This window comes from Schistocerca cancellata, chromosome 8 (assembly GCF_023864275.1).
Source record: "Schistocerca cancellata isolate TAMUIC-IGC-003103 chromosome 8, iqSchCanc2.1, whole genome shotgun sequence".
In the NCBI taxonomy this organism is placed as follows: Eukaryota; Metazoa; Arthropoda; class Insecta; order Orthoptera; family Acrididae; genus Schistocerca; species Schistocerca cancellata.
The window spans coordinates 446,160,500-446,232,588 of NC_064633.1; positions in this window are offsets into that span (position 1 = coordinate 446,160,500).

The following is a 72,089-nucleotide window of genomic DNA, read 5'->3' on the forward strand; positions in this document are numbered from 1 at the left end:
TAAACCAATTAATTGAATATAAGTAATTACCAAAATTATTCTGATGAAGATTAAAAAATAACAAATCACCTGAGGAGATGCAAACCCCCAACCTTCTGCGTAGGAGAAATGTGCCTTAACCATCGCGTTGCGACGCTGTGCAAAGCTATAATAATATACTGAGAAGAACTCTAGGGCATCATGCGAAAATACGAAACTTTTTCGTTGATTAATGGCAAACGAGTGCCTACCATGGTGAACGGATGCATAATTATTATTTGATAAAAAAAACCTAGAAAGTGACAGGTACGTCTCGTCAATATGTGAAACGCACTTTAACGATCATGAGATTGTCGAAGATACGAGCGCCTATAGGCCTATTGATGGAACTCTCATCTCAAGTTGTCTTTACTACAAATGAACTGTCTTACTGACTGACTGAAACCAAAACGATGTCACTGCTTTCGTAATTCAGATCTGCTCTATGGACTCAGGCCACAAAGTGCTTCGGATCGCACATTACGCCGAGGACTGTCACTCCTCGCCAAAACAAACGCATCGGCTAGGAGGATCACATTCATATCAGAAGAAAAGTGTGGTGCTATAATGCGGTAAGGTTATATTCTGTGAGTGTCACTGCTTTAGCGATCCACGAGAAGAAGCGTAACCGCAACGCGCAAGGATATTGCCCCGTAATATAGAACGGAAACATTTTTCGTCGGGAATTGCTTGCTCAGTAGGGTAGGTCGCCATAGGAAACAAGCGTTGTAAAAACTTGGATACCCTCACTAATGCAAAGAATGTACCCTGTCTCTGCAGCCTTCACGCTGCAGAGCCAGACGTCTGTCAAAACATGACGTTACAATTTTAACGCTCAAAAAGTAGATGCTGACAGCCGTGGAGTACGAACATACCAGAGATTTGTAAACATTTAGTACCGGCGCTATTTATAATTTTATACGTTCTCATCCGTAATATGGGGCTAAGTATCGATACAATAGTGTACTGGTAGTTTAAATTAAAACAGGTGAAGAAAACGTTGAAAATTAGTATCACAAATCGACGGAACATCGTCAGCAAGCGCCCACCAAGGCCCTCCCTGGACCGCGTCGTGGACCGGCAGAGATTTTCACCGGTCAGTGCAAGGGTAACCAAAGCCTACTGTGTCACTTCCAATTTCTGTGTTTAGCAAATGGCTGTCCTCTCCAGTCTACAACTATTTATAGTACCATTAATCCGTATTCTGTGCTATTTAAGCTCACCACTGCCCAACTTGACAGTTTTCTCTTGTCACAACTTTTTTCCGCTCCGTTCGAGGTTTCTCTGGCGTACAAGTCAAACCACTGTGGCGGTAATGCGCAACCTCACCTTAGAACATCAAGACGTAAGTTTTATTTTACTTACTCCGCTATTCAAAAGCTTATTTTTATGTAAGTGAATTCTAATACAGTTCTTTGCGTGCTACTTATGAAAAAATAGTTATTTGTTGTGACTGAACGTAACGAATACTCGAACTTAAACAGGTCAAAAATACAATGGAAAACTATTACTGAACTGGAACGCAGTGCCAACTAACGTGATAAATCGTAAGGCGTTGAAGGTAAAGCTGTCGCCAGTCACAATGTTCGTATCAAGACCACGATGCTTTACCAGGCATGGTCCTGTTGGAGGTAGTATGTCCTTTGCTTCCTCCGCAGCCGCACTCTGAACAACGTTGCAGCCTAGCATTTACCACATTAACAATACTGCCGTTGGTGAAAGACGCTACAGATGTCGGAAAGAAACCAAGGATTGACTGGACTGAACCTCCAGATCTTTGGATTTGTAGTATGACACCCGTGGAGTGGTCGCGGGGTCCCAAACTGGCGACAGGCGAGGGGTGGGCTTATCGGGAGTGCAGCAACAGCTGCGGGCGTCGGGCGACCACCAGGCCACGCAACTTTCTCCCGGCCGGCGTCCTCGCAGGCGACGGCGCGGCACACTTCTCTATTCGCCCGTTACAGACCAATCGCTGCCAATGGGCCACAGGGCGCGGACTCAACACCAGACTGCGGCGAAAAGAAGATCCGTGACAGCTGGCAGCGCTGTTGCCAGCTTTCACCCACGCAAAAGTGAAGTGCAGCATGCATAGAACTGGGGAGTCACCGAGGCGCCGTCCGAGAAATGTAAACAAAATCACGGTACATGACTAGTCGTGGAAATCGGGAAAAGCAGCCGCGCCCAACTCACTTAAGGGGACATTGTACGTGAAATCCGTTGAAATTTGACACTTTGTTTTCTATTCCATAATATACTTTGGACTTTCCTGAACATTTTGGTACATAATTCATTCAAATCAGACAACTGTGAGTTCTTCAAATAATATTCTGAATATTGAGGTGTTACATTTCGCGGTTACGCGTATGCTAGAACAGGTGAGCACTTGGGACCTACACAGTCTAGAAGGCAGTGAATTGCTTTTTTTGTGCCTACTGCTACGTCTCGGAAATTGGCATTACGAATAAACAAATCAGTCTGAGTAACCTAAAAACCAAGCTGGACCACAGAAAACTGATGGAGAGACAATAAAATGTGCTGGAAAACGAACGGACAAAGTAACTAATTGAATATTATGGGAAGGCAATTAGAGATAACTGTGACAATTTAGAGAAGATGAAAAGAGCTGTGTGGAGCACTTTCTTTCGTCGAATATCAACCGATGAAAAGCCATGTCATGCGTTGTGTCCACTTCCACCAAACACTTTGTGTAAATATGGGCAAGCTGAATTTTCTTGCACCCTGCATGAATTTACACATAAACATTCTTTTCCTTTGGCAGTAATGGAGGCAACCTGTTTAGAGAGATTTGGCAAATCCTGAGCTACTAAAAAAGTGTTCACATGGTAAGACCCAGAATGTGAATGAGTCCTTCAATAATGTGTGGTGCCGTGTGCCTAAAGATGTATCTGTTGGCCTTATGACTCTAAAGTTAGCAGTGTCTGATGCTGTAATAACTTTTAATGGTGGGAATTATGAAAGACTTAATGTTCTGGAGAAGTTAGGGGGGTAAGATTTGGACAGAACACAGCTAAAGGGATGCGGGAACTGGATGAGCTCCGTGTACGTTACGCAGAGTTAGCTGCTCAACAAATGACAAAAGCAGCAAGAAAGAATAGGAGGCGGCGAAGAATGAGCTGTTGTGATACTGAAGAAGACACAGACCATGGGCCAGGGCGGTTCTAGTGCAGAAAATACGCACAAATTTAAGCCTGTGTAAGAATATGTAATAAAGTTTTAAACCTCAATCTCTCTGAACTACATTCTTTCAATAAATGACCCGTTTTCTAAAAATGTACTGATGGTAGAGACATGAAATTTTCACAGCATGCCACGTGTGAGAGTCAGCACATACGGAAATAGAATAATTCAAATATCCCGAATTGTTTTTATGTTCATTTATTTACAAAATTCTGTCAAAAATTGAGTGTTCGGAAAAAAAGATAACATGCCCCACAATACAATTTTAGTAATAATTCTAGCTCAATGCATCTAGAAACGTGCATTCAATAATTATGGAGAATTGTTAGGCTTGTGTCTTAAAAAGTTTCCACCACAATGGGTTACAAAATTCGATAATTTAACATTGGCAGCATACAACATACGATGTTCCCGGAACTTTCAAGCATCTTTCCTAGCGTACTACAACTACTTTCGCGTATGTAATTTCTCTCACCTCCTTCATGTGCCTCATTAACTGCACACGCAAAAAAGATTATCTCAATAACAAACCAGGTCAATCGTCAACATCGTCCATTCTCTTCGCGTTTCTTCTCTGCTTTTTACTGTATACTCGTTGAAAAAGGCTCACAAACTCAGTCCTCACGTTACTGGCAGAGGACTTGGGAACTACCGCTCCATCCAATGACAGCTGAGCAATATGGAAGTCTCTTAATGCATTACATTGGTAGGCCTAAAAGCAAAAGCGAGACTGTGTAAGAAATTCATTTCAGTGCGACAATCCTGTGTGTACAGGCCTGTCTTACCATTATATAATCAATTTCAAACTTTTCGGTGTCTCTAGGTCTCTTCCACGTATATAATCTTGTTTTATGATTCTTAAACCAAGTGTCAGCGATGATTAAATTATGCTCTGTGCACAATTCTACCACGCGGCTTCCTCATTCATTCCTTTCCCCAGTCCATCTTCACCGACTATTTTTCCTTCTCTTCCTTTTCCTACTATACAATTCCGGTGCCCCCCCCCCCCAAATCACATATTTTCGTCTCTTAATTATCTGAATAATTTCTTTTATCTCATCATATTTTTTCGATCTCTTCGTCATCTGCGGAGCTAGTTGGCACTATTTGGTCTACTTGGGCTTCTTGTCTTTCTTGGCTGCCTTAATGCGTTCACTACGCTGTTTATAGTTGCTTAACCGCATTCCTACTTTCTTACTCATTATTAAACCCACTCCATCATTAGCACTATTTGATTTTGTATTTATAACCCTGTATTCACCTAATCAGAAGTCCTGTTCCTCTTGTCACCGAGCTTCACTAATCCCCACTATAACTTCAACCTTTCAATTTCCCTTTCTAAATTTTCTAACCTACCTGCCCCATTAAAGAATCTACCATTCCACGCTCCGGTCCGTAGACCGTCAGTTTTTCCTGATATCTTCCTGAATAGTCCCTGCCCTGACATCCGAATGGAGAACTACTTTACCCAAGAGGATGCGGTCATCTTTTAATCATACAGTAGAGCTGCATGCCCTCGGGAAAAATTACGGCTGTACTTTCCCCTTATTTTCAGCCGTTCGCAATACCAGCACAGCAAGGCCGTTTTGGTTGTGTTACACGGCCAGATCAGTCAATCACCCAGACTGTGGCCCCTGCAATAGTGAAAAGGCTGCTGCTGCTGCCGCCGCCGCCGCTCTTCAGGAATCACACGTTTGTCTGGCTTCTCAAGAAACACACCTGCGTTGTGCGTGCACCTGTAACGACGAGGCATGCAAGCCACCCTACCAATGGCGACGTCCACGACTCATTACTATTACTAATTAAACATGCTTTGCAAAATGGTATGTGGTATGGCCTACACATCGTCTCGGCGAACTAGTAAAGGCTAACGACAACCTGATAAGGGCTAACGACTATGTAAAAATGTTTCGTGCAGGTACACCTCAAACGTATTACAATAATGATAAAGTGGTAAGAAATGTATCTAAATTCCAAGACTGTCTACGTAACTTGACAGGAGCTTCGCCAATATATTGCTGTCATCGATTTCCCTTCAATTCATCCCCATACCGACACGTTTACGTAGATGAACAATAGCCACGTTTAGACAAACCACAGAATCTAATAGTACACCATGCGAATGCGGGTTATTGCAATATTTACGTCCTGTGAACTATGACTTACATTAGAAGCTCCAGCAACCTAGCATTAAATCATCTTTGGTACGAAAATTACGTACAAAAATGCGAACTCTTTTACGCCAATACAATACAAAGCTAGAGCGAGCGACAACAAATATTACCTCACGAAACAGAAATAAATTCGCGATAAAATATCAGTTAAGAGACTTCGAGGTTTCACTGAAGCTGTCTTACCTGAATATGATTTCTATTTGGCACTATCGGCAAATTTCCTACACACTTATTATATACAATCATATGAACATAAAACACAAACTTAACAAAAACAATTCTCATGAAATATTTTTCAACGAAGCACAGGTCTTACGATGATCATTTAGTAACGAACCAAACTAAGCTTATAGTTAGGGAGTGATCCTATGAACTATGGTACCCCAAAGAACAAGGGGATCGTTTGCATTCCGTTTACATTTATGCGCAACTTATGTGACTGAGTTAACTATGAAAAATCCGTATGTATAGATCGTCACGACGTTAATGGCACACATGACGAAACTGATTCTGTTAAGATGGGTATTTGCACAAAGCATTGTGACAAAGACTGATCGGGACGAGCTGGAAAGATGCACTAAGGAGGTATATGACCCATTACCGTCTGAAACTACAGCAAACGTCGTGGAATGTCCATGGAGATATATAGGGGCACAGATGCGTAGTTGTAGTAGCAGCAGTACCACTATTTTCGTGAACACACTTTAGCACTGTTGTCAGCCTGTTTACGTTTGCGTATTTCTTCCTATAAAGGAATGACAATGTTTTCAACCTGAAGGCTGGTTTGATTAAGGCATGTTTGACTAGCATCGTCCTACTAGAGGAAACCTTAGGCTTCCACCTATCTCTGAACTGATACATTGTGTTACATACGTACTCAGTTCTAAGTTTCACAAAACCATTTATAATGGACAGAATCAAATCAGTTCTACGTGTAAACCAAAGCGATAACTGAAAGAAAAATCCTTGGACCGGTCGAGGATTGTAAAAACCTATCTGTTGCCTGACAGTAAGGCAATTTACCTTCCTTCATAACGGTAACTCTCGGCAGGAACCACTCTGATGTCGCTGTAAGATTCGAAGCATAAAAGTGGACTTTACTGTTGTTTCGTCATCCCCGTATTCCACGCCCAGCACATTGGGAACCTCAATTTTAGGTTTCACTGCCGGCACCTCTTACATTAATATTTTTCAGGAGTCACACTAGTTCCTCTGTTCGGACAAGATCATAGAAACGACAGTTGTACTAACGTGCTGTCAGAACCGAGTGTAGTCGCATTCTTCGACTACGAGATACAAGAAGTATGGTCATCAAGTTCAAATATTCCCACTTTCAGTGTGGTCTTTGAAGCATGGTTAGAATTCCTAGCATGTGTCGGCCGTACGAATCTTTTTACCTACTCACTGGTTGCGGCGCTGCAGCAGTGTTATCTACAAAGGACAACGTGAGACATCGAGATGACAAGTTTCTACCCTTTAAAGGTGTATGCACTGCGGAGAACTTCGTTACAAGTTGCCTAACCGGGCATGGTTACTGGGGAGAAAAAGAGTCAAGTTTAAACAGAGTCGGTCAGTGGAGCGTGCTCGGGTAGCGTTATTGCTAGCACACTTCCCACCAAAACAGAGATGCGAGTTTTGTTCATCGTTCTTTACTGCGCTCTCTCTGCATTTCTTATCAGCTGCAGGATTAGAAACACATTCCGACGGATCCCGAGTTTACTCGTGTTTCAAGCGCCATCCGTTACGGACGGAACTCAAATAAATCGTTTTCCATAAACTGACTGTGTGTTTACATCAGTAGTCAAATGCATCGGACTTGATTGCCTGCATGTACTTTTTGCTTATTTAGCATTCTGACTTATTTCAAACGGTTACATCTACATCAGTACTCCGCAAGCTACCTAATGGTGTGTGGCGCAGGGGAATTTTGGTCCCACTAGTTTAACCACTCTTCCCTTTATCACTCGCCAATGGCGTGTGGGAAGAGAGGCTTTCGGTAAGCCTGTGTATTAGTTCTAGTTTTTCGACTTTTTTCATCCTGGTCATTTCGCGAAATTTATGTGATAGGCAGTAATATGTTGACTTGCTCTTCCCTGTGGTAATGGTCCCAAATTAATACACTAATGAAACTTCATGGCAGATTAAAACTGTGTGCCCGACCGAGACTCGAACTCGGGACCTTTGCCTTTCGCGGGCAAGTGCTCTACCATCTGAGCTACCGAAGCAGGACTCACGCCCGGTCCTCACAGCTTTACTTCTGCCAGTATCTCGTGGGCGTGAGTCGTGCTTCGGTAGATCAGATGGTAAGCGAGCACTTGCCCGCGAAAGGCAAAGGTCCCGAGTTCGAATCTCGCTCGGGCACACAGTTTAAATCTGCCAGGAAGTTTCATATCAGCGCACACTCGGCTGCAGAGTGAAAATCTCCTAATACTCTAATACTCAAGAATCAGAAGAACAACCGCCTTGTAAGTCACTTTCTTCGTGGATGAGTTACGCTTTCTTCGGATTCTTCCTATGAATCTCAGGTATACACCGTTTCCATCAATTTGTCACTAATAGTTTAGTTGTACATTAACTAATTTAGTTTGCTACGTACGCGCAATACATTGCATTTCAGGGTCAACTGCACCATTCAGCCATCCTTTGCAGGACATTTTGTAAATCGATACCATCTTCTGGCGTTGCTGCTTTCTTACAGACAACCATATGATTTGCGAACAGTCATAACGAGCTTCCGATTCTTTCCACTATACGTTCCTTGGCGTACTCCAGAATTACCTTTACATCTGTCGAAAGTGTTCCGTTAAGAGCGAAGTGTTTCTTTCTATCTGCAACGAAGTCTTGAACCCAGTCGCAAATCTGGTCCGATATTCGGTAAGCTCATTTTTTCACTACGCAGCAATGCTGGACAGTCGGGGAACGGCGTCGAGGTGAGCGCCGTATTCTACAGCGCAATGGATCTCATGGTGGAACTGAGCGTCTTTGAATTCCTCCTGCTCAGAGAGAGCGATGATTACTCTCATATGTTCCATGTGAGAACGAAGATCCGTAGGCAGTTCACTGGAAGACGGAAAACACGGTGGTCTGGCGGTTGTAATGATACAAACATCGTCGTTGTGCAGAAAAACAGTTCAAGAGAGAAACAATGTTAATGATGGCCATGTAAGATATCCTACAGACTGCTTCAAAAGCCTTGTCGGAAGTCTTGAACGGACGCCTTCGATACAGTAAAATTTTTATCCCTGTAAGTGCTTTACTATTTAACAAATGAACAAGACATCATCGGTATTGAATGGTGTGAAACAGTTCTGGACTGCCTGCACGTGGTCCTGAAAGTGTTCCTGATGATCCAACCAGTATCTGCGATATCGATATACTAGTTAGAAGTTAAACGTCAATCGACAAGGTGGATCGGTACCCATGAGTATCCACCAAAATGTTGCGCGCCTCAGTAATTACGAAAATATTATAGTTCAGTTTTTTGCTGGAAGCTCGATCATGTGGCAGGAACGAAGGAACTTCACTGCTCAGGTAGGTATAAAAAAGACTTTTCAAAGATTGGTGGATGTAGGATGACGGTGGATCGTTCTGCATCGTACCACTCATCTTCAGCGCTCAGTTCCGCACAAGACGAAGGTGTTTTTTTTTTTTATTGACTGGCTTTTGTAAACTGGCGGCTTTTCTTCCGTAATGTCCTGATCAAGGTCACATTTATTATACCCCGTATCCTCGATGGAAAACAGGTTTCAACAGCAGAGTACCCTGGAACTGAAGACAGACTGTTACAGAGTAACAAGTGAAAGGCAATTATCATGACCTCGTCGCTGGATATTAGTTTCATGTTCCAACGATCATTTTCAAGATGAATCATAATAATGTGGAACGAATCATTTTACATTCACATCGCAAATTTGTAAACATGGCTACACGCTGAAGTTTTTTTTCCTGCGGAACAGAAGGAGTTGCCAAGATGAAACTTTAAAGTTTGTTTTGATATTTCACTTTGCTGTCTGACATTTTATATCACTGGGAAAGTCATCAAAAATTTTAGCTGCAGCATTGTGCACATCATCTGTTCTGAAGACAACCTTAATGTGGGTTAGTGGATGGTGTCACTTCTTGTGTTGTAATTATGTACATCATTGTTCTTTTTCAATTGCAGTGAAATATTTACAACTAACTTCGCGAGGGAATAAATATACTGTGAAGAAGCAGTCAGAAAGCCCAACTCCTCACACAAATGCCTACAAGATTATGGTGTGAGAGCACCACATACTTACAACACGTTACTGAGAAATGAAGATTTTTATAAACTGGAATCTCTCCCAAATATTCTTGGACTATGTAAACAATTGCGTACAAATACTCCATAAGACGGGCAAAAATGTATGGTTACATTTTATCGGTGTCACAATGTTGAGAAGCAGCCGCCGCTCCGCTGGGAGGCGCACATGCGTGGCGCTGGTCGCGTCGTTTTCCGGCAGGTGGGAGAGTCTTCCGCCCCTCCCAGCGCCATCCACTCCCCCCCCCCCCGCCCCACCCCCAACTACAATGGCCACCGCAGCCGTCAAGCTAGCCAAGAGCAACCAGCTGCGCCTCCGACCACAGCCACGCTCTGTCTGCTCGCCGACTATAAAATTACAATGGCGGCTCCTTCACAGCCGCACTGGCTCTCTGAACACTGGATTTACAAATCTTAAAAGTCCTTCGCGCCATTAACGTGCAAACTTGCTATCACTGAATCCACAAACTAGCGAATCATCCATAAGTTACGAGAACACACTTATCTGCCAAGTCTATGAGAAATCCGTTGTATAGTGACGAGGAAAATCACGAACATGTACCTTTGCGTCCAGATGCAAGGTTGTGCACGTCATGCTACGTTATCAGTGAAAGAATACTGGCACATCCCTAAAAATTTTGATCTTGTCCACTCAGGTCTCTACTTACCAAGATGGGGTATTTGAAAAGCGATAGAAGCAGTTTCGCGAGTGGTGAATATTGTGTAAACATCCCCGGACACTTTCAGTTTACTCGATCCGCCCAACCGTTACTTGCACACTTAGCAAATTATTAAAATTATTAACATACGAGTCAAATCATGATCTTAGTGTGATTGATTAAAGTTATTTCATCCTTCACACATACAATAAGAGCTGTGGTACTATTCTTAACAGTAATGTCAACAAATAAACAAAGAAACAAATAAAACTTACACGAAGGGAAGCATTTATAAGTGGAACTTGGGCTTAAGCAGAACATTGTTAAATACATTGTGTGTCAACCCTTAGAAGTTTTTAGTACAAATTATTAAAATTTAGTATCACACCTAACTTCCTGCTACCAAAACGGCGATTGCAATCTCCATAATAAAGTCTGCGAAGTGGAATTATAATGATTTTGGCATGTGTGTCCACTTCGCAGACTTTATTATGGAGATTGCAATCGCCGTTTTGGTAGCAGGAAGTTAGGTGTGATACTAACATTTTAATAATTTGTACTAAAATCTTATTGCAAGGTATGGCAACTGCAATATTTCTTTTCCCTGCTTGGTAATAAAGTAGACGTTAATGGTCTGAGTACAACAAACAGTAGAAAGGATTCAGTTTCGATGAGCAATATTCACACAAAAATGCATATACAAAAATGTCAGATCAAGAAACCGATAATGATGGGCAACAGTGTTACACCTACTTTCACACACTTTGTTATCGATAATTAACAGAAACTTCACGAATAGTGTATTTTTCTAAGTGGAACACGCAGTTTTGGAACTATTCTCGAATTATTTTGATGACTAAAATAACTAAGAAACGACAGAGACTGGCGTACTTAAAACGTCTGACAAAGCTGGAAGCGACAGGCTTATACTGCTAAGTTGCAATTCAAATCCTGTTAACCACTGAAACATAACTTACTGACGTGACAAATAACTGATAGAAATCAGGTAATTCCATACGATATCTGTTATAAATAATATGGACAATAACCGTAAAATATTCCGGGGAAATTCATGTCCCAGTGTCTAGTTGTGCCGAATGAAGGTAAATAATTGTTATGGTGCAAGACAAACCATCACTAAATTACAAAGTACTATTTGCAGAAGCGAAGGATCCCGCAACAAGTTTTCTACAAGAGTGTGTCAGAGTTCATTTCAATATTAACAAAGCACCATCGCTGTAACAAATCGCTAATCTTTCGTGAATGTGTATCATGAATGCACTACACAGAAAATGTTTCATAAATTACCAAGCATAGACTTATCAAAATTTAAATTATGCAACTTCGATTCTAATATCATGAGCTCATTTCATTCCCTGGGAAACACAAGCAGATGACGAAACTGTTTACAGTGAAATACCAAGATAGCCGCGTGCCAGATTAATAAATTACTTTCTGCTATTAACAACCACCGTCAATTTCAAAAACTAACAGTGCAACACCTTGAAGCCTTTATGTGATGTGTAGTCCAGGGCATAAACGCAAGAACTAATGTGTGGAAAATAATTACATCATGCTTAAACTGACGAAGTACACGTTGCAACACACGTTTTGCAACACCGGCATGTCGCCTACGCACGCATGGAAACAACAATGGCGCCCTTTCAAAGGAATCATTTAGTAGTGATTGAAGTGAACAAAATTTGCAGAATAACTGGCGTATTATTATTCAGTGTCAAGGATCCCTGTTGGCAACAGAACAGCTGCATGACATACCAAACATGAGTCACCGCTGCTATTGCGAAACGCAAGTTACAGGAACCGTTATTTTCCAGGCAGACCAATTCTTTCATGGCGAGTCTGGGAAAAACTGTCAGCTAGATGCTATGTATTGCTGATACGAAACCTTTCTGCGAATACGACAAACCTTGGCCTCGTTAGTGCCGGGGAATAAGCAAGCAGATTTACTGCAGGGATTGCAAATGCTGCCCAAGTCGTGCTTTGAACTCTCCCATGCGACGCCGTTACGTCACAGTGGACGTCACGAAAGACCTATTGCAACTTGAAATAAAGCGGTTCAATCAGTCTTCACCAACAGTAACAACTGATTCACTCAATGTTGTTTTGTTTCCGATACTTTCAACGCAGTCTTACACCGTAGGCTGAGTTGTAAACCGCACAGTCATTTCACGAAACGCACAAAAATTTCTACTTTTCAATACAACTAGTTTGAAACCTTCCTAGAAATATGAATATTAATTGTAATGGGACAGCAGGTAATATTAACTAAGGCGTACTGAAAGTAATTTAAATAAAGAACTCACCGTGATCTCTTCATTGGATTCCAAGAGCTTCGACTTTCGTAAACTGAAGTGTCCAGCATGTTTCCATATGTATCGTCATTACCGAGCGCCAGTGTATATACACAGGAACACACTAGTGTTGAAAGGAACTCTAAATAACACTATCACTGATAAATAAACTGTCTTTTCACGCTATTTTAAGCACCAAATGTAACAACGGGCAACACTTCCGTTCACCTCATAATTTTCTTTCCTCTTCATCCACCGAAGAGGAGCTGCCAAGATGTATTTTGTACGGTCAAAATTAAAATTGAACACCTTGCAAACGCACACATATCTAACTTTCAGAAATCACTCGTACATTTTCGTATATCTGCTTGAAAAAACTGTACCTCAGAACACATGCGAATCTTTCTGCACGAAGATAATCATCATTATGCATTAGCTTTTCTCTGCATACAAGACAAAACACAGCAATTAAAACTTTGTCACACGCAAAACCGCACGTCCATAGCACTATACGTTTAAGTATGGTTCCATACTGCGGTCGTTCACACACGGGTTGAAAGATATCTTCAGACATGCGCATTACTCAGCATTCCCGCTCTCGATAGCCTCCATTTTCTGTCACTTAGAATCCGGCTGTAACTCCGCGGAAGCCATATTGAGATTGCCCAGGCAGTGCGGTGGGCAGCGACGAGAGCATGGAGGGGGAACTCAACTGACTGTCGCCTCCGGAGGGTACAGCAAGCGCCGCCCTGGCGGGCGAGTCACGAACTATCTGGCAAAACATCAGTTCCTCGTCCACCCAAACACTCGTAAGTGCCGGTTTCATTCCCGGAATTATGGCTAATTATGTTCAACTAATCAGTGCCGCTGATTACAATTACGCTCAGCAGCAATTAACATTTCACTGCCCGGTTCAGAATAGCGAATTGTTAAATTAATGTAGGAAATAGCTCATATCTTTGGAAATATCAGAAAGCGCTGATTAACCATTAATACCCAATCGCCGCTTCCGCTACAAACAATCTAGAATAGTTCTGTTTATACAGAAGGAAGAAAAGTGTTTACCGCCTCTTGTCCTCCTATTCTAGCGCCGATAACAGTCGTCGTCATTAGAGAATAATTATTTGAAAAATAATTGGACAATAACGTTACCATATCCGCCGTCTCAGAATTCGCCGCAATGTTCGTAACTCGTCACATCCTTACTATATGTGTAAAGCTTGCGCGAAATTATTCTTGTAAAAGTAGTTTAATTTCAGTTAACGGAAACTGATATTCATTTCTTTTTGAACATTTCTAGCCGGAGAGAAGTTCAATAATAGGCAGGGAACAACAGCAGCACTACAAAAATGTTTTATAAAAAACCTGGAGTGTACCTAAATGCCTTTCACGGGCAACTAAACCGACTGGGACGGTCAAAACCCTTTCCCCTAGCCATTACGTACTCGCATGGTTCCCCAGGCATTTAGGAAGGTAAATGTAAGGGGAAAACGGCCATCAGTTTATTTTTAAGCATATTTTTGACAGTAAGGAGCTTACGGCTATGCTGGCGCAAATTTTCGTTTTTGTTAGCTTGAGAAGATAAGCGACAACATATCGAAAAAAAAAGTCCAGCACAAACTTAAAGGAGAGGAAGATGACGTAGTAACACGCGCAACCCCCTCCCGCGCGCCTATTAAGCCACACCCCCAGCGCCACGGTTGCGGCCGTGCAACAGAACACTATCGCGCCGTGCGTGACGTCAGGGCCTTCCCACTAGTACGTAACGTCACGCCGACGTCACGGCGCGAGGCGCTGTTGCCGCTCCGGCGCGTGCAGTACTTGTTGCTCGCACTGGGTGCGCGCGCGAGCCGCTCGGCGCGGCGGCGCTGCCTCCTTCCGCAAGATAGGTACGACGGCGACGGCCGTCGCTAGGCAGCTAGCCTGCTGCGCCACGGTGGCTGACCCCCAGCTAGCGCAGTCCTGCCTGACACACTTTCGGCGCGTGCCGACAACCAAAGCCCTTGCTCCCGTTCCATCTCCTCCTGAGCCACCATAGGCAGGATGGTATCATACTGCGCTGCTAACCACTTTAGAGTGAGCAGCTCAAGTCAGTTTCCACTCCATTACAACGAAGGTTTCATCCGGCGAACTGTGCTCGTATTTCTTAACGCAAGCCCTAATAAACCTCCGACTTTTTCATGTATGTGATGGATATTCTAAGCTCGAACTTAATGAGGTATCTTGAACAGAACAACCACCTCCAGGTCAACCAGCATGGATTCCGAAAATATCATGTGGAATTCAATTCTCACTTCTCTCGCATGACATACTGAAAGTTTTGGATCAACGCAGTCAGGCAGATGCTGTATTTCATTTGCAAAAACATTTGACTCAGTACCACACCTACGTTTATTGCGAAAAGTTCGGTCATACGGGGTATCTAATGAAACTTGTGACTAGATTGAGGTTTTTTTGGCAGGAAGGACGCAGCATGTTGTCTCAGATGGAGAGGCGTCGTCAGGTGTGAAAGTAATGTACGGTGTGCCCACGGAAGCGCAATGCTGTTCAGGTTGTATATTAGTGACCTGGCGGACAATATTAATAATAACCTCAGACTTTCTGCAGATGATGCAATATAATTAAGTACTGTCTGAATGAAGCTGCATAAATATTTCCGTCAGATCTTGACAGGATTTCAAAGTGGTGCAAGGATTGGCGACTTGGTATGTTGTTCAGAAATATAGAATTGTACACTTCACAAAATGAAAAAAGTAGTATCCTGTGACTATAATATCGATGACTCTCAGTTGTTATCTACCAACTCATACAAATACCTGGGTGAAACACTTTTTAAGAATATGAAATGGAATGATCACATAGTTTCAGTTGTGGGTAAAGCAGGTATATACTTCGGTTTACTGGTAGACTACTGGGGAGGAGCAACCCATCAAAAAGGAAGTCGCTTACAAGTCATTCGTGCGGCCCATTCTAGAATATTGCTCAAATGTGAGGGACCCATACCAAATAGAACTAACGGAGGATACTGAAAGTATACAGAGAAGGGCAGCACGAATGGTCACAGATTTGTTTGACCCCTGACAGAGTTACAGTGATGCTGAAGAAACTGAACTGGCTGAATTCTTGAAGATAGAGATAAAATTTTCCGAGAAAGTCTGCTAAAATTTTTTAAGAACCAGCATTAAATGAAGACTCTAGGATTATACTACAACCCCTACATATCGCTCACATAGAGATCGCGAGGACAAGATTAGGTTAATTACAGCATGCACGGAGACTTTAAACAATCATTCTTCCTGCGCTCCATACGTGAATGCAACGGGAGAACCTCCTAATAACTGGTACAGTGGGACGTACCCTCTGCCATGCACTTTGTGTTGATTTGTTGAATATGGATGATGATGTCTATTTTGGAGCAATATGCGTGACTATGGAAAGACAGGTGCATTCCACAGTAAAATTACGGAGACATTTGGAGGATAGTCCCTGTATCAGTATTAAGAGCTCAGACGGCAAGCCCGTGTTTAGCAAGGAAGCCAAGGTTGAAAGGTGACACGAATATAATACAGAGGGTCTGTTAAAGGGGAAAATTGACAAAATTGTAGACGGAGAAAAGGAGGTACCGGTACATCAAGAGGAAATCGGAGATACGATACTTTGAGAGGAAGCGGCAGAGCATTGAAACACGCTAGTCGAAACAAGCCGCTACAGCTGAAGACGTTAGGTCGTATGAACAAAAATTTCGGAGAAAATTCTCAGGTTTTATGAGTACAGAGAGTCGAAGAATATGTCATCTGAGAATGTTCTCAGCGCGAGTAAAAGGGTGGGGGAAGTTGATCAAAACATAGAACATTCTCCGGCAAAAAAGATGTACCTAGCCCGCAGAAAACAATAACTTACTTTCCGAAAATCATGAGAGAATAGGGAGCGACCTGTCACACGAAGCGAAAATGGAAACACTTTTGGGCTATGTAGCAGACCCAGGTTTCTAGACTGGTGTAAGATATCACTTAACAGACAAGTGTATCAGTGACATTTTCCAATGTTCATCATGATGTTTTCTAACAATATAAATCTTTTATTTTTTGAATCAGAAATAAGTAGGCTGATCATAAAAATTAGTAACTGGTTTGTTACAAACCTAGCGATCCGTGTGTTTGGAAGGAACCGCACAGGCGACCGCTAACGTACTTGACGTGCGAGTGTACATTATGCGGGGTATTTAAAACAAAGTATCTCGTGTATGTTGTGGATGCTCACCAAGGCTAGGCTAGACTACAGTATGCACATTCTTAATGATGTAGGATACCTCAGTTACACAGAGATGATTTAGACAAGGTATCTGCATGGCGTGAAAAGTGGAAATTCACTCTAAACAATGGGAAGTCGTCCACATGAGTGCTAAAAACATACGCTAAACTTCAGTTACACGATAAATCACACAAATCTGAAGGCTGTACATTCAACTAAATACAGGGTTACAATTACAGATAACTTGAATTGGAACAATCATGCAGATAATGTTGCGGGTAAAGCGAACCAAAGACTGCGATTTATTGTCAGAACACTTAGAAAGCGTATCAGGTCTACTAAAGAGACAGCTCACACAACGCTTGTCCGCCCTGTTCTGGGGGGGGGGGGCTACAACAGGGAGATATATGATCTCTACAATGTTATTTAATTTAGTTTTAGAAAAGGTGATGCGGCAAATGCCGATAAACCGAAGAGGAACAATACTTTATCGGCAAGTTCAAGTAGTAGCATATGCAGATGACGTAGCATTAATAGCAAGGAATGTAAGGACACTGAAGGGGAACTACGATACGTTAGAGGAAGCAACAAGAGAAGTGGGTTTAGAAGTAAACATAAACAAAACAAAGTATATGGTGATGGGGGAGCCCAATATAAACGGACAAAATAATTCAATAGTAATGAATGGGAAAGAATATGAAGGAGTTAAAACATTTAAAGATTTAGGTTCTGTAATAACGGAGGACAATAAAATAACAGTAGAAATTCAAGAATGGATAGCGAGTGGAAATCATTGCTATTTTGCCTTGCAGAATGTATTTAATTCCAGGAATGTTAGTAGGAATACAAAAATCAAAATATACTTGACCATATTAAGACCTATGGTAACATATGGATCAAAAGGCTGGATATTGACATTAAAGGAGGAGAACTGGTTATTGAGATGGGAAAGAAAGATATTGAGAAGCATTTCTTGGAGCAGTGAGAGAGGAAGATCGCTAGAGGGTAAGGACAAATTTAGAAAGACAAAAACTTTTTGGAAAGATGGATATTGTTAAAATTAAGCAGGTAATAATAAGATGGGCAGGACATGTACAGAGAATGCCAGAAACTCTGAGTGTCAAGAAAGTTTTCATGGGAAAACCTGACGGGAGAAGGAGAAGAGGTAGACCCAGGAAAAGGTGGCTGGACGATATGGAAGATCTAAAGACGATGGGAATAAGAAATTGGAGAAGGAAGGCGATGTACCGAGAAGAATGGAGGCAGGTGATACAGGAGGCCAAGGTTCTTCAAGGACTGTAGAGCCAACCAAGAAGAAGACTCTCTGCTCAGAGTGTGAGAATACTCTGTTGGCGCCAACCTACATAGGAATGCTCGTTTTTTCCTGCGCACCGTTCGAGAGCGGTGCGGCACAGAAATAGCTTTAAGACGGTTCGATGAACACTATCAGGCACTTAATTGTCAACTGCAGGGTAATCTTGTAGATATAGATGAGATGAACAGACCTGCACACGAGACACTAGCGTGGAGAGTTGCATCATATCAGTATTGTACTGAGGAATACGACGACGACGATGAAAGTAAATTAGTCTTGTGTATAACTGAGGTCTGCCTAAAGAATTATTGATTAAGTAATCTTCTGTTCTCATTCATGGATAAAGAGACAGGAGACGGCCACGGGAGATAGTGATTAAGTTCAGTATTTCTGCACTGTGTTCGTTTTCGCGAAATGTGAAGATGTTGTGCGAGTGTCTGGTCCTTTGGCTTCGAACAGCATTTCTCTCCTCCTCTAAGTCATATCAGTGTTGCAAAATCAAAAGGAAGGAATCCTGTAGCGTCATATTATTTTCTCAAGATGTTGAGCTGTGAGCGTAGGATTAGTTCCGGGAAAGACGGGGCAGAGAGAGAGAGAGAGAGAGAGAGAGAGAGAGAGAGAGAGAGAGAGAGAGAGAGAGAGAGAGAGAGAGAGAGAGTTGAACGGGTCATATGACCAGGTGGTACAGTACAGCTCAAAGAGGGCAATGACGGGCGGAAACCCGACTGACAAAAAGCGAAGCACTCTCGTGGACTATGGAGTCAGATTTTCGGAAACAACTTGGAGGGAACTGACCTAAGGACAAGATTTTTTCAAAACTAATAACATTAATTTTGTTACTTGTGTGTCCTCAGACACAATTTTCGAAATGACAATATGGTTTCACAACGGACTGATTTTGTTTTTTGCGACCTGACGTTTCGGCTGTAAAACATTTTGAATCATCTGATATAAATTAAATATAGTCCTGTGAATACATATGGTCGCGCAAAATACTTCCGTCAAAAACGAACGCAGTCACATCGAGAAATCACGATTTTTCAGACGTTTGACGCTGTATTTGACTTGCTTCACTTCAAGTGTTAGAAAACGGGCTAGTAGCCGAAACTAACCCAAAAGGTTACAAAATGTATTCAGTTGTTGGGCAACATTCTTTGTAATCCCGCACCGTTGGTCGGAGACAACTACAAGCTGGACTAGAGAATTGCCGTTCTACGCGTAGGTTGCCGGGAAGTCCCGTTCTTTCAATGTGGAAACGCACAGCAGTGTTACTACTCGCGTCATGGGTATGACTTCAGGCCACGGCTGGTATTGAGGGGGAGGGAGGGGGGAGGATCTGACAGCACGTCGGTACGTCATGGACATCCTGCTTCCGCAATTCCTACTTATCTTGCGACGGTATGGCGGTGGGATTTTTCGGCAGCATAGAGCTCGTTCAAAAATTACAAGGATCTGAGCTAACCGTCTGCATGATGCCGAGGTATTTCGGTGACCAGTCAGATGCCTATATCTGTTCCTAATAGCCAATTTGTGGAACGAGCTCGCACGTGAACTCCGTCCCGGTGCCACTACGCAGGATATCGAGAACCAGTTACAACAGTTGTGCATTAGTTTCCCTTATGAGAGGATGCAACGGCTCTATGACACCTTTCCCAACCGAATCAGTGGATGCATCCAAGCCAGAAGAGGTCAAACAACATCCTGGTAAGTAAGCTCATACTACAAAGGTTTTTGTAAATTAACCTCTATTTTGTAATCGCTGAAATGTCACATACCCTCTCGACCTGTGAAGCTTCGCTTCCTTTCCTCCTTATCTCCTGGATGCTTCCCTTTCTTGTCAGCAGTGTGTTATAATAAACGGCACAGAACGGGAAATTGTAGCGCGATCTTTTACCAGGTTCAGAAACAGCAATACAGACATTTGATAGCGTTACCTAAAAGTTACTCAAGTATCGAAAGATCGACAAAACAAATTAACATGACACGGAGGTAATGTAGGAAGGGTACAGTTCATAGTCATGTGAACAGAGATGTCACTAGAAATCAATTCCTGGCTTAGCTCGAAGTAACATTAACAAAGAAAGCAGTCGAAGTCTGTTGAAAGAACGTTTCCGGAAGTGGCTAATGGGCCGTAAACCGGAAGTCTGCACAAGACGGTAATCTGTGCTACGCGAATTATCATGGTAGCTCAATCGTTGGAAGAGAGTGTGTGTTACCCAATAACACAGATGAAAACGCTGAACAAAAATATTCAGGTAGCCATGCCAAACGGCACGGATTCAGAGAATATGGACAGTGTTAAACCCTACCCGCACTTTTCTCACAGGATACCCTGAAATCCATATATCTAGACTGTCGGGTATATGCGGTATTTCTTGACTTCCGAAAAGCATTTGACTCTGTAATGCATCTACGCTTACTATCTAAAGTACAGTTGTATGGAGCACCAAGTGAAATTTGTCAATGGACGGAGGAGTTTTAGGCAAGGTGGACGTAGCAAAGTACATTCGGTTGGAAGTTGTCGACAAAATGTACAATGAACTTCAGATGCTTCCCGGGGAAGGTATTGGGACCCTCGCTGTTCACGTTGTGTAGAGAGTGGTCCAGAAAAATGCACACAATCTTTCATAGTCAATACTGATGGAACAAAATACATACGGTAACAATTCTTGCAAGGGGGGAGGTTATTGTGTGTGTGACCCCTATTAGGAGCCCAACAACGTAGATATCGCTGAACTGTTGACCGAACTACGATTGTCAGTGTTGCCGGTGTGATAGCCACACAGGACGCCTCGATGGTGTCTCGTACCTCGTTCAGAGTAGCTAGCTTTTGTTGATAAACTTAATATTACAAGGTCTCCCCCACAGGTGTGAGTCAAGAGGTGTAAGGTCTGGTGACCGTGGTGGGTATTCACCTGCTCCTCTTCGACCTTTTCATCGTCCAAGAGTATTTTCATTTCTAGTAGCTCCGACATGAAGCAGGCAAAAAGGAATACAAACGTCTCAAAACTGAGATCGACAGGAAGTGCAAAATGGCTAAGCAGGGATGGCTAGAGAATATATATAAGGATGTAGAAGCATATCTCACTTGGGGTAAGATAGATACTGCCTACAGGAAAAGTAAAGAGACCTTTGGAGAAAAGAGAACCACTTGTATGAATACGAAGAGCCCAGATGGAAACCCAGTTCTAAGCAAAAAAGAGAAAGCAGAAAGGTGGAAGCAGTATTATAGAGGGTCTATACCAGTGCGATGTACTTGAGGACAATATTACGTAAACGGAAGAGCGTGTAGATGAAGATGAAATGGGAGATATGATACAGAGTGAAGAGTTTGAAAGAGCACTGAAAGATCTGAGTCTAAACAAGTTCCCGGGAGTAGACAACATTCCATTAGAACTACTGATGGCCTTCTGACAAAACTCTACCTATCTGGTGAGCAAGATGTATGAGACAGGCGAAATACCCTCAAACTTCAAGAAGAATATAATAATTCCAAACCCAAAGAAAGCAGGTGTTGACAGATGTGAACATTACCAAACTATCAGTTTAATAAGTCACGGCTGCAAAATACAAACACAAATTCTGTACAGACGAATGGAAAAACTCATAGAAGCCGACCTCGGGAAAGATCAGTTTCGATTCCGTAGAAATGTTGGAACACGTGAGGCACTACTGACCCTACGACTCATCTTAGAAGAAAGATTAAGCAAAAGCAAACCTACGTTTCTAGCATTTGTAGACATAGAGAAAGCTTTTGACAATGTTGACTGGAATACTCTCTTTCAAATTCTGAAGGTGGTAGGGGTAAAATACAGGAAGCGAAAGGCTATCTACAATTTGTACAGAAACCGGATGGCAATGAGTCGAGGGGCATGAAAGGGAAGCATTGGTTGGGAAGGGAGTGATGTTATTCAATCTGTATACTGAGCAAGCAGTGAAGGAAACAAAAGAAAAATTCGGAGTAGGTATTAAAATCCATGGAGAAGTAATAAAAACTTTGAGGTTCGCCGATGACATTGTAATTCTGTCAGAGACAGCAAAGGACTTGGAAGAGCAGCTAAACGGAATTGACAGTGTCTTGAAAGGAGGATATAAGAAGAAAATCAACAAAAGCAAAACGAGGATAATGGAATGTAGTCGAATTAAGTCGGGTAATGCTGAGGGAATTAGATTAGGAAATGACACACATAAAGTAGTAAAGGAGTTTTGCTATTTGGGGAGCAAAATAACTGATGATGGTTGAAGTAGAGAGAATAAAAATGTAGACTGGCAATGGCAAGAAAAGAATTTCTGAAGAAGAGAAATTTGTCAACATCGAGTGTAGATTTAAATGTCAGGAAGTCGTTTCTGAAAGTATTTGTATGGAGTGTAGCCATGTATGGAAGTGAAACATGGACGATAAATAGTTTGGACAAGAAGAGAATAGAAGCTTTCGAAATGTGGTGCTACAGAAGAACGCAGAAGATTAGATGGGTAGATCACATAAGTAATTAGAAGGTACTGAATAGAATTGGGGTGACGAGAAACTTGTGGCACAACTTGACAAGAAGAAGGGATCGGTTGGTAAGACATGTTCTGAGGTATCAAGCGATCACCAATTTAGTATTGGAGGGCAGCGTGGGGGATAAGAATCATAGGGGGATACCAAGAGATCAATACACTAAGCAGATTCAGAAGGATGTAGGTTGCAGAATGGAGAAGCTTGCACAGGATAGAGTAGCATGGAGAGCTGCATCAGACCAGTCTCTCGACTGAAGACAACAACAACAACAACAACAACAACAACAACAACAACACTTCTGACATCTCTGTGTTAATGAGGCAGAGTGACATCGTGTTGCAGGTAAAATCTTTCATTTCCAATCACGTGTCGGATGAAAGGTAAGATCGATGTTCGCAACATGTGGAGAGAGACCTCACCTGTTACAGTTCCTTCAAAGAAGAATGGACCAATCAAACGTCGCGATGACTGACGACACCACACATTAGCACCAGATGGATTAACATTTTCGCCCCCGGGTAAGTCAGGATTTCCAGGAGCCCAGTAGAGGCAGCTGTGGCGGTTTACATTACCGTTGAGTTTGAATGGTGGCTCGTTAGACCAGATAAAGATCCCCGCAAACCGTTCATCCTCGCGAAGGATGCCTTCAAACCACTCTCAGTACTCCGTCCTTCGATCCGGGTCGTCCTCGTTGATAGCGTGCAGCTACCTTGGAATGCACACTTTCCACTCTGCAGCCTTCAAAATCCGTCTTTCACTTGATCGACTTATCCCTCTTTCACGTGAACCCTGCTTTAGATTTCTTAGGTGACCTAGTAAAATGTTTCAACACCGCATCACTGGATGCTGGACTTGGTACTTTCGGTAGGCCAAACCTTCCCTTTGACACATTTTGAACAGTACTGTCGCCTCCAAATTTATCGTGAATACGATAAACTGTTGTACGTGCTGAGTTTCGTATGTCTTTTGTTCCAATTAACTATCGAAGATTGCCAAATCTTTTTTTCTGGACCCCTCTGTATTGATGAATTGTATTAATGAGTAATAACCTCAGATTATTCGCAGGCGATGCGGTTATCTATAATTACGTACTGTCTGAGAAAAAGCTCTACTAATATCGCAGGCAGATCACGGTAAGACTTGAAAGTGGTGCTACGATTGGCATCTTGTTTTAAATGTCCAAAAATGTAAAACTGGGCACTTCACGAAGCGAAGAAACGCTGTGGCGTATGACTACAATATCGACGAATCGCAGAATAGATCGGGAAACGCAATCAGGCTACAAAGGAGACTGTATAGAAAACACCGTGTGATCTACTCTAGAATACTGCTGCAGTTTATGGGACCGTACCGTGTAAGACTAACGAGGGATATTGGCCGTATACACACAAGGACAGAAAGAATGGTCACAGGTTTATATCGAGAAAGCGTGCTTAAGATTTCTAGAACAAAGTGCTAATACAGGACTGTAATACAGTCCTCACGTATCACTCCCGTACGACTGTTACTTGTAACTAGGTTAGTCACAGTGAACACAAAGGTGCTTAAGGAAGCATTTTTCCTAAACTCCATTGTGGAAGGGACGGCTATTTGCCGATGATACTGCGGTATACGCGAGGGTGGCGCCGTTGACTGACTGTAGGAGAGTACAAGATGAATTAGATAAAAATTATAGTTGGTGTGATGAATGGTAGCTAGATCTAAATGTAGAAAAATGTAACTTAATTCAGATTAGTAGAAATAACAGTCTCGTACTGTTCGAATATAGCATTAATAGTGTATTGCTTCACAGAGTCACTTCATCTAAGCCGGCCGGTGTGACCGAGCGGTTCTAGGCGCGTCAGTCTGGAACCGCGCGACCGCAGCGGTCGCAGGTTCGAATCCTGCCTCGCGCATGGATGAGTGTGACGTCCTTAGGTTAGTTAGGTTTACGTAGTTGTAAGTCTAGGGGGCTGATGACTTCAGATGTTAAGTCCCTTAGTGCTCAGAGCCATTTGAACCATTTGAACCATTTGAACTTCATCTAAATATCTGGGCGTAACGCTGCAGACCGATATGAAATGGAACGAGCAGGAGGAGAGCAGGTGTATGTTGGTCTTCGGTTTATTGGGAGAATTCTAGGAAAGTGTGGTTCACTCTATGAAGGAGACCGCGTACAGGATACTAGTGTGACCCGTTCTTGAGTACTGCTTGAGTGTTTGGGATCCCCATCAGGTCTGACTGAAGGAAGACACTGAAGCAATTCAGAGGTGGGCTGCACGCAAGTATTTTGGAGATACTTTGGGAACTCTAATGAGAATCGCTGAAGGAAAGGCGACGTTATTTTTGAGGAACAATACTGAGAAAATGTAGAGAAATGGCATTTGCAGCTGACTGCACTAAGATTGTACTGCCGCCAACGTGCATTTCACGTTAAGACCACGAAGATAATAGAAATTAGGGATTGTACGGAGGGATATCGACAGTCGTTTTTCCCTCCTCTATTTGTGAGTGAAACAGAAAGCTCGTAGCGGTATAGGGTACCCTTCGCCACGCACCATACGGTGGCTTGCGGAGTATGTATGTAGATGTACATCCAGATGGAGACGGGAAGCACCCTCTGGCACGCACCTCACAAGTGACTTGCTGAGTGTAGATGTAGATGGCTGTAGAGAGGTACTAAGCGAAAGGCTTCCTTGGAGCCACCATCTTCAGGAAAGGGGAAGGCTAGTAGCACATCGTCATTGTGACTGGCTTAATGGCCAGAGCTGCTAAACGCTAAAGTAAATACGCGGGCAGCTTAAAATATCGCCCGCAGCTCGTAAATGTGTAATGGCTTTGTGGGACGGCGTCAGAAACAGAGGGTGCTGTGAGCCAGGTATAGGGAGCGGGCACCGGGCAGGAAACTGACCTCCCCAAAGAACGAGAGAATCCTGTTTGGCGTCCCCCGGCGGCCAGCACAATGGCCCAGAGGACTTCATTGTCCCGCCGGGCGGCCCCTGCGCAAACCGTTAGCGAGACACCGGCCGCGGCCGGCCAAATTCCTCCCTACTGAATCTCTCATTCTTCAGGAACAGCTCTGAGCCGAGCACACGCTCTCTAAGTAACTGTCGCACGGTAGAAGATTTGCACACACAGTCGCGATCAAACTGGATGATTTTGTCGTGTTTCATTCCGTGGTTCTCTATTGAAGAAAAATTAAGTTACAGAATCCTCTTGTCCAGTTCGGTACCAGGCATGTTGTCGTAATTAGCCTCCCGAAGATAAATGAATGCATATTTCTATTAAAATAACCTGTAAGATACTGCGAGGGTGGTTTGGTAAGACTGCTAAAAAAAAAAAAAAAAGCAAGAACGAATGTGTTTCATAAACAACTCACCTTACTTCCGGACATAGTCTTATTTGAGGGATATACTCTTGGTCCAGTGATGCTGCAGCATTTTCATCCCACAGAAAATATAGGTTCTGTCACTCTGTAAAATACTCTTGACTCCAACCATCCGTTCCTCGTTTGATGGAAGTTTCTTCGCAGGAACCCAAAATTTCAGTTTGGCAAACAGGAAGAAGTCACTTAGCCCCAAGTGATTTCTTCCTGTTTGCGAAGTCTTGTGAAAGGATGGATGAGGAGCCAATCAAAACACCAATTCATGCACTTTCAACATCGTCATCGCTGTTAGGTGGGATGGTGCATTATCCTGGTGGAAGAGAAATTTTTTGCGTAACAACCTTGATCTTTCCAAGTTTCAAACGATCGAACACAGAAGCATAGTAGGGTCCAGTTACGGTTCTGCCTTTTTCCGAGTAATCGTTGAGGATTATTCTCTAGGAATCCCAAAGAAACACTGTCCATCACTTTATCAGTTGAGAAAATGGTCTTAGCCTCCCTCGGTGCACTTTCACCCGCCTCTGTGCATTGTTTAGGCTGCCTTGGTGCGCAAAATGTTAAGAAATCGTAGGTGATACAATTTTTTTTAAATATTGTAGTTGGATTTCCCACCCTAAGAAACATAAGAATAAGGTATTTTCAGCAAAAAACGTTTTTCCATCGTTGGCCTGTGGAATTGACAATGAAGAAACTGTGAGGTGGGTGTCGCGATTGCTCACACTCCACCAAAAGTGCATCGGCCACAACATTTCAACACAATGTCTAGCTGTATTTAATCGCAATTGCAAAGACTTTTTGCGCCGATTTGCGACTGCTGATGAGGCCTGGATCCATCATTACACACCTATGAAAACGTATGAAAAAACTTTTGAGTTTCCGGTTCATAAAAAAAATTCATTGTATGTGTTCATTAGTTTCAGAAATGTAGACGTGCCAAATCGGACGATTCTTTTTTATACACCCTGTATATCATCAAGATAGGAGCACTGAGGCTTTGTCGCACACGTCAAACATACTGATGATAATAACGCAAAGTCGAATAAGCAATAAAACTAAACCCAATTTATCTGCCGAGGCACAAGAGAAAATACCAATGTTACACCATATTAACAGACAACATGCAGGACATAATAAAACCATCTATTACGTTCATAGAGGTAGAAAAAGCCTTCGATAACATGAACTGGTATATTTTAGTGAAGATTATTTCTAGTACTGATCTAGAATACAGAGACGAATAGTATGTGAAGTGTATGAAAGCCGAAGAGGCATCACGCACACAAACAGTTACACAGAAGAGGCTTACATACAGAAAGGAGTACGTTTAGGGATAAACCAGTCGCCATTTTTGTTCAACTTATATAATGGAAAGGCATTACAGAATGTAAAGAAGATATGAAAGGAATAAAAATTACTGGCGTTGAATTTAAAGTCTGAAGATTTGCTGGTGACATTGAGGAGAGCGAAAAGAAACCGCAGAAAAGTTATTAAGGATGAACAAGTTATTGAAAATGAAGTGTAATATGAATATTAATACAAAGGAGACAAACTGTGGTAAATAGCTGCACCATACCGCAGCAGAGATAGTTCAATGATGCACCATTCGGATAGATAAATACCTTGAACTACTCAAAGTGAAATCCGCTCAGAGGGGAAAAGTTCGGCCGACACAGAACAGAACTGCAAAGGCAATCTACTATAATAAAAAGGTGCTGTTTACATCAAGGAACTTAAATGTAGAGATTAATGAGAGATTAAGATGTTTCTCTGCTGCATGGCCTTATGTCGTTTGGAAACTTTCTCTATTGGTGCTTTACACAAGACATATCTGAAAGCATTTGAAATTTGATGGAGGAGAATGGAAAATCTTTCTTTTGGTAACGAACGTCACAAATAAATTCTGGAAATAATAGCGGAAAAACATCGACACTACCAACAGTGAGAAACAGAAGAAAATGAATCAGTTGGCCACTTCTATCAACATAATAGTTTTCTAGTTAATGTATCAGGGCTGATTCAAGACAGGAGAAGAAAGGAAAACCTAAATAGCAATACTTCTGACTCATCAATAAGCCATACTAATATGAGGAAATGAAGATGCTAGCTTGGACCATAGACGAATGGAAAAGAATTGGTGCCAACCAATCTTCGGAAGTGAGACTTAATAAGGGAAAGTTGTGTCTAAGTGCACGTAATATCTCCCATCAAAGTAAATGTACAATTATGTAGACAAAATGTAGCTGGAAATTTGGCGATAATATAAAGAACTTAAAAATGAGCCGCTCACCACGTTGCTGTACCCGTGTAAGCCTCATCTCCGTGAAACTACTGCATACCTACTTTTGAAGCTACGTACTGTAGTTAAGCCTTGGTTTCACTCTACAATTTTTACCCCCACACTTCCTTCTACTATCAAACTGCCGATTATATCGCGGCTCAGGACTTTTTCCTATCAACCGATCCCTTGTTTTAGTTACGCTGTGCCATACATTTCATTTTTCCTTAATTTAATTCAGAACCACCTCATTAATTACTCCATCTATCCATCGAATCTCTAGCATTCTTCTGTAGCTCCACACTTCTCAAGCTCCTCTTCTGATCCGAACTGTTTATTGTCCAAGTTTGACTCCTTTGTACAAGGCTACACTCAAAACAAATACCTTCAAAATATATTCCTAACATATAAATTTATATTCGATGTTGAGAAATTCCTCTTTTTCAGAAACGCTTTCCCTGCCATAACCAGTCGGCATTTTATACCTCCTCTATTTCGGCCATCGTCAGTCACTTTGATGCCCAAATAACTAAACCCTACCACTTCCTAATCTAATTCCTTCAGCACCACACAGTCTGCCCCCGGTAGCTGAGTGGTCAGTGCGACAGAATGTCAATCCTAAGAGCGCGGGTTCGAATCCTGGCTGGGTCGGAGATTTTCCCCGCTCAGGGAGTGGGTGTTGTGTCTTAATCATCATCACACGACATTTCTTTTTAGAACCACATAATTTAATTTGACTACCTTCCGTTATCCCTGTTTTAATTTGGTCGATGTTCACCTTACAAGGGCTTTTCCAAGATACTGTCCGTTCCGTTCTATTGCTGTTTCAAGTCCATTTGACATTTGTCGGTGACATTTAAATTCTCTCTGACAGCAAAGTTTTTATTTCTTCCCTTTGAACTTTAATTCACTTTCCAAATTTCTCATTCGTTTCCTTTACTGCTTTAGTGTACTGACTGAATAGCAAACGAGAATAGGCTATACCTGAGTCTCACTCCAATCTCAACGACTACTTCCCTTTCATGTCGGCCTACTCTTACAACTGCTATCTACACTACTGGCCATTAAAATTGCTACACCAAGAAGATATGCAGATAAACGGGTATTCATTGGACAAATTTATTATACTAGAACTGACATGTGATTACATTTTCACGCAATTTAGGTGCATAGATCCTGAGAAATCAGTACACAGAACAACCACCTCTGGCCGTAATAACGGCCTTGATACGGCTGGCCATTCAGTCAAACACAGCTTGGATGGCGTGTACAGGTACAGCTGCCCATGCAGCTTCAACACGATACCAAATTTCATCAAGAGTAGTGACTGGCGTATTGTGACGAGCCAGTTACTCGGCCACCATTGATCAGACGTTTTCAATTGGTGACAGATCTGGAGAATGTGCTGGCCAGGACAGCAGTCAAACATTTTCTGTATCCAGAAAGGCCCGTACAGGACCTCCAACATGCGGTTTTGCATTATCCTGCTGAAATGTAGGGTTACGCAGGGATCGAATGAAGAGTAGAGCCACGGGTCGTAAAACATCTGAAATCTAACGTCCACTGTTCAAAGTGCCGTCAGTGCGAACAAGAGGTGACGGAGACGTGTAACCAATGGCACCCCATACCATCACGCCGGGTGATACGCCAGTATGGCGATGACGAATAAACGCTTCCAATTCGCATTCACCGCGATGTCGCCAAACACGGATGCGACCATCATGATGCTGCAGTCCGCCGCTCGTGGTCTCGTGGTAGCGTTCCCGCTTCCCGAGCACGGGGTCCCGGGTTCGATTCCCGGCGGGGTCGGGGATTTTCACCTGCCTCGAGATGACTGGGTGTTTGTGTTGTCCTCATCATTTCATCATCATCCAGGAAAGTGGCGAAATTGGACTGAGCAAAGATTGGGTAATTGTACGGGCGCTGATAACCACGCAGTTGAGCGCCCCACAAACCAAACATCATCATCATCATCATCATGATGCTGTAAACAGCACCTGGATTCTTCCGAAAAACTGACGTTTTGTCATTCGTGCACCCAGGTTCGTCGTTGAGTACACACCATCGCAGGCGCTCCTGTCTTGTGATGCAGCGTCAAGGGTAACCGCAGCCATGGTCTCTGTCCTAGCTGATAGTCCATGCTGCTGCAAACGTCATCGAACTGTTCGTGCAGATGGTTGTTGTCTTGCAAATGTGCCCATCTGTTGACTCAGGGATTGAGACGTGGCTGCACGATCCGCTACAGCCATGCGGATAAGATGCCTGTCATATCGACTGCTAGTGATACGAGGCCGTTGGGATCCAGCACGGCGTTCCGTATTACCCACCTGAACCCACCGATTCCATATGCTGCTAACAGTCATTGGATCTCGACCAACGCGAGCAGCAATGTCGCTATACGATAAACCGCAATCGCGATAGGCTACAATCCGACCTTTATCAAAGTCGGAAACGTGATGGTACGCATTTCTCCTCCTTACACGAGGCATCACAACAACGTTTCACCAGGCAACGCCGGTCAACTGCTGTTTGTGTATGAGAAATCGGTTGGAAATTTTCCTCATGTCAGCACGTTGTAGGTGTCGCCACCGGCGCCAACCTTGTGTGAATGCTCTGAAAAGCTAATCATTTGCATATCACAGCATCTTCTTCCTGTCGGTTAAATTTCGCGTCTGCAGCACGTCATCTTCGTGGTGTAGCATTTTTAATGGCCAGTAGTGTACTTTCTGTGCAAGTTGTATGTAATCAATCTTTAGCTTCTTGTATTTTATCCCTGCTACCTTCAGAAATTCGAAGAATGTGTTCCAGCCATGGAGGTGGCGTATGGATAAAATTTATGACTGTCACTATGTTAAAAAGTACAATGTCTTTCTCCTACCTGAGAACAATTGCACCCAGTCACTTGCAAGGGGACATACGGCTGTCCCGAAATCTGAAACAGCGACAGCTGTTAACCCGCAGTATACCAACGGCAGCGAAACCAATAAGGTCTTAAATTCAAAATACATACAGAATGTTGCGGAAAGTGAACATGGGACAATGCCTATAACGATATGTTTGTCAGAAGAGATGTGCCAACATGTAGGTGTTTGATGTTCAATTCTACATCTTAGTGTAACCTCGGAGGACCGACGCAATTGGCCCATCACCGCGTAAGCAGTTATCCTGGAAGTAATAATTTTTACATGATTCACTCAATAATCTTGTGTCACCCGCACAATGCCACACTTACTGGAGCGATGGAGTACGGTGATTTACAGTCGAGCGACCGCACAGAATACATTAAATGAATTAGCAATTGCGATTAATGACGACCATTATCTGTAGAATATAATGTTGACAATGAAAATTAGAGCCGGACGGGGACACAAACCCACATCTACAGCTGGTGGTTGTCCTTTCTCGCAATTGCGAATTCGTTTAATGTGTTTCAGAACGGCTATAGTCGCTGTAGTGCCTGTTCCTTTGGACATGCATGCATGTTCAAAGGAACTTTGTATGGTAATCAGAATAACGCAGGCATTGCAATGTAGTATCGACCACACCATTTCATAGTTTTAAGGCTTTATGTGGCCATTTCTTCAATGCCGTAATGAGACAAAACTGCCTTTTTATCTTTTCTTTCTGTATTGTGTCCGAATGGTTCACATTTATTGCTGTCCACTAACGTACAAATATGGCTCTTCACTTATCTGATGCCCATATTACTATCAAAGGGACCGATCACCAGCAGTTTGGTCCCTTCGGAATTCACACACACATTATAATGTCAAGGTCAATTTGCTATGATAGCGGTTTCTCGATGGGTAACAGCACCGTAATTAAAAGTTATGTACTGCCGTTACTCGGTTGACTTCCCTTTGTTACGATAAGCTGAATTCGTTCTGCGTATAACGCTTCAGTAATTGGTTCCGGTAACAAATATTGGAAAAAAGGACCTGAAGTTTCCAGTCGCTACGTTCGTACTGTTCCTGGAATTATTCCGTCGTTAATTTGTTTCTGTTCCCGTTAAAATTAGTGACCGCGAAAGCGTTTGAGAGAGCTATTCCATCAGCGCTGCCAATGCTTATGCAAGACTTTCGTCTTTAATTCGCACCGACAATAGTCTTGCCATTCACTTCCAGTGGTTCTTAATTGTGTTACTGGCAACTCAGAAAGCCTCTTACAGCCAGTGGTATTATATTGCTAATTAACAATACACGCCAAAACAATAAACAGCTTACTCTTTCTTATTGCGTGAATCGGTAGGTACGTCAAACATCAAATCCGAAGGTCCATGGTATAAGTTCTCAGTCGGTCCATGGACTTTACGTTTTACTATCACGATTCACTTCATTCACTATCGGTAATTATTTGTACGCATGAAAAATAAGTCGCATCGTTGTTTAGAATGCACATTTAAGTAGAAGTCCACCTGAGACAAGCTTTCTGATCGGACGAAGGCAAGAATCTACCATCTCCAAAACAGGGTCCTGCCAAGTGGAACAATGTCGTGTCAAAGCCAACCTTCGAGCTAAGGACTGCTTGTTACTAATCTCACGGAACTGTGTATAATCTTTACTACTGAGGTTGGTTTTCCAAGGCAAACAAAAACACGAACAAACAGGCCCCCTAAAATATATGTTTTCCCTGATACTAACGACACTATTGAAATCGGCGATGAGCAATTCAGCTTAAGCAGATCTTATAACAGAACACTAATTGTGGAATCCCGCCTATTTGCGCTTTAGAAAATGTTATTATTGGTTCGGGTGACGTCTTCGTATAATCAAAAGATGCTTCTGAAACAATTTTTGTCGTATCTACACCTACATCTACGTGGATACTCTGCAAATCACATTTAAGTGCCTGGCAGTGGGTTTATCGAACCGCCTTTCTTTTAATGATGTCCAGCCCAAATCCTGTATCATTTTTGTGACACTCTCGCATATTTCGCGATAATACAAAACATGCTGCCTTTCTTTCAACTTTTTCTATGTACTCCGTCAGTCCTATCTGGTAAGGACCCCACATCGCACAGCAGTATTCTACAAGAGAAGGACAAGCGTAGTGTAGGCAGTCTCATTAACAGATCTGTTACATTTTCTAAGTGTCCTACCAATTAAACGCAGTCTTTGGTTAGCCTTCCCCACGACATAAGCAAAATTTCACAAGATGTGTAACACTAGTGTGACTGGTGAGGATGGCTGCCCTTGTGTCAGTATATAAAACACTTTTTTGGTGAAGCGAAAGTGGCACTCAACAAACTTCACAGAGGGATCCTCCTGCTGGAAGAGGAAACCGTGTTTTGAAGTGTGCGGCATTTCCCTTCCATTGGTATAATTGACACGAAGTTCGCCGTGCCTGTGTGGTGGATTTTAGTCACCACAGTTTGTTGTCCACATCTTCCTATCATTCAGTTTCCCACTGATGCGTGACACTTCTGTCAGATAATGAGGTCACTGCTCGCTAGGGGGCAACTCCATCCAGACATGCTTCTTGCATGCTTTGTCGGCTATTTCGTTTCCCCGCATTCCGATATGTTGAAGTACCCTATAAGAGACTACCTCGTTGTCTCAGTGTTGGAGCCGCTGTAAGGAGCCGTGGATGAGCCGAATCAACAGGTCGTGGTGCATCTGGTGGATGTGCCGATTGTAGCCCACTCAGGGAGTCCGAACAGACGACGAAGTTTGCTGTGCGATGCCTGGGAATCCGTCGCAGTGCCTTATAGCTCCACATTATAATTTATAACTTCTCTAACAGGAAAAACGGCTGAACAACCGAGGGCATTCCCTTGCTGGGATGTATCCGTAAAAAAAAAAAAAAAAAAACCTATGATACATACATCAAATTAAAGAAAACAGACTCTTAAAAATATTATCTAGAGTATAAGCTTTCTTGTACTGTGTCAGGCTTACAGTCACTTTGGACATCTAAAAACGCCAAGGCGGTAATTAGTTCCATCCCGAGTTGTATATTCAGAGGTCTGACGTAAGTAGACTAGTGAGACAGTCGGAAGCACGTATCTCGAATGGCTTGGTCAGATGGGGCTGAATCTTAAACAGCGGCTCAAAGCTGGTGTGGAGCGACACACTAACTCAGACAATTGTCAGGGCCTGTCGAACCGGGAGGAGGCGAAGCAGAATCCGGAACAGGAGTTCACCATCCTCAGATCTACATCCAGATCTACATCCATACTCCGCAAGCCACCTGACGGTGTGTGGCGGAGGGTACCTTGAGTACCTCTATCGGTTCTCCTTTCTATTCCAGTCTCGTATTGTTCGTGGAAAGAAGGATTGTCGGTATGCCTATGTGTGGGCTCTAATCTCTCTGATTTTATCCTCATGGTCTCTTCGCGAGATATACGTAGGAGGGAGCAATATACTGCTTGACTCCTCGGTGAAGGTATGTTCTCGAAACTTCAACAAAAGCCCGTACCTAGCTAATGAGCGTCTCTCCTGCAGAGTCTTCCACTGGAGTCTATCTACCATCTCCGTAACGCTTTCGCGATTACTAAATGATCCCGTAACGAAGCGCGCTGCTCTCCGTTGGATCTTCTCTATCTCTTCTATCAGCCCTATCTGGTATGGATCCCACACCGGTGAGCAATTTTCAAGCAGTGGGCGAACAAGTGTACTGTAACCTCCTTCGTTTTCGGATTGCATTTCCTTAGGATTCTTCCAATGAATCTCAGTCTGGCATCTGCTTTACCGACGATTAATTTTTTTATGGTCATGCCATTTTAAATCACTCCTAATGCATACTCCCAGATAATTTATGGAATTAACTGTTTCCAGCTGCTGACCTGCTATATTGTAGCTAAATGATAAGGGATCTTTCTTTCTGTGTATTCGCAGCACATTTGAGATTCAATTGCCATTCCCTGCACCATGCGTCAATTCGCTGCAGATCCTCTTGCATTTCAGAACAATTTTCCACTGTTACAACCTCTCGATATACCACAGCATCATACAGCTGGCCTCCGAGATAAACAGGACTGTCTACCAAAGAAAGCTGCCGAATACTGACCGAAAGGAACCACTGAAGACCTAGATAAAAGCAGAAGGCCTAACCGAAGGTGAACGGAGGTACACCTTCTGGGACTTAAGTGTAATTTTCAATAGTTCACTTCCGCTTGAAGGTATCTCCGCCCGTTGCTATTTTGGCAGACGTTAAGAAGTTATCTTCTTTTACTCCATCACAACTCTGCATAGCGTCTCTGAAACGGGATGGTCCGAAAGACTTGAGTCAGTATCCATGCCATTGTGTGATAACAAATATAACGAACATCAACTTAGGAACACGCATCAAACTGCTGTTACCGGAAAATAGTATCAATATGCTTTAATAACAACGACACGTCTTCTATCAAACCAGACGTCTTTCACACTATGGACGGTGGAGCATTACACTACGAACCGTTAAGCAGTTCTTTGCATTTATAATACTAAAAAAGAACGGAATTCTGAATATTCAATGCTGATATCCAAAAATTGGTATTCAAATATAAATCCGTATTTATAAAAAAACTTTTTGTTGGAACGACAGATCCACAGCTAAGTGAAAAATTCTGACGCGCACGTTACCTTGCGTCGTACTCATAATCATGCAATAGGAAACGGACCTGGAGCGCGGGAACCAAAGGACAATTAGGAAGATTCCCGAGGTCAGCGAACGCGCCCGAGCTAGCAACGACCGTCATAACAGTTCAACGGCCTTCTGCACCTTTTATTACGAGTCTCCAAAGCAGAACCCCAGAAGTGTTTCGTAACATCTCTTACTGCCAACGAACAGTTCAACTTCCTCCAGCGTTTCTCACAATTTCCTGACTTTTCCAGTAAATCCAGTTTCCCCGAGAATCCCATGTTACGGAGGCAACGGACTGCACATGTTTGTGTCATGGGAGCGATATAACAGTTTAATGAAAATATTTCTTCTGAAGCCAAGATCGATTAACATCATTTTAGGGTGACCGGTTTCGATAGGTTTGGTCATATGGCAGTGTACTTTTATCATTTCCCAAATGTTTACTGTTTTCACTTTTGTCATTGTAAAGTATGTAATTGTCATCTGGTGTTTATATACAAGCAACCTTTGACTTTTATGAACTTTCGTCTGCTATCGTCATTTGGGGTAGTTCGGAATAACGATTCATTACAAAGCACAACACGACGCCATCCATCATCGATCTGCGTTCCCAGTCACGGCACGACACCAAACGAAGTCGTTTGCGTTTTGGTATTAACGGCAGCCTACGATTGGCAAGGTAATTCCCAAAATTGTGCTAGTTTCCAACCAACTATGAGGTATGATGCATATTGTTGCAGGGAGTCCATTACTTGCTCTCGGATGGCGGCGCAGATATTAAGTCGTTACCACGTTCTTAGTGCACAGTGCGACGACCCTCCATTGTGATATACATATGTCCGAAAGAACAGACACCTTTTATGACCTGCAGCCGTCTAGAACAAATTTAGAATTATACGAGGTGCATTCAAGTTCTAAGGCCTCCGATTTTTTTTCTCCGGACTGGAAAGAGAGAGAAACATGCGCATTGTTTTAAAATGAGGCCGCGTTCGTTGTCAGTACGTCCCAGAGATGGCAGCACCGTACGGCAGATGGAATTTTACCGCCAGCGGCGAGAATGAGAACTGTTTTAAATACTTAAAATGGCGACGTTTTCCTTACTTGAACAGCGTGCAATCATTCGTTTTCTGAATTTGCGTGGTGTGAAACCAATTGAAATTCATCGACAGTTGAAGGAGACATGTGGTGATGGAGTTATGGATGTGTCGAAAGTGCATTCGTGGGTGCGACAGTTTAATGAAGGCAGAACATCGTGTGATAACAAACCGAAACAACCTCGGGCTCGCACAAGCCGGTCAGACGACATGATCGAGAAAGTGGAGAGAATTGTTTTGGGGGATCGCCGAATGACTGTTGAACAGATCGCCTCCAGAGTTGGCATTTCTGTGGGTTCTGTGCACACAGTCCTGCATGACGACCTGAAAATGCGGGAAGTGTCATCCAGGTGGGTGCCTCGAATGCTGACGGACGACCACATGGCTGCCCGTGTGGCATGTTGCCAAGCAATGTTGACGCGCAACGACAGCATGAATGGGACTTTCTTTTCGTCGGTTGTGACAATGGATGAGACGTAGATGCCATTTTTCAATCCAGAAACAAAGCGCCAGTCCGCTCAATGGAAGCTCACAGATTCATCGACACCAAAAAAATTTCGGGTAACCGCCAGTGCTGAAAAAATGATGGTGTCCATGTTCTGGGACAGCGAGGGCGTAATCCTTACCCATTGCGTTCCAAAGGGCACTACGGTAACAGGTGCATCCTACGAAAATGTTTTGAAGAACAAATTCCTTCCTGCACTGCAACAAAAACGTCCGGGAAGGGCTGCGCGTTTGCTGTTTCACCAAGACAACGCACCCGCACATCGAGCTAACGTTACGCTACAGTTTCTTCGTGATAACAACTTTGAAGTGATTCCTCATGCTCCCGACTCACCTGACCTGGCTCCTAGTGACTTTTGGCTTTTTCCAACAATGAAAGACACTCTCCGTGGCCGCACATTCACCAGCCGTGCTGCTATTGCCTCAGCAATTTTCCAGTGGTCAAAACAGACTTCTAAAGAAGCCTTCGCCGCTGCCATGGAATCATGGCGTCAGCGTTGTGAAAAATGTGTACGTCTGCAGGGCGATTACGTCGAGAAGTAACGCCAGTTTCATCGATTTCAAGTGAGTAGTTAATTAAAAAAAAATCGGAGGCCTTAGAACTTGAATGCACCTCGTATATTAATACCTTCATCTGAGGACGGGCGTTGATATATATCAACGGGGACAGGTGAAAATGTGTGCCCCGGAAATGTCCGAAAGAACAGACACCATATCCATATAAGTATATACACTCCTGGAAATGGAAAAAAGAACACATTGACACCGGTGTGTCAGACCCACCATACTTGCTCCGGACACTGCGAGAGGGCTGTACAAGCAATGTTCACCCGCACGGCAGAGCAGACACACCAGGAACCGCGGTGTTGGCCGTCGAATGGCGCTAGCTGCGCAGCATTTGTGCACCGCCGCCGTCAGTGTCAGCCAGTTTGCCGTGGCATACGGAGCTCCATCACAGTCTTTAACACTGGTAGCATGCCGCGACAGCGTGGACGTGAACCGTATGTGCAGTTGACGGACTTTGAGCGAGGGCGTATAGTGGGCATGCGGGAGGCCGGGTGGACGTACCGCCGAATTGCTCAACACGTGGGGCGTGAGGTCTCCACAGTACATCGATGTTGTCGCCAGTGGTCGGCGGAAGGTGCACGTGCCCGTCGACCTGGGACCGGACCGCAGCGACGCACGGATGCACGCCAAGACCGTAGGATCCTACGCAATGCCGTAGGGGACCGCACCGCCACTTCCCAGCAAATTAGGGACACTGTTGCTCCTGGGGTATCGGCGAGGACCATTCGCAACCGTCTCCATGAAGCTGGGCTACGGTCCCGCACACCGTTAGGCCGTCTTCCGCTCACGCCCCAACATCGTGCAGCCCGCCTCCAGTGGTGTCGCGACAGGCGTGAATGGAGGGACGAATGGAGACGTGTAGTCTTCAGCGATGAGAGTCGCTTCTGCCTTGGTGCCAATGATGGTCGTATGCGTGTTTGGCGCCGTGCAGGTGAGCGCCACAATCAGGACTGCATACGACCGAGGCACACAGGGCCAACACCCGGCATCATGGTGTGGGGAGCGATCTCCTACACTGGCCGTACATCACTGGTGATCGTCGAGGGGACACTGAATAGTGCACGGTACATCCAAACCGTCATCGAACCCATCGTTCTACCATTCCTAGACCGGCAAGGGAACTTGCTGTTCCAACAGGACAATGCACGTCCGCATGTATCCCGTGCCACCCAACGTGCTCTAGAAGGTGTAAGTCAACTACCCTGGCCAGCAAGATCTCCGGATCTGTCCCCCCATTGAGCATGTTTGGGACTGGATGAAGCGTCGTCTCACGCGGTCTGCACGTCCAGCATGAACGCTAGTCCAACTGAGGCGCCAGGTGGAAATGGCATGGCAAGCCGTTCCACAGGACTACATCCAGCATCTCTACGATCGTCTCCATGGGAGAATAGCAGCCTGCATTGCTGCGAAAGGTGGATATACACTGTACTAGTGCCGACATTGTGCATGCTCTGTTGCCTGTGTCTATGTGCCTGTGGTTCTGTCAGTGTGATCATGTGATGTATCTGACCCCAGGAATGTGTCAATAAAGTTTCGCCTTCCTGGGACAATGAATTCACGGTGTTCTTATTTCAATTTCCAGGAGTGTAGTTCTGGCAATACCAGCCATGTCCTCCTCCTCCTCCTCCTCCTCCTCCTGTGCGGATGCACACATATTACCCGGACTATTACGGGACTTGGTAAGAATGTCTTCCACGAGTATTGAGTGTGTTGGGTAGGGACACTACGAATGTAGTGTGTGGACATACAAGGTGAGAATGTGGCTCTCGCGGGAGGGGTGCGCGAGATAATCCCTGCAGTCACACTATCCTCCGTGCCCTCGGTGTCTCAGATGGGTAGAGCGTCTGCCATGTAAGCAGGAGACCCGGTCGGGGCACACATTTTCACCTGTCCCCGTTGATATATATCAAATGGTTCAAATGGCTCTGAGCACTATGGGACTTAAATTCTGAGGTCATCAGTCCCCTAGAACTTAGCACTACTTAAACCTAACTAACCTAAGAACATCACACACATCCATGCCCGAGGCAGGATTCGAACCAGCGACCGTAGCAGTCGCGTGGTTCCCGACTGAAGTGCCTAGAACCGCTTGGGCACCGCGGCCGGCTGATATGTATCAACGCCCGTCATCAGCTGAAGGTATTAATATCTAATTCTAATATCCTCCTTTGTGATGTTCACACGTGGTCGACCAGAGCGTTGACGACGAGTATGCTTGCTCTCACTTTGCCATGTATTCCAATATCCGGCTCCCGACACATGGGAATGTCCCACACATCTGGATATTGCACTATTCGACCGGAGAGACACCTACAATGAGGCCTCTTTCTGTCAGGTGCTTATAACGCTGTGTCACACGATTAAGTAGCGTTTCCGTGACCTTCGCAGTTATTACGTAACATATGACGTTGTTCACGCCCCACTTTATACTGTACCAGACTAGGATGAAACCCCGAACACGAACAACAATAATGCACTCTCGTCGCCGTTCCAGCTGACAAACAATTTCAACTATCATCATCATTTAGGTACCAGCCAATGGTATGAACGTGAACGTGTACGAAGTAACACATCAGACCATGTCTTCTGGGTGCTTTATTTTTATTGTCAGAAAGTGTATTAATGTGAGCAAGATTAAGTACAATGGTGTGCGATCGTTAGAGGCCGCATCACAAGGCGACTGATAAAAACGTTAAATGCGTGTTTTAGAAGCGATGTGTTCATTTGATTTCAATGTTATGTTTCGAATTTCTACACAATGAATACCCCTCCCCCATCCCTACACACACACACACACACACACACACACACACACACACACACACACACTAGTGGCACCACAGCGGTGGTTTAATAGAGCCAACACCCGTGTTAGCAATTCGCGGTATCTGTCAGTATATGGAATTTTCTGTTTTTACAGTGCACACACATTATAACTACAGCCGCTGTGTGCTAAACAGAGAGATCGTGACAAAAGATGTAATGCAGCGACAAATTTAATTATGTGAAAGTTTTGACACGCTAGCTGGCTTTATAAAAAACGAATAGAGAACCATAAATAAACGTTAAATGGTGCAACGTGTCACTCAGCAGAAAAGCAGAGTGGAGATGAAATGTTGATGCTGTACGTGGCCGCTGCACGACTGCAGTACTTTCAGCTCGGTCGGAATAACCGACGACGTCTGAGACGGTGAGGGATAGAGGAAAACCTGACTCTACGGGCGTGATTCTCCGAAGGACGCGCGTCAGACGGTAACGTATAGCAGTGTAGACGCTGTGAAGTTCCCTCTCTGTACGTCACAACATACACAAGCATATCATCTCTAGTATCATCACAAACAAATACAGTTGGTAGCATCGACACCAGCATAAATTTATACATGAAAGGGCAAGATTATAAAATTGCCGTTTCTGATGTAACTGATTCGTTAACCGAATACGTGTCTTGACCCAATAACTGACAAGAAATTGTTAGTTACCCACTGAATATATTTTTGAAGATAGATTACTTTGAAGCCTGAATGATCCGTACCTAAAGAGTGGTAAGCTGCACAGGTCACATAGCCAAGAAAGGAAGTACGAGTAATCTGCTTGAATTGAAGACCCATACCGCTAATGTCGATCTGCAGTCAAATTCTGGATCAAATACCGCGCTGAACCATTAGGAATTATTTAGAAGAAAAAGATGTATTGACAAATAGCTAACGCGAATCCTGAAAATATCGTTCTTGTGAAACAACTATCTCTTTACTCCCACGTTGTAATGGGTACTATCGACAGGGGATGTAGAATCTTTTCCACATTTTCAGGTTTCCAGAATACTATTGACACTGTTCCTCACAAGTGACTTGTAATCAAACTGCATATCTATGGAGTATCATCTCAGGGGTGCGACTGGATTCACGTATTCTTGTCAGAACGGTCACAGTTAGTACTGACGGAAAGTCATTGAGTAAAACAGAAGTAATATCTAGTGTTCCCCAAGAAAGTGTTTGTAGGTTCTCTGTTGTTCCTGATTTACATAAAGATTTACCTGACAATCTGAATAGCCCTCTTAGATTGTTTGTAGATCATTCTGTCACATAACGTCTTATGAAGTCAACAGATGATCAAAACCAATTGCAAAATGATTTGGACACGATATCTGTAGCATGGAGGACTGCTACAAACCAGTCTTCATCGTGAAGACAACAATAACAACGACGACGACGAAACATCTGTATGATGCAGAAAATGGCAAGTGACTCTAAATAATGGAAAGCGTGAGGTCTTCGACTTCATTACCTAAAGGAATTCCCTAAATTTCGGTTATACGGTAAATCACACAATTCTAAAGGCTGTGAATTAAACTAAGTAGTAAGGGATTACAAGTACGAGTAATTAAAATTGTATTGATCCTACACATAATGGTGTGGTAAAAGCGAATCGAAGACTGCGATTTATTGTCAGAACACTTAGAAAATGCAGCATGTCTGCTAAAGAGACTGATTACACTATGTTTGTCCGTCCTCTTCTGGAGTATTGCTACGCGGTATCGAATCCGCATCAGATAGCACTGACGAAGGGCATCGAAAAAGTCAACAGAAGGGCAGCTCCTTTTGTGTTAACGGGAAATAGGGAAGAGAGTGCCGCAGACATGATACGGAAATTGGGGTGGCAATAATTAAAACGAAGATGTTTTTCGTTGCGGCAAGATGATCATAAAATTTCTTCTCCGAATGGGAAAATATTTTGTTGGGGCCCTCTATACAGGGTGAATCACACAAAACTTGCACCGCAGATACTGCGGAAGTGTAAATGCTATTGATGTGTGGTTTTCACAGAATGAACTGGTGGTCAGGAGCTCTCATTAGAATGAGATTTTCACTCTGCAGTGGAATGTGCGCTGATATGAAACTTCCTGGCACATTAAAACTGTGTGCCGGACCGAGACTCGAACTCGGGACCTATTGCCTTTCGTGGGCAAGTGCTCTACCATCTGAGCTACCCAAGTACGACTCACGCCGTCCTCACAGCTTCACTGCTGTCAGTACCTCGCCTCCTACCTTCCAAACTTTACACAAGCTCTCCTCTCCTGGAAGGTAGGAGGCGAAGTACTGGCAGAAGTGAAGCTGTGAGGACGGCGTGTGAGTCGTACTTGGGTAGCTCAGATGGTAGAGCACTTGCCCGCAAAAGACAAAAGGTCCCGTATTCGAGTCTCGGTCCGGCAATCAAAAGACTATATTAATATTTACAAGGTGTATTTTTTGTGCAAACACAAACTTTTTCAAACAGAACAATGCCTACTGACAAAGTAAAAACAGGGTAAATTAGAATGTCAAAGGTGTTTGTTGCAGGTGTCTAGTGCAATTCGTTGGCGAGAAACCATATTTGGAAAGTTTCCACACCGACACTTGTGTGCCATTCAACGTGCGTAGTTATTAGGTACGATGTTGTTATGTTTGTTTACAGTGCGCCTGTATGTTCCTCGAGTGCACTGGGGCTTGATAGTCCGTGTGTGACAGTCGAAGCAATAGATTGTGGGTAAACGACGGGATTTGCGAAACGCAGAAAAAGCAGACATAAGAAGTTTCAGCATTGCATCGCGTCAGCAATCTTAAGTATCGAAATAATTATAAAACATCCGCCTCGATTGCACAAACTACCTGGTGTTTACCTAGGTGCGTGGGTAACCACGCCTTCTTCAGAACAAACATAAAACAGCTTGCCTAAATAGGCATAGTCAAAGGCTAAAATCAACACCTACAGCGGCAAGGGGTCTTGATTTTAGCCTTTGACTATGCCTCTTTAGGCAAGCTGTTTTATATTTGTTCTGAAGAAGGCGTGGTTACCCAAGCTGAAACAGGTAGTTTGTGCAATCGAGGCGGAATTTTTATGATTATTTACAAGCAGACATGATCATGGCGTATGTAGAGTGTAGGAAAATGCAAATCGTTACAGTACGGTATATGCGGCAAGATATCCCAACAGATGTCTACCATCTCTGCAATTATTTATCAACCTCTTAAACCAGTTACGTGAAATTGGTACTGTAACACCTGGGCACCGTAACAGAAGGAAACAAGTGACGACAGAAGAGGGAGAACTGAATGTTTTTGCTGCTGTTGTAGCTAATCCGCACGTTAGCTCCCGCGCGATCACACGAGGAAGTGGCAAGAGTCAGGCATTTGTACTATGGATACTCCATCGACACAGGTTCCATTCGTATCACTTCTCTCTCGATCAAGAGATGCATGGAAAAGATTATGAGAATCGTGGCAACTTTTGCACAGACACTATGCCAGGATACTACTGATGTATCACTTATCTTGTTTACTGATGAAGCCACATTTACCAATTACGGCCTGGCAAACCGCCGAAACATACACTATTTGTCTGTTGACAATCCCCGTTGGGTTCGTAAGGTGGAACGTCAGCGTCCATGGACAGCAAACGTGTGGTGTGCGGTAGTGAACCATCAGCTCATAGACGGAACAATGGACACGCCCAAGTATCACAGCCTCCTAACAGACCATCTGCAGACTAGGAGGTACCAGTGGTACCAACATGATGGCTGTTCAGCCCGTAGTGCAGCAAGTACTTCAGTATGTCTTCACGAATTGTTTCCAAATCGTTGGATTGGATGCAGAGGGCCTGTATCTTGGCCAGCCCGTCCCCTGGATAAGACGCCTGTAGATTTTTTCCTGTGGAGAAAGCAGAAAGACGCTGCCTCCAAGGACATACGAACTACACCCAATGATAGGCAACGACGTATGTAAGTAGGCTGCTTAGGTTTTTATGTTGGTAACGTCACCTAGTGCTCTGTATGAAAATCACTGGCTGTGCTGTGTGCAGTCTGTGGCTGGTCTGCATTGTTGGAATTTGCTATTGTAGTGTTGGGCAGTTGGCTGTTAACAGCGCGTAGCGTTGCGCAGTTGGAGGTGAGCCGCCAGCAGTGGTGGATGTGGGGAGACGTTTCACGTAATATTGCAGCCTGCTCGGACGTGTCCGCTCAAACGCTAGCACGTCTACAGCAGTCGTCATATACCAGATTGGAAGCGTCATTTTGAGCACAACCTGTGACGGCCAGTTGTCTCGTTATTGGCCAGAATTCACAAAACTAGTTTATACACTTTTATTGTACAACACCTGTTGTAACACACAGTACAGATGAAGTACTGGTGTGCAAACTTTAAAAATACGGTATCTCTGAAACGAGTCGCACTAGAATCCTGCAACAAACTCCACTACTTTTTGTATGAAGATAGTAACTGTTCTCGAAAGAACAGATACCATTGCTGACCGTGCAGCTTCTCTACAATGAATGATAATTAATTGAACCCTCAGCTGCCGACAGGTGTTGTTGATATGCATAACAAAAACGCAAAGACGTTAAAAACCACGATAATTACTTGCGCACCGTTTTCTGTATCGTGAAGAAGCTTGCTCGGCGATGTTTACGCTTTCATCGAATGAAACGCAGCATCTTGTTGCATGCCTTGACGTTTGTGTTTAAAAAATTGTTTACAGTTTTTGGGAAAATTTGACTACGAATATTACCCAACTGTGTGTCCGTTCAGTCCTCATTCAACGAGGTATTCAGTGCCGTTTCGAAACTGTCCCATTTAAGAACATCATTGCTTCATTACCTCCATAGGCAAAGGTAAGTGTTCCAAACACAACTACTTATGTAGCTCTTGACGTACCAACATGTGCCGTAAACATGGAGCCACTGAACACTTCGAACGCTTCTAGTCATCGGTCGTGTCGGTGGTCGTCATAAAACAACACCCAGCTCCGGAGCGAAGAAAATCTTCCACCCGGTCGGGATGCGAACCTGGGCCCTTCGCGTGGCATTCAGCCGCACTGACCTCTCAGCACCGGAGGTGGTCATCAGCTGAGTTAAATTTAATGTCTTATTTGGGACCACTGTTAACTATTTGCTGCCCTGTCCCATTCGCGTATTGAACGAGGTAAGAACGACTATCTTCCTGCCTCCTTAAAATGGTATTTGGAGACTTACTCTTTCTGCTGTTTCTTTAAGAATTTGTATCGCTATTTATTTTTGTGGTGTTCGAATGTCCTGACTTGGAATTGCCAGGTCGTCTGCAAAAACTAAGCCGTCTTTCTTGGCTAAATGGCTCTGAGCACTATGGGACTTAACATCTGTGGTCATCAGTCCCCTAGAACTTAGAACTACTTAAACCTAACTAACCTAAGGACATCACACACATCCATGCCCGAGGCAGGATTCGAACCTGCGACCGTAGCAGTCCCGCGGTTCCGGACTGAGCGCCTAGAACCGCTAGACCACCGCGGCCGGCAAGCCGTCTTTCTTACTTTATGTTAGTCCTAATTTGATTTGTCGATGTTATATTGCATTTATCGGCATTTGAGAAGAACTGCTGTTTCTTAGGATCGTCGAGTGGCAATATTACACTGTAGGCAAAAGCATCGTTGTTAGTGAGCCTATCGCACTTCCTTCAGACACGCTCGATACAAATTGTCTTGATTTTAAAGATCTTTCATATGTAATTATGTATATAATATGTGTAGGATGATAATACATATTTTATTGTACCTTCCGCCTTCTCCCTCTCAATTCCGCCCCCCCCCCCCCCACACACACACACATTCCCGTCAGTTACTGTTTCTCTCTTGGTGTGCGGGAAGAAAAGCTGTCTGTACAGGTCTGCGTACGTCCGAATTTTTCCAGTTATACTCTTGGGGGCCATTACACGATAAGTTTGGAGGAGGAAGTGAGAAAGTTCTTGGAACGACACTGTTGGAAAACTAACGGTAAGCCGTTCCGTTATGCGTAGAGTAGAGTCCGCATTCTGATGTTTGCTAAACATTCCCGATTCCTGATTAAATAACTTCGTGACTAATCGTGCAGCCCTTCCCTGGAACTTAACTATCTCTCTTGATAGTCCAACTTCTTAAAGATCCCAGATAAAGCAACACTACTCAACAATCGTTTAACAAGTGTCCTCATTCGTGAGTGTAAAAAGTTTCCGTAGGAATCTTCCAGTGGATCTCTGTGGCATCTGCATTCATTATCGTTCTGGAAAGACATTTCTAGATTTTTGACAACTGAGATTGACCGGCTATGGTGTAGTCTAACACTATCGGATGTTCATAAGATTTATAATTCAAAACAGGAACCAGACAAGTACGATTTAAAAAAGTGTATTTAAATCAAAACATTACCAGTTTGTTTTATTAACAATTCCAGTGAATAATTCAGTTAACTCTTAAAGGCGACCTTGTTTTTCTACTCGAGCCTCGCGTTGTGATCGTTACTGCTTTTGTGCACTAAGATGAAAAGTTTTTCTTTCAAAATTCGGTATAATTAAATTTCTTTGCATATCGCGGAAATATACGTAAAACTGTCTTATTCAGTAAAACATTAAACGTGGTTTGAACACGTGGTCTATATTCTCTTGTGTTTCCGTTACAAATTTTCGCTATTTGACACGTGCACAGCGAGAGTGCTGTTCACAGTTCTCGGAAAAATGGTGGAAACATCATCCTAAGTCTTACGGCAAAACATACGCTCATCATTTACAAAACGTGGCCCAGATTTAAGTAAGCAACAAAAATGTTAATTCCAACAGACTATCAAGTAGTAAACAAGTTATAGTCGCTGTTCAGAGTGCATGGATGCCGTAAATAATATCTTTCACAAAGCGATGAAATTAAAGATCGAGAAAAAAGTTATATAGAATAAATGTAAATGACATTCTGTTGTATGACCAAGAGTTATATGAGCGGTTATCTTAGCTCGGGTAATTTAGTCTGTTACCTTAAAATTTGATTGATAATGGCGGAACATTTCTAATTCTTTAAGCTGCGTCTAGAGAACTTCACCGTCAATAAACAGAGCTAACTTTGTTACCTACTAGACTCCATATCTCAGCTGGTCCTACTTGGCATGTTAACGTGCATTTTTGGTTTCTAAAAATATTTTGATATTACTTCTCAGCGAAAACTTCTTTTGGGATGTTTGGGATATAGTCGTAGTTCAATTCTAGATAGTCGAAGCCCTAAGGGGTATAAAACTTGGTTGAGGCTATGATCACCATATTGCGGCAAAGTAGTTAGCCAGTAAACAAAGCGGGACTGATGACGTCGTCGTTTAGTCCCATAATCCCTCTCAATCACGAAGTAAATAAAGGTCCTGTCATCTTCCACGACACGCAAGCATACAATGAATATATCACGCACACTAAACAGGTATATTCTAACATATATCAGAATTGATTTACTGGCTCAGTTCCACACGAAAGTGTATGTTAACTAATCCCCGAGATGACTCTTCAGATAAAAGACGGCACGTCGGCCAAATGGGTCCAGCAGTTCCAATAAGCAGTAATGCTGTGTTCAGTAGGCTTTCTTTATTCGAGCAACGACACTCAGCAAAGATCGCCCCAACGACAGCAGCACAACACGATTAGCAATACCTCTACAGAAAGACAGAAAAAAAATATCAATACCAAATCACAGCATTTGAGCCAAAAGCTTATCCCGGCCGACACCCACGTGAAGTTACGCTAGCGCCTATGTGGAGACTGTATCGCCACAACGTAGTCTCCGTCAACAAATAATCGGTACGAGACTGTCGTCGTGTAGCTACCGCGTGAGACTATTTCGAGATTGATTGAGCACATTAAAGCACAGAAGACGAAGTAAATATTCCAGAACTCGAAACCAGAACAGCTGTTAGCATGAGTGACATAAAAGTAGATATCTTAGGTGTTGCGAAACAACTCAAATCACTTAAGAAAGGCAAGTCTTCCCGTCCAGATGGTATACCAATCAGGTTACTCACAGAGTATGCAGACAAAATAGCGCCTTCCTTAGCAATCATATACAGTTGACGAAAGGTCTGTTCCTAAAGACTGGAAAGTAGCACAGGTCACGCCAATATTCAAGAAAGGAAACAGGAGTAACCCACTGAATTACAGACCCATATCACTGATCTCAGTTTGCAGTAGCGTTTTGGAGCATATACTGTACTCAAACATTATCAATCACCTTGAATAAAATGACCTATTGATACATAACCAACACAGATTCAGAAAACATCCTTCATGTGCAACACAGCTAGCTCTTTATTCCCATGAAGTAATGAGTGCTGTCGACATGGGATCTCAGATCGATTCCATATTCCTAGATTTCCAGAAGGCTTTTGATATCGTTCCTCACAAGCGACTATTAATCAAATTGCGTGCATATGGAGTATCGTCTCAGTTGTGACTGGTTTCGTGATTTCCTCTCAGAGAGGTTACAGTACGTAGTGACAGACGGTAAATCGAGTAGAACAGAAGTAATATCTGGCATTCCGCAAAGTAGTGTGATAGGCCCTCTGCTGTTCCTGATTATATAAATGATCTAGGTGATAAGCTGAGCAGCCGCCTTACATTGTTTACAGATGACGCTGTAATTTGCCGTCTAAAAAGATCATCAGACGATCAATTCCAATTACAAAATGGTCTACAAAGAATTTCTGTATGGTGCGAAAAGTGGCAATTAGCACTAAAGAAAAGTGCGAGGTCATCCACATGGGTACTGAAAGAAATCCGATAAATTGTGGGTATACGATAAATCGTACGAATCTAAGGGCTGTCAATTCGACTAAATACCTAGGAATTACAATTACGAGCAACTTAAATTCGAAAGACCACATAGATAAAATTGTGGGGAAGGCGAAACAGAAACTGTGCTTTGTTGGCAGAACACTTAGAAGATGTGAAAAACCCACTAAAGAGACAGCCTGCATTACACTTGTCCGTCCTCTGCTGGAATACTGCTGCGCGGTATGGGATCCTTACCAGGTAGGATTGACAGAGGACATCGAGAAAGTGCAAAGAAGAGCAGCTCGTTTCGTGTTACCACGCAACAGGGGTGAGACTATCACTGATATGATACGCAAGTTGGGGTGGCAGTCACTGAAACAAAGACGGTTTTCTTTGCGGCAAGATTTGTTTACGAAATGTAAATCAACTTTCTCTTCAGAATGCGTACATATTTTGTTGACACCCTTCTACGTAGGTAGAAATGATCATCATAATAAAATAAGAGAAATCAGAGCTCGAACGGAAAGTTTTAGGTATTCCTTTTTCCCACGCGCCATTCGAGAGTGGAATGGTAGAGAAGTAGTATGAAAATGGTTGGATGAATCCTCTGCCAGGCAATTAAGTGTGAATTGCTGAGTAACCATGGAGATGTACACAGTTTAACCCAAGTTTTTTTTGTTTGTAAGAAGAAAGAAATACATTTTTCCGCTGGCACTGAGCATGCTCTCTTACCGTTAACGCATCACGAAAACAAATCCGAGAATATCTTAAGAATGAGAAAGGAAAAAAAAAAGAAAAGAAAAAACAGATAAGGTACTGAGTAATGTTCGGACGGACGTCGCTGTTCATTTAATCGTAAACAATCAGCGAGAACAATGTTTGATGTTGTCCAAGGAGTGCTTCGTCCTATTCTGTATCTAGTATTCTGTTAGTACTTTTATTGTATCTGATTCTGAGACCAAGTGTCGAGAAATCAAGAAACAAGATCTGAATTTGGACTCGGCTGTCTAAACCCTTTTGGACTAGTAGATGGAAAAGATGGAGCTGCTTTCTACACGATCGATGCGAGCGAAAAATAGTGTCAAGTTCGTTAAAAAATGACCATGCAGAAGACTATTCCTCTAGAGTGAAAGCTTACAACAGTGGCGAGCGGATTCAGATTCCAGTCCTGGCCTCTTGATTTATGCCGTTGCATTTGAAAGAATATACGCCTAAGCTCCTAGCCTCCTCCAACGAGGTCCCAGACCAATGACGGTTCTTTCCTCGTCGTCACCAAACCGAATTAGTGTTTTTTCTGTAAATAATTAACATCCATTCTTCGTACTCAGCTTTTTTCGTCCTTTCTGTAGCCTTCCGCCCTCTTGTTCCTGGCTGAATCATCTGGGTTTTCCCTTTAGGTGTGTAAAGTATGTGGGATTCATTTTACCTGTAGGAGGAGACGGTCAAATACGCCATGTTTCTGTGTCAGGTTCTTCGGGGACCCGTAGGAAGGTAAAATTTGAAGGTCTGAAAGATGTCAACACACATCTTGACACTTTCTTGAGCTCTGCAGGGTGTAGCATAGCACAACATGTGTGTACAGAGCTGTAAATTTCTTAGTGACGTAATACCTGCAGTCTAACGTGTCACACAGGGGAGGCGAAGGGTGTTTGGTGCAGTGCTGCTTCTAAATCCACCTTGTCGGTTGCGGGACTAGTTTACACTTCACACAAAAAAATCATAAATGCAGCTGTACAAAAACACGCTCGCTCAACTTCAGTTACGCAATTAAACACTAGAAAAATTAAACGTGAAAAAATTACAGCACATCCATTAACGTAATAAGAAGCTTTGTAATTAAAGTGTTACAAATGGCCTCACAGTCGAATAGCCGATATTTAAAGTTTATTTCCTGTCTCTCCACTATGACGAGTAGAATCTGTGGCATTTTTTGCTGGTTGTTTTACTTGATACCAAATAGGATTTTCTCAGTCATTCGAACATCTCCAATGTCAGATTTTTAATTTTCAGGATCAACCTTATCTTACTGACACATGAATTAAAATATTTCTTGCTCATATCTTATGGCTTTACTTCGTAACTTGTTGGATTTAATGCTGTGTGTGCGTAATTTCGGAACATTCCTTGAAAAAGGTGACATGCATAACCACAGTCATAGTAGAAAATGACATAGTTTGTGTATTTTCCGTAAACAATATTGCACAACTTCAGTGTATCTCAAGTCGACATCATGGAACCACCAAACAAAAGCTGTTTGTGTGTGTGTGTGTGTGTGTGTGTGTGTGTGTGTGTGTGTGTCTGTGTGTGTGAAAAAGAGAAAAAGAGAAAAAGAGAAAAAGAGAGAAAGAGAGAAAGAGAGAGAGAGAGAGAGAGAGAGAGAGAGAGAGAGAGAAATGCTTCAGTATCTCGATACATAGGAAAATTTTGCGGTGCGCAAGATACGTGAAAGAAATGTAAGTGTTTAACGTCCCGTCATCAACGAGTTCATTAGAGACGGAGCACAAGCTCGGAGTGTCTCAAGAATGAAAGGGCACGTCCGCTTTCCTTCCTAAAAGGAACCATCCTGGCATTACCACGTTATAACTTATCTTCGTCTTGTTCACGGACGTTTTCTGGGTATTTTAGTGGGAAGGACCAGAGGTCTCCGGTGACTCGGTACGGAGTAATAGTATCATTCTGATTTATTCGGTTTGTCACCCCCAAATTACCTCACAACAGTTGTCCGCCCCCGGTAGCTAAATGGTCAGCGTGACGGATTGTCAATCCTCTGGGCCCGGGTTCGATTCCCGGCTGGGTCGGGCAATTTTCTCCACCCAGGAACTGGATGTTGTGCTGTTATCATCATCATCCTATCATCCTCATCGCCTGCAGGTCGCCGAAGTGGCGTCAAATTTAAAGACCGGCACCCGGCGAAAGGCCTGCCCGACGGGGGCCCTAGTCATACGATTAAATAAAAGCCTCCAACAGTGTAAAATCCTGTAATGTTCAGTCACCATAGCGTGCAACACAAAAGACACAGTAAAAAAAAAAATTCAGTTTCAGGTGCCTGAGTACTTTGATTTGATCGCCGTCGTTGTGGGAACAGACCAGTAAATATACCCATACTGTTGTGTGTGACGAAGTACGAATAACAGCGCCGGAGGAACAAACCTGAGTGACTCCAGCGGTACTGAATGCAAGCTTGAAGACAAATAGTAAAGTCAGTACAGCTGTCAAGAAGTACTGCGAATGAATGGAGCAAGCTCGTTTCCTAAAAAGGCACAGAGCACACAGTTGACATTTGCACTGTCGTGCAGGTATTTTCTGTACGATACAGACACGAAGGTAAGTAAGGGGTGACAAACGAAATGCAAGTGACTCTGTAACGAGACTTCCCTATACCAAAATACCGAGAAACCATTTCCGAATAATCTAGGAAATTTTGCCGGTGGAGTCTGAGTTCACCCCGTAAATGTAGATTCACTGTAAGCGAGGAGAACTGAACATGCAGAGGGTGCAGGAAGGGTCGTTTGACTAACGGTGTACACACTGTGGGTTTCGCAAGCGGTGACGGTTACGTCGGCCTGAGCCGCGAAGTCTTAGGCGTGCGTGCAGCGGCGCACAGTTATCACGGATGCTGTAGACACACACGCGGCACTGCGGGGCAGCGGACGTGGAATTTTCCGCGAGCTCGCTAACGACCGGCCTGTTTATTAATAAGACCTCATCAGCTGGCCCGGAAGGCGAGGAAACAAGCCATTTGTGCGAGCACCCGACTGATGCCGGCCAGTATTGACAGTGCCGTACGCCTTCAGCACAAAGCACAAGCCCGTATACGGCTCCGCCATCTATATTTCGCACGCCACATTACGGTGCGTGGCAGAGGGTACTTCTGGTAGCACTCTGTTAAACTGACACGTTTCACATCATTACGAAATGTATTAATGCTCTATGGAACAAATATTAATGTACTGTAATGTATCTGTCTCCCATTTCCCTGTTCCTCTCAGAATGATCGTGGGAAAAACGACTGTATATAAATGACCGTACGAGCTTGAATGTATCTGATTTTCCCCTCATTATCATTCCGCGAGGGAGGAATGAATACGTTGCCCGACTTTCTTGGAGCGTACGCTCAGGGAACTTCAACAATAAACATCGCTGTGACCCCCTGCGCCTCTCTTGCAGCTTCAGTCGCAACAGTTGGATGAGCATTCCGTAGCTCTCTCACGCTTACTAAACGATCCTTTTCTTTGGATGTAATCGGTTTTTTCTATTAATCAAACATAAAAATGGTTAAAATGGCTCTGAGCACTATGGGACTTAACATCTATGGTCATCAGTCCCCTAGAACTTAGGACTACTTAAACCTAACTAACCTAAGGACATCACGCAACACCCAGGCATCACGAGGCAGAGAAAATCCCTGACCCCCGCCGGGAATCAAACATAGTAAGAGTCCCTTATTGATGGGCAACTCTCGACAATCGGGCCAAAAAGTGTTTTGTAGGCAATTTCCTTTGACTGTGAATCACAATTCCGTCAGATTCTTCCAACGATTATTAGCCTGCATCTAGTTTTACTGAGATTAATTTTACGTGGTCATCCAACTTTCGGGTGATCCACTGTAACTTCCTGTTGTCTCACGGTTCACTTTGTTTACAACTGGTTTACCGCCAATAGCGTAATCTAATGGCAAGGCACCTGGGCTTTATAGTGTATCTCACACCTAATCTTTCCCTTTGCGCTATCCCTGTCCTACTACCAGTGTTTAAATATCATCTGTCCCCTAAGAACTGCTTGGAGAAACTCTAAAGCTCACAGGGAGTTTACAGAGGTAATGTTTGTCACACTGGTGAAAATCTAGTGTTTGACGCAGTTCGCCACTGCAATTCTTTTCTTCCAGTAATCCTCCAACTACAGTTTAAAGGAACGAGCCATGTTTTACTATTTCAGACCAGAAAGTATTTACACAGAAAGAACAGTGTGCGAATTGTCTATGAGTTATTATTTAAGAAAAAAAACAAAACACTCACTAATGATGCTTGATACTCATTTTTCAGAGTAAAATTTGGAACACAGGGCTCCCAAATCTCATTATGTCTCATAACAACAGTTCGGCGCATGAGCGTTCGTAACGCCATCTTGAAAGACAACGCGCTATCATCTGTGATGTACTCTCAGTACCTTGTATCTCTGTTTACAGCCCATGACATGCAGCTAAGATCGAACGTTACTCATGGAAACTTCAGGATATTCACGATGCAACCTGCGTAATGCAACGAACGTACAGAGAAAAATTAACCAATTTCGTTATCCAATCTGCAAGGAATGTATCTCCACCGATAGAAGTTACAAGGAATTGTCTCGTTCAGGAAACACGAAGGTTCCATAAAAAGCATTGTGAGAAGCTGATATTGGATCGCCGTAGTTTTTTTTTGTTATTTTCCGTCCGAAGACGCTTGATTTACCTAGTCAAAATGTAGTAATGGGTTTATCAAATACACAGTTGAAATCACTTAAGGGAATTGGAATAACGGCTATATAAGAGGGCAGAAAACTTTTAACGTAACAGACATGTGGAAAAATGACTGGGAAAACTAAGTGCTCATTATATCCGAAGTGATCCTTTAAAAGCACTGCAAGGTTTCAAATCCCCAAGAAAGAAATCCAACTAAATTATCTTATCCGAAGCGGCCACACGAGAAGCAAGGCCATGCTTTTTATAAGTGGGTGACTCGTGTACAGCTGAAGTAGTGACTGTGGAGCATCTGGATGATATCATAAAAGTTTGCCTTATAAGAAAATATGGTGATTCCGATGTTGACTTTAAAGGACGTACACCTCAGTCTATTAAATGGATACGAGACATGGACATCGATCTGTAGGCTTAAAATAGTCTCACAAGCTGTGTATCTTCATACTGTGTGTATATATGATACTTACTACGTCCTTTATCTTTTCTACTGTCTGTTGCACATTTGTATTATTGTTTATTATTATATTTATATTTATGCTGGCTTGAGACATACGATAAATGATATAAACAAAAATGTAAATATCCGTTTGTTCAAAACCTTAAATCTCATGTTCTTCACCGATAGCTTTCAAATTTTAACACAACCTTGCATGCGAACACGCGCGTTTTTATACGTCGATTTTTTTAATATATAGAATCCACAACTTTATATGTCATATATGAAGGGAACACTTTAGCAAAAATCTTGGAAAGTTTTTGACAGACTTCAATCAGGCTCTTACAGGATCTTCTGTTAAGGATTTAGACGCGCCGACAATGTACACGTTTTCTGTTAAAACCGAATGCGAGAAGGAAAATGCTCCGCTGCCAAAATGTGCCGTTTTGTTTCCTTTGTCGCTGCCAGTTTTAACTACGACAGTGGAACATTTAAACCAATAGACGAATTATTTCTCCCGTATGTATATGCTCTCTCAATGTATACTTTTTTTTTCAACACAAATTGTACATAATGAAGTGGTGTTTTGTTTTCTTCCACGGAGTCTGTTTTTACAGAAAACAAGAAAGTTTTATTTATAGCTTATCTGCTTTGATGACAATACCACTACGGAATCTGAATCGACTGAAAAAAAGTGAAATCTTACGGGACTAAACTGCTAAGGTCATCAGTCCCTAAGCTTACACACTACTTAACCTAAATTATCCTAAGGACAAACGCACACACCCATGCCCGAGGGAGGACTCGAACCTCCGCCGGGACCAGTCGCAAATCGACTGAAACTTCGTAATTCTGGAAGATTAAAACTATAAAAAGTACTGTCATTGACGCTGCTATGTTGATGGATACAAAAGCAGGAGAGGTCTCTCATACCCCGTATACAAATGATCCCAACAGATTTAGCCATTTTAAGCTACTTCAACTTGCAATCAAAGTTTGGTTGGCAAGAACAAGGATTAGTCAAGGCCATAGAAAGGGTGGAAGGGGAGACGGCCGAAGTGGGTTGGGAGTAAATAGACACAGAGAGGGGAGAAAAGACGATGTGGACTTTTATCCGATTCTCATTCTTCTTTTCTTTCTTTTCCATTTGTGACGTCTCCTGGATAGCCTTATAAAAATTAAACTAAGCCTGTACCACAAGTGTAAATCTGAAGCGTAATGAAAGTACAAAAAGTATTTCTGTCGATAAAAATATTAACTAAAACGACAGAATTATAAAACCTACAACTCTTTTGCATGATTTTTTATGCTGAAATTGTTAATAACATATGTAGTTTAGTATGAACGATTAACTATATAAAGACATTCTTTGTAACCCGGAAATCCTATCTCATTAATGTTCAAAAGACTAGGTTCAAAGATCTAATCCTGCTTTTGTCTTTGCCGCTGAATAATTAACTCGCATAGCTGTTCTGACGCACTAAGTATTTGATGTACGTATTTTCTGTTACAATATGCGGTAGAATGTGAATTTCTCCTGTTATTATTCAAAATCTCTCATTCCCTGCGTATCTATTTGTGTGAAAATGATTATTTAAAGCGAGTTGTACAAAAGATTGCCCATCTGGTTTTCTTTTCTCGTAATGGCGCACAGGCGGCATTACGTAAAATTTAATTAAAATATTAAATACTGGGCTTCACCCTGAAGTTATTATAATAAATACTTTGAATACTGAATTTTCAAGCATTAATATTTGTAAAGCTCATTTTATCAGAATTTTTACGGAATCGCGTAGACAAATTTGATGAATTTCATTGCAGTAGGCAACAAGGCTTATGTTTGCTTCACAACGTCTTTGAGTTTGCAATTAAATTTATTTCTGTGAAGTAGTTGCTTAACCAAATCGAAGCCAGTGTGATACGAGGGGTGTTTTGTAAGTAAGTACCGTTTTGAAATTAAAAGACGTGCTAAGGTATCTCAATAATTTTATTTATACATGAAAGCCTGTACCTTAATCTACTTTTCTACATAATTTCCGTCAATACTGAGGCACTTTTCATAACGTTGTACCAGTTATTGAATACCCTCCTCATAGAAATCTGCCTCCTAACTTGTTAATCACTGCGTCACCACTGTTTTGACTTAGTCATCGTCTTGAAGACACCGACCGCCAGGTGCTTCTTCAAGTGCAGGAACAGATGGTAGGCACTGGGCGCAAGATCGGGGCTGTACGGAGGATGATCTAGAGTTTACCATCGAAAAGATGTGGTGAGATCTTTGGTCTGATTCGGCACATGCGGATGGGCATTGTCTTGCAGCAAAACGATGCCCTTGCTCAACTTCCATGGACTGTTGCTTTGATTCTGGTGTGATTTAGGCCACTCATGTTTCATCACCCGTAACCATTTGGCTTAAGAAATCATCACCGTCGTTGTACCGCTCAAGCGAAGTCAATGCACTGTCTAAAAGTTTGGTTTTGTGCAAATCCGTCAACATTTTCGGTACCCAACGTGCTCACAATTTTCGGTAATTCAAGTGCTCGGTAACAATGGCACACAAAACACTACGAGAAACATTAGGAAAGTCATCCCACAAGGAGGAAGTCGTAAAGCGTCTGTTTTCTCTCACCTTATTGTCCACTTCCTGCACCGACCGAAGGACGCCCACTCCGCTGTTCACATGCACATTTGTGCGGCCATCTTTAAATGCTCTCACCCACTTTTTTACCATTCCATCATTCATAATGTTTTCTCCGTAAACTTCACAGATCTTTCGATGAATATCGACCGCTTTTACGCCTTCAGCACTAAGAAATCTTTTACCAGCCCGCACTTCACAGTCGGCGGGACTCGCGATTATCGGAGAGCTCTTAAACACTCAGTACACAACGTAAACAAGGAAGAATCAGATTGTAATGGTGTCAGTGCGTAGATTAAGGTACAGGCTTTTATTGAGATATCTTAGCACGTCTTTTTTTTTAAATTTCAAAACGGTGCTTACTTAAAAAACACGCCTCGTATAAATGATATTATTTATCCGGAGTACAAATCCTTACGCTACATAGGTGGTTATATCGCCTCTCTCAACGCAACAGTTAATTTATCGGAGAATAACAGCAAGTTTCATGCTACTTCTAGTCATCTGTAAGCTAGCCATGAGTTTGGGTAACATAATTGTATCATTGCAGACAAAGCTGCAGCCATTTTTAGTAATTTTTCTGCCTGCATAGCGACTCTGATTAACGTCGGCGTGTATGCATTTATGAGAGTGCAGAATACAGGGTGTTACAAAAAGGTACGGCCAAACTTTCAGGAAACATTCCTCACACACAAACAAAGAAAAGATGTGATGTGGACATGTGTCCGGAAACGCTTAATTTCCATGTTAGAGCTCATATTAGTTTCGTCAGTATGTACTGTACTTCCTCGATTCACCACCAGTTGGCCCAATTGAAGGAAGGTAATGTTGACTTCGGTGCTTGTGTTGACATGCGACTCATTGCTCTACAGTACTAGCATCGTTTGGGCAGGCATTGTTGGTGATGTCTTGATTGGGCCCCATGTTCTTCCACCTACGCTCAATGGAGCACGTTATCATGATTTCATACGGGATACTCTACCTGTGCTGCTAGAACATGTGCCTTTACAAGTACGACACAACATGTGGTTCATGCGCGATGGAGCTCCTGCACACTTCAGTCGAAGTGTTCGTACGCTTCTCAACAACAGATTCGGTGACCGATGGATTGGTAGAGGCGGACCAATTCCATGGCCTCCACGCTCTCCTGACCTCAGCCCTCTTGACTTTCACTTATGGGGGGATTTGAAAGCTCTTGTCTACGCAACCCCGGTACCAGCTCGTATTGTGGACGGCTGTGATACAATACGTCATTCTCCAGGGCTGCATCATCGCATCAGGGATTCAATGCGACGGAGGGTGGATGCATGTATCCTCGCTAACGGAGGACATTTTGAACATTTCTTGTAACAAAGTGTTTGAAGTCACGCTGGTACGTTCTGTTGCTGTGTGTTTCCATTCCATGATTAATGTGATTTGAAGAGAAGTAATAAAATGAGCTCTAACATGGACAGTAAGCGTTTCCGGACACAAGTCCACATAAAATATTTTCTTTCTTTGTGTGTGAGGAATGTTTCCTGACAGTTTGACCGTACCTTTTGGTAACACCCTGTATATGCGATGTCAACAGCGTATTAAACATCCTTTACCTTTTTCGAAACCATCCCGACCCCAAATTACATCTTACCCAGAGACAGAGACTATATACATTTAACCAGAGTGAGTCGCAGCAACGCGTGGCCTGGTATAGGTAATAAATAAGAACTCTGATGCAGCTCTCATCGCTTGTCTATCCTGTGCCTAAGTACTGCAAAACTGAACCTGACTAGTTTATTGATAAACATGAGGGATGGTCCCGTCTTTAGATCGTTTTGCGAGAGTACGTTTGTGCAGTGTGACTACAGCGAAATCACACATGTCCTACGTGGGACACGCAGGCGCTGAAAGCCAGCGAGCTTTCCAGTTTCACAGAAAGCGTAGAGAGAGGAGTATACTTTTGGTTCGGCGCGTCAGGCCTGGGAGCTGATAGCCAGTGGAGAGCGGCATATCACTGTGTACGTATTTGCTGAATGACAGAGAGCAGCGTGCCGGCGCGGCGGCTAGAGAGCTGGCACGGCGGCCGGCCGAGGCTGCGCGAGTATTTCGGGAGGCGGGCAGCGCTGGCTGGCAAGGGTCCGCCGCGGCGAGCCCGCTACCTGCCGCCGCCTCGCAGCTCTGCCCATACGGGCTGACATTTCCGCTCGCCGTCCCGCGACGCCGGACGGATGGAAGCGACCTTGCGGGTGCTGGCGTACCGCCCGCAGGCGATATTGCAGCGCTGCGTTGTGCTGTGCTGACCGCGGCATTTCCGCGCCAGCCTCTGGCAAGTCGCTGCGCCATGGCCGTCGGTCGAGGATCACAGGGCGGTATTACGCAAGAGTGTTTGTACACAACGTACATCACAAAAAGTACACTACTGGCCATTAAAATTGCTACACCAAGCAGAAATGCAGACGATACACGAGTATTCACTGGTCAAATTTATTATACTACAACTGAAATGTGATTACATTTTCTCGCAATTTTGGTGCATAGATCCTGAGTAATCAGTAGCCAGAACAACCACTTCTGGCCGTAATAACGGCCTTGATACGGCTGGGCATTGAGTCAAATAGAGCTTGGATGGCGTGTACAGACACAGCTGCCCATGCAGCTTCAACACGACACCACAGTTCATCAAGAGTAGTGACTGGCGTATTCTGACGAGCCAGTTGCTCTGCCACCATTGACCAGACGTTTTCAATTGTTGAGAGATCTGGAGAATGTGCTGGCCAGGGCAGCAGTCGAGTATTTTCTGTATCCAGAAAGGCCCGTACAGGACATGCAACATCCGGTCGTGAATTATCCTGCTGAAATGTAGGGTTTCGCAGGGATCGAATGAAGGGTAGAGTTTCGGATCGTAACACATCTGAAACGTAACGTCCACTGTTCAAAGTGTCGTCAATGCGAACAAGAGGTCACCGAGACGTGTAACCAATGGCACCCCATACCATCACGCCGGGTGATACGCAAGTATGGCGATAACGAATACCCGCTTCCAGCGTGCGTTCACCGCGATGTCGCCAAACACGGATGCGACCATCATGACGCTGTAAACAGAACCTGGATTCATCCGAAAAAATGTCGTTTTGGCATTCGTGCACCCAGGTTCGTCGTTGAGAACACCATCGCAGGCGCTCCTCTCTGTGATGCAGCGTCGAGGGTAACCGTAGCTATGGTCTCCGAGCTGATAGTCCATGCTGCTGCAAACGTCGTCGAACTGTACGTGCAGATGGTTGTTGTCTTGCAAACGTCCACATCTGTTGACTCAGGGATCGAGACGTGGCTGCACGATCCGCTACAGCCATGCGGATAAGATGCCTGTCATCTCGACTGCTAGTGACAAGAGGCCGTTGGGATCCAGCACGGCGTTCCGTATTACCCTCCTCAGCCCACCGATTCCATATGCTGCTAACAGTCATTGGATCTCGACCAACGCGAGCAGCAATGTCGCGATACGATAAACCGCAATCGCGATAGGCTGCAATACGAACCATATCAAAGTCGGAAACGTGATGGTACGCATTTCTCCTCCTTACACGAGGCATCACAAAAACGTTTCACCAGACAACGGCGGTCAACTGCTGTTTGTGTATGAGAAATCGGTTGGAAACTTTCATCATGTCAGCACGTTGTAGGAGTCGCCACCGGCGCCAACCTTGTGTGAATGCCCTGAAAAGCTAATCATTTGCATATCACAGCATCATCTTCCTGTCGGTTAAATTTCGCGTCTGTAGCACGTCATCTTCGTGGTGTAGCAATTTTAATGGCTAGTAGTGTAGTAGTAACGGCTGGCTACGATGAAGAAATGGTTGGTTAGTTGGTTTGTTAAGGGACCGCAAATAGATCATATACTTATTCGAAGAAGTGTTAGACAAAAAAAAATATTTGTGTTAAATTTACAACTTGCTGATTACCAGTTTCGGTTAACTAGCCACCATCCTCACAGCTTGCTGTACAATGTTGGGAAACATCATCATCGTTACTACACGAAAGTAGTCAATATTAAAAAGCTGGTCCAACGTGATTGGCTACCAACAGATATGGCGTATATGAGGATCCTTGTGGATTCATTTTCTCTACGAACCGAGGCTACTATCAACGCTTAAGTCGGCGTCACACTGATTTAACACAGCATCTCCTGGGGAAGGGGAGAGGAGGGGGGTTGTCTAATTTGTTGTCCAGTGTGCAGGCATAGCTGGCTGGATCAAACAACAAACTGTAAGGAACTAGCGACCCGCCGCGGCTTCGCTGGAGAAGCGCTACGTATCTACGGGCACACGACGTGCCTGGCGAGCGGTAATAAATTTACTACGTCTACAACCTTGCTTTCGCCGTTTTGCAATAGATGGCAGTAGCAGCAAGTAGTGGTGTAAGTGGTAGGTCGTAAGTGTTACGCAATAACCTTAAGGCATTTATAATAATAACGCCACCAAAATATTAGCGATTTGTGATTGCACCATTAAGTTATTCTCGACCGTGTATGCCAGCTTACGAACCAGTTCTCGTCATTTGCGTTAAACTTTTACATGAAGAAACCTGCGGGTAACGCTCATAAAATTTGGAATAAGATCTCTTGTGTGGCATAGAGAACGCGCAGAGAATGGTTTCAACGTTTCAAGAACGGTCGCTTTGACATCGAAGACCGGCATGACGGCGTAAGACAGGTTTCCGTAGATAGTTAATCCGACGGAAAACACTCAAAGTAGATCTTTATCGAAAGCAGTTTATGCTTTTCAGCTGAGCATTGTAAAGTCAAAAGGTCACAATACAGCGAAAGACATGAAAACATGATTTTGCACGATGACAATGTTCGAATCCATGTCGTAAAACCAGTCAAAACATACCTGGAAACGTCCAAATGGGAACTCCTACCCCACGCTCCATCTCGCATCTAACTTTTTAGATCGACGACACACTGTCTGACTGACCAGCACTTCCGGTCATATGAACAAGTGCAAAGCTGGATCGATTCACTGAGCTCCTCAAAAGATGCCCATGCTGCCCTAAACAGTGGCTGAATCGCTAAATTGTTGTTACTTTTTTAGAATGCAGACTTTAACTTCCAGAAAAAGAACAGCGGAAGCAAAGTTGTAGACCTTATATATACAAAACTTGCTCGTAAATCAGTCTACCTACAGTTGTTCCTGTGCTGGCCTTCGCATACAGACAGAAAAAACGAGGGGGCTTTAATTTGTGATATGTATACACGATGGACAGAATCGTGAAAGTGGGCGGAGAGTACGGAATGAGGATATAAATGTAGGACAGACCAATGTGATTGGCGACATCAAAACATCATTGGAAAAAACCGTCACGGAAAAAGAATCTTTTAGTTACTTAGGAAGCTTAGCAAATTTGGTGAAATGAAGTGGAAGCTGTGCACGTGAAACAGGAATATATTGTCTATCGGTAGAAGTAGTTTTCGGAAAGAAGGGAAGCAGTCGTCGTGATGATATACCCAACGCAATTCCACTGGATAACACATAAAATACAGATGATTAACTCTTTCACGTAGTATCTAGCTGTGGACATCAGTGGCACCAAACTGAAAGGAGCTTACTATCTCTGTTAAAACATTTACAGTTCTACGTCGCTGTCCCATTACCTACAACTCCGACGCTAACAGCCCGTAGATTAACGTTCCGTAACGAATGCCTCACGGATGTCTAACATAGTCCGAAAGGGACAAGTCAGATAAGGCACAGGAAGATTTTGATATAAATCACGGGTCCCATAACTGAAGGTGCTGCAAACATACTCAGGCATAAAAATGAATTCTCTTAAAACATGGAGTGCATTGAAAGCAGCAATGAATCACGCCGATAATTTTAGCGTTTTCTCTACGAGGAAAGCTACAAATGCCAAGTGGAAGTGACTAGAAGAAACTAAATTGATCAACAGCATTCACTACAGACAGCAGTACTGAATGCTTGTAATATCAGATTCTCATAGATCACTAACAGCAATAAAAGTGCGTCTGAGAACTAGAGTAAAATTGAGCTAGCATCGCAAAAACACGCACACCCCCAAGAAGGGAGAGTACTAGCCGAGAGAAAGGCTGGACAGAGTTAAGAACAACGAGGTCCAATTTAGGCCTGAAACGACTGTAATAATAAACCTGGAACATTTAACTACGATTCGGACTTCGTACCCGCCGAATAAAAGTCGTGTACTTATTGTTTAACTGGGTCTTACATAATTTCGGTTTGGCGTCCTGTATGTACTGCTCACCATTCTGCGAGGGTAGAGAAGAGCGAGGCAACTTTCTTTTCGCTAACACCATGTAAACGACACGATGAAGCAGAAGGTGCCTGGTTCCGGATTCTGGTGGCTGAAAGAATTTTAATGAGGATTCTTTCGGCCTGAGCTAAAAATCCGAGCTCTCCGTATTTTTTAGTTACCGTATGTCGTGAAAAATCACATATGATCATACATGGAAAAACGAACCAGGTTCAAGTTAAACTTTATGTACTAAATAGCCACTTGGGTGTCACTGAAGAAGTTGGGTCGCTGATCGGAGTAAAAGGAATTCTGCTGTAATGCCGAAGCTGGTTTGACTATTGGCAACCACACCGACATTCTAGTACAGCTGCACTCTCCTCTGGTGGAACGAGACCGCTCAACTGCCGAAGTTTGTAGTTATTCTTTTGTGGCTGGTTCATATTTTCCGGTGTAATCTGAAGTGTAAGAGTTTCTATTTTACACGGAAGGCCGTAGGCATACACCGGAAAGAACTCTTCCAGTTTTTACCACGTTGGGGCGAAAGTAAATTTGTCGGTACCTAAATTCTTCATTTTTAAGTGCAGAGGAGCTCTGGAGCTACTTCCACTACTTTGGGCAGGTGGTGAATTGAGAACAAAGGCCCACTTTGTTTCAGTACGTTCTGTGACAACGGAATGATCTGCCAGATTTCGAGTTTCGTTGTGGAAATTATTAGAAGCATCTCGCATTGAAGTATGCGTTATATTGCAAAACTTTGCTACTCTTGGGGATGTTGCATTCTTTTAAACTTGGCATGCTTTTTTCGCTGCTTCAGCAACAGCGATCTGACGTTGTGTGTACCATAGGGAATCAGTACTATCACTTATTATTTATGTGGTATACAGGGTGGTCCATTGATAGTCACCGGGCCAAGTATATCAAGAAATAAGCATCAAATCGAAGAACTACAAAGAACGAAACTCGTCTAGGTTGAAGGGGAAACCAGATGGCGCTATGGTTGACCCGCTAGATGGCGCTGCCATAGGTCAAACGGATACAACTGCGTTTTTTTAAAATGGGAACCCCCATGTTTTATTACATATTCGTGTAGTACGTAAAGAAATATGAATGTTTTAGTTGGACCACTTTTTTCGTTTTGTGATAGATGGCGCTGTAATAGTCAAACTTATAAGTACGTGGTATCACGTAACATTCCGCCAGTGCGGACGGTATTTGCTTCGTGATACATTACCCGTGCTAAAATCGACCGTTTACCAATTGCGGAAAAGGTCGATATCGTGTTGATGTATGGCTATTGTGATCAAAATGCCCGACGGGCGTGTGCTACGTATGCTGCTCGGTATCCTGGACATCATCAAAATGTCCGGACCGTTCGCCGGATAGTTACGTTATTTAAGGAAACAAGAAGTGTTCAGCCACATGTGAAACGTCAACCACGACCTACAACAAATGATGATGCCCAAGTAGGTGTTTTAGCTGCTGTCGCGGCTAATCCGCACATCAGTAGCAGACAAATAGCGCGAGAATCGGTCGGTGTTGAGAATGCTACATCAGCATCGATTGCACCCGTACCATATTTCTATGCATCAGGAAATGCATGACGACGACTTTGAACGTCGTGTACAGTTCTGCCACTGGGCACAAGAGAAATTACGGGACGATGACAGATTTTTTTTTGCATGTGTTCTATTGAGCGACGAAGCGTCATTCAACAACAGCGCTAACGTATACCGTCATAATATGCACTATTGGGCAACGGAAAATCCACGATGGCTGCGACAAGAAGAACATCACCGACCTTGGTGGGTTAATGTATGGTGCGGCATTATGGGAGGAAGTATAATTGGCCCCCATTTTAACGATGGCAATCTAAATGGTGCAATGTATGCTGATTTCCTACGTAATGTTCTACCGATGTACTACAAGATGTTTTACTGCATGACAGAATGGCGATGTATTTCCAAGGCACATAGCTCGCGTACGGTTGAAGTGGTATTGAATAGCGTATTTCATGACAGGTGGATTGGTCGTCGAAGCACCATACCATGGTCCGCACGTTCACCGGATCTGACGTCCCCGGATTTCTTTCTGTAGGGAAAGTTGAAGGATATTTGCTATTGTGATACACCGACAACGCCTGGCTACATGCGTCAGCGCATTGTCAATGCATGTGCGAACATTACGGAAGGCGACGGACATAATTTTGAGCATTTATTGCATTAATGTGGTATTTACAGGTAATCACGCTGTAACAGCATGCGTTCTCAGAAATGACAAGTTCACAAAGGTACATGAATCATATTAGAACAACCGAAATAAAATGTTCAAACGTACCTACTTTCTGTATTTTAATTTAAACAACCTACCTGTTACCAACTGTTCGTTTTAAATTTTGAGCTATATGTTTGTGACTATTACAGCGCTATCTATCACAAAGCGAAAAAAGTGGTCCAACTAGAACACTCATATTTCTTTACGTACTACACGAATATGTAATAAAAAATTGGGGTTCCTATTTTTAAAAAAACGCAATTGATATCCGTTTGACCTATGACAGCGCTATCTAGCACCATCTGGTTTCCCCCTTCAAGCTAGAGAAGTTTCGTTCTTTGTAGTTTTTTTCGTTTGACGCTTATTTCGTGAGATATTTGGCCCGGTCACGATAAATGGATCACCCTATATATCTCTGAATTGCTGTGAATACTATCTCTTTGAAATCATTCCAAAACTTTTCTACGCTTACATGATCAGATCGGAAGGAGTGCAGGCTGTTTTTTAAAAAGGCGTTAAGAGCATTTTTATCACCTTTTTAAGTAGATATACTTTGCGTTTCTTTTTGATGGTTGTGGGAGTTACGGTATTCAGGGTAGCAGCTACTGCCTTGTGGTCGCTAATCCCTGTATTCGTCACGATACTCACTATTTGTCCAGGATTATTTGTTGCTAAGAGATCAAGTACGCTTTCGCAACCATTTACGCTTTGAGTGGCCTCATCAACTAATTGTTCAAAATAATTGTCTGAGAAAGCATTCAATACAATTTCGGATGACTTTTATGCCTGCCGCCGGCTTTAAACGTATAATATTTCCTGCATATCGAGGGTAGATTAAAGTCACCACAGACTATAATAGAACGCGAGACAGACAGATCAAAATGACAGTTAATATCTTTAAGAGTTTGAACAGTCGCACTCTTTCAAATTTAATTCCAGCCTCATATTTTTAATGCGTTACTCTGCTAAAAGCAGATCTGACAGCCCGACAGACATAACTTACAAAAACTGCACAACCCTACCCTACCCAGAGTAGCAATTAATTTGCGACGGCGCAGCATAATTTTTTGCCTATCATCAGCAAAAATTATATCCGAGTAATAGCTAGCTCATTGGGATGATCTCCACATTTGTCGAGTAAAATTATCTTCATTTTAAAATTCACACAGATTTGTGACAAAGGTCAGTGCTTTTTTTTTTTTGTCCCCAATTATATTACATTACTGGCTAGGATCACAGTTTGCAATCATTTATAAGCCATGACCACATACATCTCCATTTTAAGATAACTGAATTAAACTTTTCTTTCAGGGTGCTTAGCCTTAGCAAAATAATGTGCGCGGTTACGCAGTGAACACACACACACACACACACACACACACACACACACACACACACACAACCAAAACTCCGCCGACAAACTTTCAGAGCTTGTTCAGCTCATTGCGGAGTAATAACGTAATTATAATATATTCTGTTTGTTAACGTTATTACTCTTGTTCCTGTGAAAATACCTTCACAAGAGAAAAAATGCTTTAATGCGCAACCACCAAAACGTAACACAGAGTTCCGCAATTACCCTCAGAAGGAAACACGTACACTTTCATCACAGCGTGTACAATCTGTTGTTTCTGTGTACAACACAGCTCGCAACAAACGCACAGTTGTTTAGAATTTCTACCACCATTGTTCAAGGGGGCAGAGTGCACAGTGACGCACCTTTCCTTACACGCTCAGGAGTTCCCGAAGTTAGGCTTACTTCCTCCGCAGCTGCGACAACCCTAGCAACCAGTTCCGTAAGAGTATCGACCGGAGTCTCGTAAAGTAGGCTCTTCACATGCCCCCAGAAGACTGAAGGCCATTGGTGTCGCATCTGGTGAGAGCTGGCCACGGAAGAGGGCAGTAGTGACTAATCCATTGTCGCCCTAGATGTTGTTCTAAAACGTCGAGCGCAGCGTGCGCCAGCGTCTCGTCAGGTGAACTCACAGAAGCCGACGAATTCTCAGAGGCACGTATCGTCCACATCTGCACTATTTTCAGCGCAATGCGGATACAAAGATAATTGGGGCAAGAAACCAAACGAAATGCAGTAACTCTGTAACGAGCCGCCGAAAGCCGTTCTTTAAAACCAAGTTCTCAGACGGTATCCCTGAGCAAACTGGAATTTTGTCGGCGAACTCTCTGTTCACCATAGAAATGGTCAATATTCAGGGATATGACAGGATCCACCATTCGAAGCATAATCGTAGGCTTTAAAATGCAAACGTTGAGAGCTATGAGCACTTTCTTCATTAAAGAGATGTGTTCCGCAGCAGTGAAGTTGATCAAGTACTCGAAGCTCTTGAAGTATGCATTTTACAGTCCATATTTAGTTAGTGTTTTTTTCCCGAATGATCGTTCCTACTATATCCCTGCATATTGACCACTTTTCCTGGGACACCCTGTATAAGGCTGTTGCTCCAAAACGTTGTCAAACGCATTTTCTCTTATGCTTAGACAGATATTTTCAATTTTCTTTTTGTAATGTGTAACTGGAATCAACTCAAAGAAATATAGCTCATCACGTCCATGCGACGTCCAGTGTCGACGGAAAGCGTCGATTTGTTCCTCTTCACAAACAAAACTGTTTAAGTTGAATTTTACGTGCCCATTCAATAAATCTGTCCCAATTTAGTTTACGTCTACATCTACATACTTTGCAAATCACATTTAAGTGCTTGGCAGAGGGTTCATCGAACTATCTTCACAATTCTCTATTTTTCCCATCTCGTATAGCGCGCGGAAAGAACGAACACCTATATTTTTCCGTACGAGCTCCGATTTCCCCTATTTTATCGTGGTGATCGTTTCTCCCTATGTAGATCGGTATCAACAAAATATTTTCGCATTCGGAGGAAAACGTTGGTCCAGCCAAAGTCCTGTATCATTTCTGTGACACACTCTCCCATATTTCGCGATAATACATAACGTGCTGCCCTTCTTTGAAGTTTTTCGATGTACTCCGTCAGCCCTATCTGGTAAGGATCCCACACCGCGCAGCAGTATTCTAATAGAGGACGGACAAGCGTAGTGTAGGCAGTCTTCTTAGTAGTCTGTTACATGTTCTAAGTGTCCTGCCAATAAAACGCAGCCTTTGGTTAGCCTTCCCCACATTTTCTATGTGTTCCTTCCAATTTAAGTTGTTCGTAATTGTAATTCCTAGGTATTTAGTTGAATTTACGGCCTTTATATTTGACTGATTTATCGTGTAACCGAAGTTTAATGGCTTCCTTTTAGCACTTACGTGGATGACCTCACACTTTTCGTTATGTAGGGTCAAGTGCCAATTTTCACACAATTCAGATACCTTTTCTAGATCGTTTTGCAGTTTGTTTTGATCTTCTGATGCCTTTATTAGTCGATAAAAGACAGCGTCATCTGCAAACAATCGAAGATGGCTGCTCAGGTTGTCTCCCAAATCGTTTATATAGATAAGGAACAGCAAAGGGCCTATAACACTACATTGGAGAACGCCTGAAATCACTTCTGTTATACCCGATGACTTTCCGTCAATTACCACGAAAACTGTGACTTCTCTGAGAGGAAATCACAAATCCACTCACATAACTGGGACGATATTCCATATCCACTCAATTTCACAAAGAGCCGCTTGTGTGGTACAGTATCAAAAGCCTTCTGGAAATCCAGGAATACGGAAACGGTCTGAAATCCTTTGTCAATAGCACTTAGCACTTCATGTGAATAAAGACCCAGTTGTGTTTCACAGGAACGATGTTTTTTAAACCCATGTTGACTGTGTGTGAACTGCGATATTCGTTGTATCTATATGTATAAACATGGACAGGGACTATAGTTTTCGGTGTTCTCAGGCTGATTGTTCACAGTTCTGACGATGTAAGATGCGATCTAAACGTTTCCGTCTGGGTCCGTTTGTTGCGGCGTTTATGCAACGTTGCCGGATTCCAATGCGGGGATATAAGCACCGCCATGTAGACAAGGAATCTGTGTGGCATTCGTGTGTTTCCGATATGTGTGCGGTAAAAGCAGAAACGTGAACTGTGACTACGTTATTACCAAGTTCGTCCGAACGGAATCCACGTGATGTTATTCTTTTCTTGGCTGCCGAAGGACGAACACAGGTAGGCATCAATCGGAAAATGCAGAATGTGTTCCCAGTATGTCTGTCGGAAACCACAGTTGTCGAATGGTTCGAGCAGGGGTGCAGTTCATGATAACGCTCGTACCCTTATCGTACGTATTTGTCGTAACGCGGAAGTTCCGTCAACTCAAATGGGAGACGCTTTTGCAGCCGCCCTACACTCCTCAACTCTCCCCATGCAATTTTCACCCCTTCGGCCGCTGTGGAAGACGGCTTTGAACGGTCGACGAGCATGTACAGCAGGCAATTACTGTCTTCTTCACGGTGTTTTACCAAATCGGTATCTTCAACCAGACGCATCGGTGGGATTATATGCTCAATGCTGAGTGGCATACCGATTCTCGACCGTACGGCCTTCGAACAGAAACTTTTTGATCGCCCCTAATCTATTTCACCCGTACAGGTTTGGAAGCGACAGAAATGGGGATGACAAGAGGATAAAGAAGTTGGTTAAAAACTACAACTATTAGTGTCGTATCAATAGTATTTAGCGTTATTGAGCTGAATTGTAATAGTCCTGGTACAAGTGCTTCTAATGCTGCGATCTTTTCTTTTGGCGGAGATTTTATCCAACAGGGTAACATAGTAAACTTTCGAGTCGACTAAATGTCAACCGGAAAAATCATTTGCTCGCAAGAGCTGCAATCAATAGGACTAAAATTTATGGAAATATCCTCTTCTGGAACGGTTCTCACTATTTTTTTATACAAATTAAGAAATGAAGTGCTCAGTATAACAGTTCGTAGAGAGAGAGAGAGAGAGAGAGAGAGAGAGAGAGAGAGAGAGAGAGGCCGAGCGGTTCTAAGCGCTTCAGTCTGAATCCGCGAGACCGCTACGGTCGCAGGTTCGAATCCTGCCTCGGGCATGGATGTGTGTGATGTCCTTAGGTTAGTTAGGTTTAAGTAGTTCAAAGTTCTAGGGGACTGATGACCTCAGATGTTAAGTCCCATACTGCTTAGAACCATTTGAACCATTTTTTGTCTTTCCTATTAGATTTTGCGGTCTTTCTACTAGAGCTAGGGGTGTCAATGAGGAAGCGTGTGGGTACTGTGGAAACGTCTAGTATCTGGCCTGCAAAGTGCTGCACTCTAGCGGGGCAGCCCAAAATTGTTACAATAGTTTCTATTTGTCACGGCAGAGGGTTAGCAGTCGGTTGAGCAACAGACGCCGTGACAATGATGCAGTTTATGTTCGCGTATTTTCTAAACCTTTTCCGAGGTAAGTTTTGGCATTACATTTATCTACA